This window comes from Dipteris shenzhenensis, chromosome 5 (genome assembly GCF_047967505.1).
Source record: "Dipteris shenzhenensis isolate YYH24624 ecotype China chromosome 5, Dip_SZ_1.0, whole genome shotgun sequence".
Taxonomy (NCBI): domain Eukaryota; kingdom Viridiplantae; phylum Streptophyta; class Polypodiopsida; order Gleicheniales; family Dipteridaceae; genus Dipteris; species Dipteris shenzhenensis.
In genome coordinates this window covers 17,519,454-17,591,542 of record NC_141600.1, presented here as the reverse complement: position 1 = coordinate 17,591,542, position 72,089 = coordinate 17,519,454, and the positions used below count along the sequence as shown (strand labels likewise).

At 41.8% G+C, this 72,089-nt stretch overlaps 1 protein-coding gene across 1 annotated transcript; it reads left to right on the top strand.

The window, feature by feature from the left end:
* Positions 1-18,373: 18,373 nt before the first annotated feature.
* LOC147901695 (uncharacterized) lies at positions 18,374-66,738 on the top strand. Its single transcript, XM_087374955.1, has 6 exons — positions 18,374-18,545; positions 18,641-18,695; positions 52,678-52,728; positions 53,682-53,773; positions 53,908-53,985; positions 65,870-66,738. Exons 1-6 carry the CDS (start codon positions 18,481-18,483, stop codon positions 66,012-66,014), a joined length of 486 nt encoding a protein of 161 aa, XP_087231081.1. The 5' UTR covers positions 18,374-18,480; the 3' UTR covers positions 66,015-66,738.
* The last annotated feature ends 5,351 nt before the right edge of the window (positions 66,739-72,089 follow it).

The window sequence follows — 72,089 nt, the reverse complement described above, 5'->3', positions numbered from 1 at the left end:
ATGCAGTTGCTCGAAAATGCTACGAGTTATGTGCTCTTTCTCTTTTGCATATTCCTTACCTAACAATGACGTTGTGTGGATAAAAATGAAAAAATGTTTTTCACTTGTTGCATGCTGATGGGCAGGTGCATAGCTTTGTACATAGCTAGTTGGTGGTGGCTATGAGTTATGGACACCCTCATAAAGACTCTTCACTGATGTATAGATGGTAGATACTTCTACAGGGACTTCTGGGAGATGATGAAAAGTAGTGTGGTTGCAGCAGGCACTCTAGAGCAATTGGTGTGGGATGAAATGCTTTTCATTGCCGTCCTATGTCCTGTGTTTATCTTGCCATGAGTGATTTTTGATTTGTTGCAAGTTGTGTGTGCATCCATGTCATGGTCTATGGGCTTCATGGACGTGCGGTTATATGTGGCAGTCAAGTAATAAAGGCTCCGCTGGAAGGTTATGTGCAAATGTGTTGTGCCTAAGGTTAGAATATAGGCACCTTGATCTAAGGTTGAAGGATTGAGAGTGTGGTAAAAAGGCAAAGCTGACGTGGCTCATATAAAAAAAGCATGCATAAATTGTGGCTACGTAAGGGCGATGCGAGGAGCTTTTGGATGGCGAGGTGGTGACCTACTGCAACGCGAGAGGGTTGTTTATTTTGGAGTAGGGGGGGTAGAAAGAGGAGGGTGCATGGTGGAAGGATGGCGAGGGCAACAAGACTAGGGGGCCAGTGTGCAGAGAGAAGGAGGGGGGCCAAAGCTTGAATGTGGCTGGAGGTAGCCACGATTGTGCAGAGAAAGGGAGGCCGAGAATATACAAAGCCAGAGAGGCCTTTGGCTGGGAAGTATGTGACAGAGGGGAATTTTCATGGGAGAAGGTGCTTGGAGAGCAGGTGGAGTGTGCATCGCTACTGGAGGGGAGAGGTCCGTCAAGGGGACCATTGCTTTGGAGAGCCTCTCGGGTTGAGAGGTCGCTACTAAGCGATCGTGGGCTCACAGCACAGGAGGAGGTGAGCTCCGAGGCAACGAGGAGATAGCGAGGGTGATCTCCATGAGCTCATGGGGGAGAGAATGTGGAGGGATCTTAGTTGGCTGAGGGTGTCTCTACTATGGGAGAGCGGGGAGCTTCGGGATATCGAGGACCTTGGAGAGGAGAAAGAGTTCGGAGGCTTGGGTGGACATGAGGTGACAGGCTGTGCTTCGGTAGGGAGCCTTAGGAATCGAAGGAGCTTGCATGGATAGCTATTTGTCGCTACATGTGCCATGAGTAGGAGAAGCCTTGGAAGAAGTTGAGAGAACCCGAGGTTCTGCTGGAGAGGTCGACGGTGGCCTGGGTAGGAGTTTTTTTGCTGGTTGGAGCGCATGGATTCCATGCACCCATGATGACGGGAATTTTGTTTGCTGGTCATCTTCACATAAAGGGGATAGGAGGAAATACATGGGCTTACTGAAAGTGTCAATTGTTGCTTAGAGGTCAAGAGCTACTTGGTTGCTAGTGCAATTGTTTTGATGGGAGCTGTGAGCAAGAAAGAAGTCACAATATTGGGTATTATTGCATGAAGAAGAGATGGGCTGTCGAGTGAGCATGCAATTGCTCAGAGACTGAAGGTAGAGAGGCTTTTGACTAAGTGGGTGCTTTATGAGCCAGAGAAGCGCCAGGTGTTGACAATGGTCACGTGCATGAAGGGATGTTGCTCTTGTTGGGAGGTTTAGAACTTGGCCGTGGGTGTCACTACTATATAAGCTGGGTATAGAGTGAGCAGGAGAATAGCTATGAGGTAGCTATTATAGTTTGAAGGCAGAGATAAGCAAGAATGGCGGGCTGCATCATTACTAGTGCTTGTTGATGATCTTTGGGAAAGATATAATAAGATTTCTGACCGTGGTCACTTTGTGGGTGGTTGTCTGGTGAGTTGTGGGATTGGATGCATTATGAATCTAAATGCTTTGTGAGTTATTGCAGGAAGGCCAGTAGGAGAGCTCGTGTTGAGCTGTGTAGTCCATTGGTTTTTTTTTAGGTTGTCTAGCTTATGGAGGAAATGTGGCCAGAGTATGAGTTGTATCCGGAGGTGTGTAGGGACAAGGAGTTTCAATAAAATGTGGATGAGGGTGGCTACGAAGGCAGATTAGGCTCTACTACTTTTGTCCATCCATGTTTTGGTGCCTCCATGGAGGACAGTGCCTTTAGTTACAAGTGTGAAGCTGTGCAGTTAGTTGTAGTGTTGAAGAGCTGAGAGAGATGGCACAGGACTTCCCAAAGTACTGGGGGATGCCATATGAGAATGTAGTGAGATTCCTGGAAAATATGGAATTTACACTCAATTTACAGCACTTATGAAAGATAGGGCAACCCCTGAGATTTTGTTTCAGATCATGAATTATTGCTTGTAGGGAGATGCAAAAGCATGGCAGACTCAAGTTGCTACCTTCAGGACTGCTCATCCTCAATAGCAAAATCCGGAGTATATAGTGGTGAGAGCAGCTTTTCTTGCATGGTTTGCACAATCCAGGAGCCCTAATGAAGTGTGGAAAGAGCTGTGCAAAGTGAGACAGGAGGAGGAGCAGTAGGTTGACCAACACCTGATTCAGTTTGGGAGATTATGGAGTCTCTGGTGTGAAGCTCTTGTGCCGGAGGTGCCTCCTCAAATGATTAAGAGAGACCACTTCATTTCAGACCTGAAGCCTTCACTTCGTTTGAAGGTGGAGCTGAGGAATATCAATAGTTTTGAGGATGCTGTCAGAGTGGCCAAAGAGAAGGAGTGGAAAGTTAAGAGACTAAGGCAGCTTGGCATGCAAGAGGAGCCTAAGAATCTGATTAGAAGCCCAGAAATCATCAAGGCATATGCAGAGAGAGAGCCGATGTCTCTTCCCGTGCAGGATGATTCCCTGAAAAAGGATTTGCATGAAGCTGTGGAGCTGATGAAAACACTCAGCTTAAATTGGATGGAGACTGCAAGAAGAGGCAGAGGTTAGAATAATATGAGAGAAGCTATGACTAGAGGAGAAGGAAGTTTAGTTGGTGCAGGGAGAGGAAGAGATTATATCAGCAATGTCCAATGCTGGAATTGTGGGGAGTGGGGACATATCATATGCTGGCTGGTCATGTTGCAGCAGATATGCAGCCACTTGAAGACAAGGCTTGGAAGGAGTACATGGCTAAATGCAATCAGTTCATGGTTCACACTGTGATTGTGCATACCAAAGGGGCTGAGGTTTCAGGTTCAGCAAATGAGGAAGAGAGAGGTGAAACTAGTAGTGAAGATGAGAGCTCAATCATGTCTGACAGTGATGAAGCTGATGTGGCTATTACTGATAAAGTAAAAGACCTACAGTTAAAACTCTTAGTTTGGGTGGGACTGGCAAGTGTTGATTGTGTGCATGCAGACTTTGATGTGTATGATGAGGTTAAGTTTCAGTGTTTACAAGATGATGGTGATTCAGATGATGAGTTGGATTGCATTCTTGATGATGCACTGGATGATATGTTAGCATTGATCTCTTTGGAAAAGAATGTAAACACCAGTATGCATGTTGAGCTGGATGGCAGTGAAAGCATGGTTGATGATCAGCTAGATGCTTTACTTGATGATACTCTTGTGGATTTTGCATGTGTGGTTGGTAATGACAAGAAAATATGTACTTCTTACAATTGTTCAGAGAATCAAGATGTCAGTGATGACCTGATGCATAGCAAAGAGTGTGCTGATATGTTTGAGCACTCTTTAGGTGGGAAGGATGTTTGTTTTCTCCTGGGTGATCTTGATAATTCATCTGATGGATTAAGTTTTGCAGCTTCCAAGGTTGAGGCAATAGGGTATGTTGAGAAGTCCCTAATCATAGATTATGGGTTGGTTGTTCCCGAGAGATCTATGTGTGAGGTAGTGACCTCAAAAGATGTGGCTCATGTGAAGCTGAGCAAAACTCATGATACAAATGTGATGGCCAATAGCCAGTGGAGTGATGTGATGTCTTGGTAGGATAAGCTATGGGATCCTAGAGGCTTAGGGAGGATGTGGGTATATGGAAGAGCCAGTAGCTACATCAATTTGGTGTGTTGTTGATTCCTTTTGATCCTGGGGGATGGTGGATTATGCATATCTGGCAGTGGAGGGTTCAAAGTATTCCTTTTGATCTGGGAAAAGAAAGGCACATGCATAGAGTACAAGCTTGCTTTGTTTTTTATCCAGGTGGTTTGCTGATGTTTTTCTTTAGCTGTTGGACATGAATGTCATAGTAGAAGAGTGGGGTTGCTAACGTACGCAATGTGTGGTAAGAAGGCCCGGATCATAGTTAGCAATGCAATTCCATGTAGCTCTCATATCATTGTTATCGACCATACTCAGTGGATATCCTGACCGTAAGATTGATCTACCAAGTACATACTATGCATTCTCCAAGTCTTGAACCCAGATGCTCTCAACTATCATGGGTTGCCTAAAGTTAGAAGTAGCAGTTGCCGATCTAGCTTCATGAGCCATAGGTGACGATCTATCTTGCATGCTAGTGTCCACACAAGGAGTTCTGGCATGGGAGCCTGCAACACTTGTACTTCCATCACCCTGTATGCTTATAGAATCTACTCCACTTATACCTTGAATTTCCCAAATTGATCTTCTTCGTATTTTTCTAGAAGCTTGCAACTTCTCTGTCAAGGTGCGAGCTGCTGCAGAGCAGCTTTGGGGGGCCGGGGCCACACAATCTGAATGCTCTTTCTTGAGTCACCAAGCAAGTGGCCCCTTATGCGAGGTGCTCCCCTAGATTTTTGTATTCCACAATACTTGCATTTCCACTCAACGTAGTCACGAACATTAATAACAAAGTCCCACTTTGGACCATGTGACTTACGTTTTTTCCCCTGTGCACGTGGAACAACTCTTTGAGAGGATTGTGACACTCGCATAAATCCTCTCCCTGTATCTTGGTTAACAACCTCACAGGGTGGATCAAGCATTGGGGTAGTGCCCATTTCGGCAATGAGATCCTCTTCTGCAACTCCTTCAGCCCCCAAGATTCATTTCTAAAGGGATCCTTTTATAGATACTTTTTCAACCTCCTTCATCCAATGACAACTATTGCCTGTAGATACCTTTCCTAATCAATCACATAAGGTTGTATGCCACCATCCGTTTCCTTCTTGGATGCTTTTGACATGTGTCCCATAACAAGATCCTAATGATTCTTTTAAAGTAAGAAAAGCCAAGGGTCTTGTCACATGGAGCCCATAAGGATCCTCTCTTTTCCATATGTCACACATCCTGCATATTCCATATAGGAATTCTAAAAATAATTCTCTTTATTCCACTCTCTTTAACATCTTTCAGATCCCTCCGCATGCCTTCCACAGGCTTTGCATGTTCTTTCTCTTACATTTTTTATCACACATGGACATGAGACCCATTACTTTATATGAGTCACTCTTCCCATTTTCTAAAATATCTCATGCACAAATAATTGCCACCCCATACCAAGGTATTTATAATTCATATACATGATAATTACAACGATCCATTCCACTTATCCTCTTAATCCCTTACAATATCTTAAAAAATGAAAATAAAGGTGATAGCCACTAGGCTACCTATTGATCCTCACACTCTTATCAACATACATAAAAGTGATACCAATACCAAATAAAAGATTTCAAGTTTTTGTGTCACAGTCCTAGTTTCCAATTTGAGGCACAATATAATATTAATTCTACACCTAGAGGACTTCCTTAGAACCCATGTCATACCTCTATACCCATAGTTATCCTTTTAGGAGTTTGTCCCTATGTTTTACTAGTGTCCTATTAATTCAACCAGACAATGAAATATCCACAACCTCATTGGAATTGATCATAAACTTCAAGGTGAAAGCCTAAATGAAATGTAAACATAGGGTGGTTCAGGTAAGAAGACTCTATGGAAAGAGAAGATGTCAAAAATGATATCTTGATGTACAACGAGGTGACATATCAAAAGAACAGCCCAAAGATAATTAGAATCCTTGAATGACTGGAGATGTGTTCATGTTGAAGCATCAATACATAGAGATAGATTGAAGATTCCCATGTCTCCAAGGTTATGCCCCGTCTATTAGGTGCCTACAATTGTATAATTGGGCTCCATTTAGCACCATTGGCAACACATCCCACTATAAAAGCTACCTTGAGTAATTCCCAATCAATGTTTTCTATAGGCATTAATGATCAAAACCATTTCCTTCCAAACTTAAGCCAAATTAATGCACTTATATTGAAGTTAAAAACCTCCCCAAAGGTATTGCATATTTGTTCAAAGTTCTCTCTAGGATCACCATCACTATTGAACTTGTTCAAAATATTGAAGTTGTGGTGAGTCCTTATTGTAGACAATGAGGACTCTCATCCTAATGTGCTAGCCATGGCTATTCCCCTTCTTGTGCATACCTTATTATGTCCTCCTTTGAAACAGAGGGATTGCATTGGTTCAAGTGGGTGACGTAGTGTGGAGTAGTAGAGTAGATAAGGACCATAGAAGTCCCTTGGGTCCACATAGCTTGGGCTAGGTGCACATGCCAGATTTGGCACATAGCTAGATAAGTTACATGTCTTAGATTAGTAAGGTGCATGGTTTTTTTGGTACAATTATGGTTGGGTTTGGGACTTATGGGGTGATGAAATGTAACTAGTCCATTTGGTCCTAGTGGAAATGTAGCATGTGGTCAGGGACCTTGGCTTTGATTGGCTAGAGGAGGTTGTATTGCTAGCACAAAGCCTTGGGCACTACATCCTCCTAGTCTTTGTTGGGGCGGCTTAAAATTAGAAGAGGGTGAAGCCTCTTCTTCTTATGGTCCATGTGGGTTGTTAATCAAAGTTTTTGGTCAATATATTTCCTGGCTGGTGGTTGAGAATTGTTTGCAGTTCGGGCAATTGGCTGCTTGATTGGTTATGTTGAGGGTCTACTACTACTAAACTCTCCACTAAACTCTTGGCAGGAAAAAATAAGGAAATTAAGTGCCTTGAGTGAGCATATATTGTGACATCTAGCCTTGCATGTTATTCATGATGGGTATGTATATACAAGCATGTTGAGTATGATTTTGCATTGATATTGTAATTTCCATATACTCATAGCATAGTCTCTTGCCTACCCATTATGCCACTCAACAAATTCCTAAAACCCTTGAATCGGTTGGATGAGGATGGTGTAGGTGATGTTCTAATTGTAATATTGGGTTGTTACATTGCTATCCATGTTGTTAAATTGTTCTAAACTAGCCTCTCCACTCAAGAGTTGTTTGAATCCTATATAGGAGCTAATAAAGGAGTCGCCAAATCTATGTGATGTAAGATTTGGGGTATAATTGGATATCTTCATGAAAGCATCAAAGGAATATGATGATAGAGTATAAAAACGTCATCAACTATATCACAAAAGCATCAAAGGAATATACCAATAGATTTTTTTTAATCCAAAGGAAAAGTATGGACTTATAAATCTATGCACTCCTTGTGGACTTATAAATCTATGCACTCCATGCTAAAAGGTCAACTCCATGTGATGGAAAGTCAACTCCATTTGTTCAAAAGTTAACTCCATGTTGAAAAGTTAACTCATCGCAATGAAAAAGGCTTTTTTTTTTCCTTTAAAATTCTATGTGTGGATTTATTAAGTCTAAGCATGGACTAGAATCCATCTCCACATGCAAAAATCTCCCTAGTATCTCGATTATCTTCACATGCAATTACCCCATACACAAATATTTTTCTCTCAAATCACAATCTTACCCTTGGATTGGACTATGGAGAACGTGCGAGACCAAATACACTATTTTCAAGAAAATCCAATACAAAATATTTTACATATAATATTGTGACAATGTTGCATGTGGATGATTCCTAGTGTAGATTTGAGAATTTGGTTGTTTTTTCAAAACTAAAGTGATTATGTGAGATGATATAGATGGTAGAAATATGTAAAAGTGAAAACGATAACTTCTGGATGTATATACATACATGTGTGTGTGTGAAAATATGTAAATATAAATATAGATATGTGTATGTATGTATGCATGCAATATAGATTTGTGTATGTATGTATGCATGCATGTATGTATGTATGCATGCATGCATACATACATACATACACATAACTATATTTATATTTACATATTTTCACACACACAAACACACACACACATATAGTACGCAAATGAAAGAAAGATAGACAACTATGCAAACAAAATAGCACAATTCTTATACTTATGTAGGCATAAATGTAAAACATAATGGTGTAGCAATTGAAAATATTTGGATGTGCAAAGGTCATTAGACCAATTTGGCCTCAATATGGCAAATTAAGTCCTTAAACTCCCAACACACTTGTGACAAGAAATAATTAACACTTAAAAATAGATCTATTCTCTATTTCACACCTCTTTTGCTTCCCCAACAATATGTGTAAGATATGTAAATCATCAATAGGCCCATGTTTGCATTCAATGTTCATATATATGACGTTCAACATGAGTAAGAATTCGGTTGTAACATGATTATCTATCCTAAAAGAGTGTGGTAATATTCTGGTAGACATGAAGGAATGTGTATGTAGGGAGGGTTATCAACGCATATTTCAACGTTTGAAGGGTTTAAACATAATTGCACAAATGACATCAAGGATCATATGTGGTACATTCATAGTGATTCACTTTGGAAGTTTACTCGCCTACATATCGTTGCATATAAGGCTTTCCATATGATCTCAAATGAGAGAAGGATGACGCATAGGTAGAAAATTACGTGCAAGAGATACAACAGTTTAAGATATGCTATTTAATTCTTCAACACGATATAGAACTTGATATCATCCTATTAGGAACCTCTTTTGAAATTAAAAACTTTCAGGATATGTGAAAGACTTTGGGGCTTTCTAATTGTAGAGCTTCAAAGACAGATCATGCAATTTTGCCATTCCTAGTTAGGTTGCACTAAGAAAACAAACTAATCGGGCATGAAGACCGGCCAGTCAAACCTGCTGCAGAAATCCACGCATAACCACACTCACCTGCTAACCACTGCCTACTAAGGCTTGCTGAAAACAGGGAAAGAAAAGAATAAGTCTCAGGATGAAGGTGAAGGAGAGCTAACCCCTCGCAGCGACTCCAAAGGGTGAATCTACAACGAAACAGAGCAGGGAGACACAGACGAGAAGAGCGGCTCCTTCCTGCGGAAACTAGAGATGTCAAGAAGAAAACAAGACTGACAGCTTCGCAATTCTGATTCTAGAACTTCAGAGATAGATCTTCCGGTCGACGTAGCATGCAAGGATGAAGCTTACTGCATTGCAATGCAGTAAGGATGCTGGGCATAAAAGACTGTAAAGGACAATGACGTACCAGGCGCAGATTCGGATAAGAAGAAATCATGAGGTGGCCTTCGAGCGCACCATTCGAACCAGTGAAAACAGAAATCTTCATCAAACTTCCTTAAGGAGCTAATAAAGTAGCCATGAAAGAGAATATAAGCTTGCTTGCCGGCGGATCAATCCTCCTCAATTATGCTCAGGGAAAAAAAAGCTGCACATTTTTGTAATCTGCAAGTAGATTCTATGTGCATTGCAGGGTTATTTTAGGGCTTTCACATTATATTGGATTCTTTTGAGATGGCAAAAAATGCAAATGGCATTTTTTAATTTTAGCTGAAGAGGATAAGTTGGATAGTACCAACTATTATTTGTGGCGCTTCATGTTTTAAAATAAAAAAATGGCCAAATGCTTGTGGAGTTATGTTAAAGGGGATGACAGCCGCTTATGGAGTTATGTCAAAGGGGACAACAATTTTCTAGCTAACAAAGTTTACAATTGACCTCAAGGAGGTACTAGTTAAAGTGATGGGAAATTTTCCTAGATTGTATAGGCACAACCAACATTAGGAAAGATGGGATGCCAAAGATCCTCAAGTTATGTCTATGACTACTTTGTGAAGAGATTCTTCATCAACTAAAACAAGCATGGGACATTTTAGAGAGGGAAAAAATTGAGGCTAATGTCTCATTTCAAGAGAACTTAATTCCATTGAGATGCATGAACAAGACTCCATGTTAAAACATGTAATAGAGATCTAGGATCTCTATCAGTAGTTGCTCAATATTAATAAATCGATTCCAAACAATCAATTCATTTCCACCACTTTGCACTCTTTGCCAAAGTCATACTTTCTTTTCACATGCCACTTAGCCTATGTATGAGGTATAATCCCAACCCAATTACATTCTAGGAATCAATGGAGTTGTTACTAGAAGAGAACACAAAAAATATGGTAGCTAGATCACTTGGAGTGGATTAGGCCATTGTTGCCAAAGGTAAGGAAAAGCTTTATGTGTGTCATCATCTCAGGGGATTCACAAGGAGAAACTTACGATATCACATGAGTGTACAATAAGGGTCTTTTTAAAGATGAGGCTTAAGCTCATACATTAGGGGTAGAGACCCTTTTTACTTTTTCCCAATCTTAAATTTAAGTTAGGGGGGCATGCATGCCATTTGGGGGGGTGGAAGGGGGGGTGGAAGGGAACTAGTAATTTTTACCCTAAACATAAAAAAGAACATGAAAATAACACACACATACACATTTGACTAGTTATAATCAATCATGTACCAAGTATGCATGAACAAATCCCAAACTATGGTAGTTTTTGGTCATGATGGGGAAAAAATAAATCACAAACGCATAAAGGTAGTGTAATCTATATCAATGAGACGTTATTAGATTTAAGGAAAGGAGGGACATAGTAGACTTTTGGTGGTATCCTTATAAGCTTAAATAGGGGTGTTTTATCATCCTACATTGGCCATATATAGGGGGTTTTCTTAAAGTTCATGCACATAGGTGACGTCCCCCTTTTATTAACTATGAATCCCTCGGGGTCAGTATTAGGCCTAAAAAATCACATGTCATTGATCCAAAGAGCTAAATCACTTCATTTGCAAATGCAAGAAGATAATCACAAAGGAGAGTAAGGGAGAGTTTGGCACTTTGGCTATATCCAATGCACATAAGGATGATAAGTACTTCAACTAACTTTGTGGTTGAAGAATGTGAATTTGTACCACAGTGTGTGGATAAAACTTTAGATGTTGTTTGGTACTTTGACAATGGTGCATCTAGGCACATCACCTCATAGAGGGAGTTATTCACAAGCTTGCAGTCTAATCTAGTTGGCAAAAAGGTGTCCTATGAAAGCAATTCATCTCATCCTATCATAGTAGTTGGGAAGATAATTTTGTCATCAATTAATGGTACTACTTTGTATCTTCTACGTGCATTTTATGTGCCAAGGATTAAGAAGAACCTTCTTTTACTTTCCTCCTTTTGGGGAAAAAAATTGAAATGCTTTCCCTAAGGATGCATTAGTGACAGCTAGTAGGAAATTGTAGCTCATTCATAGTGATGTGTGTGGTCTCATGACTTGGAAGCACCTTTATTTGTGATCTTCATTGATGATTACTCTAGATTAGCTTGGGTGTATCCTTAAAGATCAAAATCTAAGATCTTTATGTGCCTTTAGAATTTTATTACAAGGCTAAAATTGAAACAAGTTGCAAAGTGCAAACCCTTCATGTAGATTGAGGGGAAATATATGTCTAATGCTTTTAAATCATAATTAATAAACAAAGACATTAAGCATCATTGTATAGTGCCATATACACCCTAATAAAATGGTGTTGTTGAGATAAAGAGTAGGTCTCTTATGGAGATATCCAAATGCATGATAAGAAGCCACCCAAGTTTCAGATGGAGTAAGTCATTTGTGCTACACATGTTTTAAATAGATACCCCACAAAATCCCTAAAGACTCTATCATGCCTTTTGAGGATGGTATGACAAGAAACCCAGAGTGGACTATTTTAGGGTGTTTGTATTCTTAGCCTATCCACATGTGCCTTAGTAGATGAAAGGCAAGTTGGATAATAAAGTTATCAAGAGCATTTTTGTTGGCTATGGCAATGAGAGATCAATGCTTTGGCACAAATGAGGATTCAAAATGCCATTTCCATTGGCATGAAGCACGTTTGTATAACCCCTGCTTTTTTATTCTTTTAATATTTTAATATAATTCCTGGGCCCAAAGCCTTGCATATCATGTGCAGTCTATGTCCAAAGGCCAAATTGCACCTCCGACATTGCAAGCACAAAGTGTAAGATACACATTGCACTCTATAAACGTATAATAAGACAGAGAGTTGGCTGATGTGGCCATCCAAGCACTATCTCACATTATTAAAAACATCATTGTTCTTTTACACATATGAATCAAGTAATCATTCGATTGAAAATTACCATCAACATTTTTTTGGGGGGGGAAGAAAATATGTGTATATTATATTGATCAAAAGATTTAACATGTCATCTCCATACCTCCATGTAGGGAGTCAAAAGCAGTGGACCATCTACATAAAAATTTCTTCTTCTATATACAGAATAGCAAAAACATTGACAACATTATTGAGTAGACATCATGTGAACAGAAGTAGCAAGATTACATTGGTTCCTCTTTAACATCAATGTTAAAGACAATTTTAGCTTCCATGGCAGCAAGAGTTCTAGGAGGATGTAGATCAGTTGCATGATTTAGAGTTCCTTTGGCAAAGTCTATTGCATTCTTAGAAGTAGTGAAAGGGGGAAGCATGGTAATTTCGAGAGACTCAATGAAGCTATGAAAATCTTGAACAAGTCTCTAGACCACCTCTGGTAAAACCTTCAGTTTCATCCTAAACTTGGTCTAGAGACTTGTTCAAGATTTTCATAGCTTCACTGAGTCTCTCCTACTCCTAGACCACCAAGATACAAAAGCCATTTTGGGATTAGTATGCACTTGATTGAACTGAAAATTATTTCTACTTGTCCAAATCAATTACGAGGCATGAGCTCTAATCAATGACTAGTCCTCTTGTTTGATTTTACTTGCATCTTCAAGAAAAATTACCTTCTAGTTTAGCGGCTCCCCTAGGTTTATCTAAATAAACTTCCAAACTTCTCTTCACTAAGCACATGCAACAAAAAGATGAAAGATGCCTTCCTTGAAATTACAACACCTTTGCAGAACCCATCTCCTTTGCTTACGAGGAGACTCCTAGCATTGGTCCACACTACCATGTGCAAAATGAGCTAAAGAAGAGTGTCTTAGGGATGTTCTTGTTCCAAATTTTGTCAAACCTACTCTTTCATTTCTCCTTGCTATCTTGAAACTTCTATCTGGAATTCAAGACCCTATAGATCTCCTCTATAGAGGAAAAGGTCGTGGGTATAGAAAGAAAATGAGAACTGCCTATCCTACTAAATTCCTCGGTGTAATGAAGGGAGGATCCCCCTTTCCATTGCTTCTCTCCATTCCAAAGCTCTATCCTTCCATGATTCGAGCCTATGAGGCATTATTCAGGTAAAATTCCTTCCTTATTGTTGGCCAATTTTTCCATCTTAAATTTGTTCTATCCCATACTTGACCCTAGCTCTGTAGATCCTTTTCTTACTGCATCAAATTCCATATCTAATAGAGGCTTATCTATGTGTACAGATGACATCCATATAGAGTCAAGAGTCATGAAGGCACCTGTTCTTGAGAAAATCAACTGACATTTTATGTCCTTAAAATCTTTCTCGAGAGACCTCCATAAGGGGCTTCCCTTGGTGAAACAAGGTTTTTGAGCCACACAATGTAGAAAGGAGGGGAATTTTTTTCTACATAGGAGCTCTTACTGGCCTAATTCAGTTGACATTTCTCATAAGAAATTGTGCCGAGTCCTTATTTGGGTTTAACAGTGCTTTCATGATGCAAGATGCTACCAAATTTTTGGCTACAATTTTCACAACCCCTAGTCCACCATTAGATTTTGAAGTCGTGCAAAAGGACCACTTGACTTTTGAGATCCTGCTTTCTCCACCCCATAGGAAAGATCTACAAAGCCTAATAAAATTTTCTAACCCATCTTGGGAAGGAGACCAACAAGACAAGTAAAATATACCTATAGGGAATATACAGTGGTTGAGAACCATTTTCCTACTTGCAAGATTGAAATGAAACCCTCTCCACCTATTCAACTTCTTTTTGAATCTTTCAAGAACCATTCCCATCTCTATTTCATAGTTAAGTCAAAACCCAAAGGTGTACCCAACAATCTGAAGACTATGCCTTTGCTAAATTTGTGGCATCTCTTATTGTCAAGGAGAGTTTGATTTGACCCTATCAATGTTGACTATCATGTCTTAACATGGTTAATAATAGACCCAAAGGCGTTACAAAAAATGTCTAAGCTATCCATGATGAGTCCATGACTCCTTGGATATCTTGATTGGTATTCATGATATACATGCCGTCATGTTTTGAACATTGATGGTGGTATGATATGAACATTGATGGTCATATGATCATATTAGTGATAAAAAAGAATGACACTAAACTGGGCTCAAAGAGTGCTATAAATGGGACATTAATATCTATAGCTTGATATATACAAAGTTTGGTTGAACATCAACATAACATAAAACATTGGGAAAAGATAACTAGTGCTTTTTACAACCCAGGATTACCAAAATTCCAGCAATTGCATTCAAGCAAGTTGGTGGTTTGAGCAAGGACTTCTAGAAAATTTCACATTCTAGTGTAATGATTTATGTTCAAAAAGTAGCATGCACTCCTTACTTTTATGGTTGATATCTTACCCATGATATTGTGAATAATGATTTTTATTATATAAAAGTAATAATAGTTTCTTTGTGTGTGTGTGTGTGTGTGAGAGAGAGAGAGAGAGAGAGAGAGAGAGAGCGAGAGAGAGAGAGAGGGAGAGAGAGATTATACAAATAGTCTGTCATTGACAAGAGCAAGAAGGAGCAACAAACCACAAGACAATAGAGAGGTAATAAAAGAGAGGGAGAAGGAGAGAAAAACATCCATAAGACTTAGATAAGACATGTAATTATTATGTACACGTTATGGACAAGTGACAAGTGTTTTACAAAGAGCAAAAGTTCCTCCCAAAATAGAAACTGAGGCACAACCAATGCGGCTATTGACCAACCATCCCATGGCCACCTCGTCCTCATCGTCCTATAGGACCTAGAGGTACTACCTTCTTGCCCACCCTTGCCTTTAGCACATCAACATTTAGCCCTCACCCTCACTTTGTGAATATCAACATGTGAAAATTAGTTCATTTTAATCCCCACTTCTTGACTTAGTAAGAGAAAGTTCTCTCTCTCTCTCTCTCTCTCTCTCTAGCTTCCAGCTCCTTTCTAGCCTCTCCCTCCTTGTCTAGCTCCATTCCCTCCCCCCCCTATCAGATAGCAGCTCTACAAAAACCAACACCGACCAGCAAGTAGCAACAGCACAAAAACGGGATCGCCATCAACAAAAAAATGCAAGGTTCCTCCCAAGCAATAGTTCTAGGCACAAGTGTCAAGTGGAGGTCACAAGATGCAGCAGGCACCTCCTCAATTTGCCATTGCAAAGGACCATGCCACTACTCCTTCTCAAGTCATTACAAAGATCATAGCCCTCTCAACTCCAAAGTTTCAAGTTTCAATTCAAAGTTCAATTCAAAGGTTAGTTCAATTCCGTTTAGCTTATTGTAGACAATAGATCGTAAACAAATCAACCACCCAGGCTCTCTTGACCCAACCTGGGGGTTAGCAGGCCACCATGGAGCTCCCCAAGACGATATCCTTTGCCACCTCAACTCCAACAAACAAGCCCTCATATTCTGCCATTGCAGCCTTATCAATGCCCACCGCTTCATGTCAAAGGTATCCCATGACTCACTAGAGGTACTACCTTCCCACCCATGCCAACATTTAGCCCTTAGCCTCACTTTGTGAATCTCAACACGTGAAGACTAGTCCATTTTAATCCCCACTTCTTAATTTAGTAAAAGAAAATTCTCTCTCTCTCTCTCTCTCTCTCTCTCTCTCTCTCTCTCTCTTGTTTCCATGGCATTGTGTGATTGTTTCATGAAGTCAACAGGTCTTTGTAGTAGCTCATAGTCTTGTTGATTCTGTCTAGGAAATTTCCATATAGCATATGCTTACCATTATTTCCATTTTGGGATATCTCTTAAGGGAATTTCCATATAGATGGAGGTAATGAATGCTTTTCATCATAAACTTATATATGCTTTTGTTTGTAGAACAATTCATTTTTGAACAAATTTTGCGATTACCTCCAAATTTTATCCACCTCGTTACCTTTCACATAAATCCAATCATTACCTCCTTGGTGCATAACATTCTCAAATGCTTACAAGTTTGTGTCACCAATACTTATGGTCTTTTTGAATTTACAAGTTGCAAAAGACACTAAATTTACCTCACCCACATGGCTTGCTTGCATCCCCCCCCCCCCCCCCCCCTTTTTCCCCTCCTTTTATTATCCTCTCCCTACTTCTCTTCACATTTTATATATACTTACATCTCTCTTCTATTCCTCCCTCCCTTTCTATATATTTAGCTCTAGCTTCCCCCTTCTCAATATTTATATCTAAATTCCCCCTTTTATATAATTATATCTTATCTCCCCCTTCTAATTTCCCCCTTCTCAAATATTTATATCTTATCCCCCCATGTTCACATATTCATATTTATATCTAAACCCCTTCTAAGCCAAGTTCATATACGCTTCTAAGGTTCATTCCCCCCCGGCCCCCCCTTTTTTAAATCTCCTATATTTATTTTTTCCTTTTTACCCCCTCTCTGTCCCTTCCACGTATACCTTATTATTTATTACTTATTACTTTTCATTTATAATTTATCATTCATCTTTTCCATTAAATTGCTCAAACTTTTGTTTAATGCTCTCACTAGTCTATGTACATTTTTTTCTTTCCTTCTTTCCATTCTTTTTTTCTAGTAGTGTATTTTTTGCTCTCACTTAAGATTATTTTCAACACAACCCTTTTCTTTTTTCATTACTAAAGTACTTAAATCATTTTTCTCTCACTTAGGATGAGTTCTCACACTCTTCTCGTTCCTTTTTCCATTTCTATTGCCTTCATTTAAACTCTCACCTAGGCTGTTTTTCTTGCATCCTTTCCCTTTTTTCATTATTTCTTCAAATGTTCTTTATTAACTTTCTTCCTTACTCTTTTTTAAGCTTTTTAAATCATATTTTTCTCCTTCCTTCTTCAAACCCTTTACCCTACCATAGTCTGTATCACTGCTATTTTTTAATTTTCATCTCATTAATTAAAAATCTCACGACTATTGTTCTTCTCTTAATAACCCCCCCCTTTTCTCTTTCTCATGACTTAAAATCTCGACCCTCTTACCAATTCTTCGTTTAAAGATTCCCAAAACTGCCCTCTATGTTTCTAAAGCCCAATTCTGACCTATGGCTTCTCCATTCTACATCAACACTTATAAAGTTTAAATCAAGCTTGAAAAGTTTTTCATTAAGTGTTAAGTTTTATTCTGACCGCGATAACAAGGGAGAGGTGTTTATGACACCTATCTTCCCAACTAAGGTTTAAGCAGCTTCTCACAACGTTTTTCTTGTTGGATGGTGGTACGTATGTTGACTCTCCTCTTCGATAAAAGTGATGCTTGCCAGGACTTCTTCAAGCTCAATCATTTTTTTTGCAAAAATATTTTGTCCTTTCTTACCAAAAATCTTGTGTACTTTTTATGAAAATCAGTAGGTTTTTTACCTACTTGCTCAAACTCTTCCTTAATTCTATAAGTTTCTCTCTCTTCCATTGTCCTTGCTCTTTCGTCATTTTACCATGCAAAGGGAATTTTTCTTCTCTCTCTCTCTCTCTCTCTCACACACACACACACACACACACACACACAGAGGGCCAACTATGAGGCACATCGGCTGTGGCTTGCTTGCATCTCCCTCCCCCCCCCAACACACACACACACATGGCCAACTACGAGGGGCACACCGGCATGCTTAGGTGGGGGAGCACCCAGCCGGTGTGAGTTGACACTGCTCCACTTCTTGCTTACATCTTACCATATTTTGTGTGTTTAGGTCACCCAAGAGAGGACATCTCATGTGAGAGGGACATGGGGAGGTTGGTGCCTCTAAGACACCCATGAAATGACTGACCAAAGAGAGATCACACAAACATAAACATGGCCCTTGCTTTGAATAAGGGCGGACACACCTTGCATTGTGCCCTCCCATGCGAGAACAGGTTTGGGCAGTGATCGCTTACACACCAAGTGGATGCAAAAAAGCTATACGGACAAGAACTGAGAAGGTTGGGGGGGGCGGAGTCTTCCTAGTGGCCGGTGCAATCATCCGAACCCATGAATCAGGGAATGGCTGGCAAAAATGGGCGTTCTCAGAAATACACCACAAATCATCATGCGCCAAGTGGCTTCCGCTGGTGTCCAAACTTTGTGTGTAAACGGCCTAAACACTAACGACACTTTAAACCACTATTAATACTACATGAAGTCCTGGTTGTGAACTTCAAAGCCTGAAGAAAGTCCGGCACCCTCTTGATTTATCCATTGCTGTCATTTGCCAACATGAAGCATGGCGTTCGGATGCGTAAGCTTAATCGAACCGGGGAGCATCGCTGGGCTATGCTCAGGTGATTTGCCTTTGCTTGCTCGCTTTTTGCTCGCTTAATCAATGAATTCTCGTTTCGATGATGCAACGATTTTGTTCCCCCATGCAATGCTGCAGAACCATGGTCACCCAACTCATTAACCACGAGCGCATTGAGACCACGGTGCCCAAGGTAGGTGTCTAACAGGAAAAAGGCATCTTCTCTCTAAATTTTCTGCTTTCAATAGGTCATCACAATGAAATCCTATCAAAACGCATTGTACAATGTAGTAGTAAATTTTCTGCATGATCTCCCTCGCGAAACTTATTTGAGGTTAACAATGTAGCTATGTGAGTTTATTTGGTTCACGGCAACCACAGAAGTTGTGTGTGTATAGGAATGCATGTGCAAATAGCTGTCTCCACCTGAAAGAACGTGATACTACCCGCTTGTTAGTCGTGACGTCAGGCAGAATCGGCTCGATCTGTAGACTGCCATCCTTTCTCTGAATGAAGGAAATACGTGAATCCAAAGGACTTCACAACTCTTATGAAGACAACTCATGCTTTCGTTCATTTTAAAAAAATGGCGTAGGGGGTTTCAAAACATCGATAAAGCCTTATGGATGTTCATTCTTAATGAGAGAGGCGAGGCAAGAGAAAATCCATTGGCAAAATATATTGCATGAATGAAGATCTCATATAGCTTTTACAGAATTATGCAGATTCAGTTCAAGGACGTTCCAAGAACGGGTATCTTCCTCTATATACCGGATTGTCTTCATCCCTAAAGCACAACTGGCCTTAGATGTTTAGTGCAAGAGCCACCTGAGTTTAAGAAACCTCTTGTACACTTTGCCTATGTAACACATCAAGGGATTCACTTTCTGAATTGCTTAAGGAAAGGTCACTTTCTTGACCTGAACTGGCATGACAATGGGTGTTACAATTTAGGAATGATTCACATCAAGGGATTCACTTTCTTGACCTGAACTGGCATGACAATGGGTGTTACAATTTAGGAATGATTTATAGAGCATGGCAATTGATATGTTGGATTCCTTAGTGCATTGTGCTTGAATAGCAGAATCGTTCTTCACCTCAGGAAGAATAAGTTTTTGGGCATTTGCTCCTCAGGAACGGGTCCTTCATGTATCATCTCAAATTCTGTGGAAGCTTGGAGACATAATGGCAATGGTGCCAACGAATTTCTGTGCAGGAAATGAGTGAGCCTGCTTTTATTTGACTTTCATAATGGGGTGAGAGCTTCTGTGAGTTGGCCTGTGCTTGCAATGTCTATGTTTTTGGTCTTTCAATGTCTGTAGACGCTAGAATGGAAGACACATCTCCTGCAAATTGTGCTTGTGGGAGTTATAATGTGATCAGGTTTGCGATTTGCCCACCATGTGATTGTCAATAGTGAGATGTTCACGACCATGTGAAAGTCGGCCTTCAATCAACTCATGAAAGTTTTCCCAGTGCAGTGGCTCACTTAGATGCTGAAGAACATACCTTTTGTGGAATATTTATTGCAAGGCTTGCTAATTGGACTTCCTGTCTCATTTTTCTCCAACAGCATCTTGATCCTTTCAAGCTCTTTACTTTAAATTCCCAGATTTTATGTGAGCTCTGTGAGGGGCCTGCCTCTGCAAAACCATGTCCCTCGTCCACTGTGTGGGATCTTTAGGAGCTTCCTTGTTCATTCTTGCATGTTTTGTGTGAGAACTCACGCATGCTCTTGCAAAAGCACCCAGCTATCTCCATCTTCGACCACAGCTAGTGGCCTCCTAGTGCATCCTGCTGCTCCACCTGGAATTGCAATTTGCTACAAGGCATGATCCTGCCATCCTGTCACTTGCAAAGACAATTCTACCTTCACTTGCGTGCTCTAAGGCGCCATTTGCCTGCTACCCACATACTGTGTTCCTAATTGCAATTTGACTTCTAGGCCTGTCTGCTCAACGGTGATACTTCTGCGCTTTCCAGGGCATCCTTTGCATTGTTTTAGCTTGCACACATGCGCAAACATAAGTCTCTACCTGTTCTTACACTTATGCATACCAGTGCTGACAGTTTGAAGGATTTTTCTCACTGTTTGATGCACGCGGGCATCCTTGGAGCTGACAATTGCTACCACAAGGCATAGGTGAAGATTCTCATTTGAGAACAAGGCTCCTCCTGCAATTTGTGATTTGGCGAGGAGTTGATGCTGGCAACGTTTTGGAGATTTCACACTTTTCTGGTTCTTTTTGGAGCTATTTGGGTGTAGGATTGAGCATTATGCCTATGTTTTCAGTTAGATCTTGGTTTTGTCTTTGAGATACTGACAAAACTGATGTTGGAAGTCACTGTGATTGACCTTAGACTCTGGGTTTATGAGTATCTGTGGATCTTCATCATCCTTGACCTCTCAAGGAATAATCTGGCATGTTTTGTTGTCGACACATTTTGTGTTGTTTCTGCTAATTTGTAAAGGAGATAATAGTAACTCTCTTAGGGTTTATTGGTCCGTCCAGAGTTTTGGAATATTATTGTATTCAAAACCAAGCATCATTGTTATGCAAAAATAAAAATAATTGGAAACACACTTCTGATGTAGCAGAACTCTCACATCTTTCCAAACCTACTTTGCTGAAGTTAAAAACCCCTTTATGCAAAGAAACAAAAAGGATGGCTATATCCAACCACAAATATAATGCTCTAATAAAACTGTAGCCATTAACCTAGCTTGATTCCCCACATGCTTGCAAATATGTCTTCTAGGCTATCTTCTTGGGGAAAAAAATATATCTTCTAGGCTACACAACGAATTGTACTCGCAAAAGTAGGGACAAGAAAGAACAAGACACATTGAGTCCAATGCCCCTCCCCCCGCCTTATCTTTGCGAATAGAGTACTGTCTGTATTGCTAAAGTGCAATGCTCAAATGAAGACACCAACAGTTTGATTGAGTGTCAAGAACGTGCAGTGGAACGTATTTCCCAATTGAATTCAATTTAAACTCTCCAAATTTGTATCACAAATGAACTAGCTAACTTAATGAACACAATGCCTGAGGCCACCTCCGATGAGGGTTGGATATAAACCCTATGAGTAGGTATGGAAACCCTGTGGATGTGTGGAATATCCCAGTGTCATGCTAGTCTAGGAACAAACTACCATGAACAATAGTATGAAGTCTTGAGTTTAAGAGTCTTTAACAAATTCATACTTGAACGGCATGCATCATTGGAATAGGATTGGTCACCTCCAGGAGTGCATTGGGGTGGTGGACCATAGGTTGATAGATTTAGGCATGGGGCTGCTGCATGGGCAGCACATGGGCTGTCATGTGGGCAGCAGAGAGAGAAAGGACAGGTACCTTGCAGGAGATACCCTCCATGGAGGGCAGACCTGGCAAAGGAACTTCCAGATGCTGTCCACACATTGAGAGGACAGAAATGCACGAGTCAGCAAGCTTTGGACCATTCAACATCACTTGGAGCAGCAACCCAAGAGCAGGAAGGAGTAGTAGGAGGACCATCCTGGGGCCTATACACAGGAGCTGAAGATGACCTACAGAGGGCTCTAGGCTTAGCTCAAGGAGCTGCCCACCTAGGCTGAGTTTCCGGACAGCAAGGTTGAAGATATCCTTTGGACGGAGAGTCTACATAAGCTGCACGCACGCTCAGAGATCTAAAGGTGCCGGGAAAAAGTAGGAGAACCTTTTGGTGTTGTATCTTATCCAATTTATGGACAGACGGAAATATATAAGAATTGCTTCTATATTGTCTTTGAGCATAGTCTATTTGCTAGTCTGCACATTTATTTTAATTATGGTCAAAGAGTTCTTTTAATTGGTCAAAGCATTGACTTCGGTCAAAGAAACTTGTCTTCGGTCAGGGATACTTGGTTTAGGCCAAGAGGGTTGAATTTAGTCAACCAAGATTTTTCAACCTCGGTTGGAGAGATACGAATATAATTAAGGCACCTTGACCATTGCCCAAAGCCCCTTAATTATAGTAAGAGAGGGTTGACCCTAGTCAACCGGAGAAATTAATGTATGTGCGTGCGCATTGGTTTGTGTGGTGGGGATGCCCACAGAGATTGGTGTGCTTCATTAAAAGGGAAACCATGCTAGACTAGGGTGGAGCTAGGAAGATTTGAGCAAAAGGGTGGAGCTGCATCCTATTAGATGGTACCACAGAGATTTGAGCAAAAGGGTGGAGCTACTAAGCAAGCATCCTAACCCATGCTAGAAAAGTGTATACATAGTTAGTGATATTATTGTACATGTCCACCATAATCATATACAGCCATCCTGGCGTCATCACCCTCACGTGGAGACACAATTTGATCCAATACAATACAATAGGCATATAGAACGCCAAGATACACCCAATGACGGACTGGGCAGTGTAGGCAAGAAGCCCGTGATGGATCGTTGTTTGCTATCTGGATGAGAGAGAGAGAGAGAGAGAGAGAGAGAGAGAGAGAGAGAGATTATTGTGGGGTTGACATGGAGAAACATGGTCAACTCAAAAAGATACTTCATTCCATAACACTAGTATGCATAGGGAGAGTTCCATATTGAAATACTAACTCTTTCGTGGATCCTCACGCTCATAATTTACTGTAGAACTACTCGCAAAGGACCGCCAAAACACTTCTCATTTGCTCTCCCTCTCTCCCTCTCTTAACAGAGACACTAGGGCCCAGGACAATCGTCAGGCTGGACCCCCTCGAAGGTTTTTATTTCTTGAAGAGAGAATTTGTTACAAGAGTTCAGTGTAGAGCTGTTTGATACAAAATCCAACGTGAATCCATATTACAAGAGCTTCAAGCTCATTTCAAATTGGCAACATGCCACTTGTCTAAAATCTAGACTAAGTCCTATTACATGCCACTAAGGGCCACTTTGCAAAAAGTTTTACTTAGAATGTCTTTTGAGAGAAGTGAACTCATCTGCCTCAAAACATCAGAGTTTTTGCAAGTCTTCTGGGTTTGTTTGCAATCCAAGCATACCTTTTCTTTGTGCTGCTTGGAAGTTTCACAAAACTCCAAAAAAGCCAAGATTTATTGCAACTGCTTGTGAGACTAATGTCTCTAAATGGCTAAGCTACTGCTTCAAAGCCATGTTGCCTAGTGTCCATGAACTTTGGAGGGACATATTAAAAGAGGCAGATGTCCCCTCGAACTCAAGTTGGATTTTAAATGACTCTGTAGGAGTGATTCTTGTTGTAAAATTTTTTAATTCCTCTCGAAGCATTCGGGAAAAAGAGTCTCCTATTCTCCTTCAAACCTATGATTTTACGACGCTTACACAAAGATTGAGCTAGAAGACCTGAAGTTTAGAATTAAAAAGCTAGTGGCTGAAGTTTTCAAGCTGAGATTTGACAAAGATAGATGCAAAGTGCTAAAAGTTGAGAAAACAGCCTTATGCTTTGACTTTTTGTGGCTAAAAAATAAAGATCATGAGATAGGTTCTAAAAAGAAAAGATACACAAAGGTAGTAAGTGTAGAAGATGTTTGCTCTTGGATAGATTTTCTTTTAGATAATCTTTACATCACAATAGGTGATTCTTTGTTTCAACAAGTTATAGGAATCCCCATGGGCACTAATTGTGCCGTCTTTTTAGCAAACTTTTATCTTTTCACTTATGAATTTGAGTTTATGCAACGTCTTATTTTTATCAATACCTACCCTATCATTTTACATAAGCTTAGTCAAGTTAGGCGTTTTATAGATGATTTATTTGTACCAGATGTTCCTAACTTTCAAGACTTTATGTACAAAGACGCTAGAGGTTTTGGAGAAGGAATCTATCCTCGTGACTCTTGTGAACTGAACTGCACTTCAAGAGGGGATTCTTGTATTTTCTTAGATCTTAGACTTTCTCAATCTACCATAGGATTAGAGGTTGATATATACGATAAACATGAACAACTTGAATATAATGGTTTACACATTATAAAAATGCCTCACATTGACTCAAACATTTGTGATTTGGCAAAATATGGAGTCATTTCTTCCCAATTCCATAGATTTTCCTGCCTTTGTACAACTAAGGAGTCTTTTATCACTCAATGTAGTAATTTGATCGCTTTACTATTATACAAGAGGTATAATCCAAGGAAAATAATGAAAAAAGTTCGCACATTCTTAGATATGAAGTCTTTTATCTATGGTGTTTCGGCCTTAGGTTTGTTTAGAATGATTGAACATAAGTTGAAAACAAAAAGCGGGGAGCTGAATAGCCCGTTTTTCTTTTAGTTTCAAAAGAGAGTTTGTTTGAGTATACTTGTGCTTTCTAAGTTAGAAATGTATTTTTGCCTCTTTGCAGAAACGAGACATAAGTGTAAAGTGCCATTTAACTTTTTATGTTTTAAATAAGAGAGAGAGAGAGAGAGAGAGAGTTTCTAGTTTTTTGGAAGTTTTTTGTTTCTTGACTTGCTTGTTTATTTTTGCTTAAGTCACCTGCTTCGTTTCTTCTTTATTTCTTGTTTTCATTCTCTTTTGTTTATTTGACGTATTTTAGTAAGCACTGGGTTTGCCCAAGAGACTCCGCGGGTCTTTAGAAACCCAATATAGCTGCTTATGCTTGGGCACTGATGACGACATAAGTGTTGCTTTGCTTGCTAAGTATGTCTTCCTTTTGCTTTTCATAAAAGTTTTTGTTTACCTCTTTTTTCTTCTCTTTCATTTTCTCTTTTATTTTCTTTGTAGATTTTTGATCCTTAGAATAACAAAAATTCTAAATTTGTATGATTGGACTTATTCTAGTCTTACAAAGGTATATCTTCAAAGCACTTGGTCACGCGAACTGCCTCCTAGATGCTTGTTAGGCTCCCGTAGCGCTTAGGAAAATAACTCTTCCTAGTACCTGCAACAATTAATTAAAGCGCACCACCATGGCACCCACTAATTGTTAGCGCTTTGCATGCAAACGACACATTGTGGACTAGTTCTAGTCACGGTGGGCGTTCCCACTGAACACTTGCACACATAACAAATATAAAAATATATATTTATTCTCTGGTTGATCGGAGTCAACACTCTTGATTATAATTTAAGAGGCTTTGACCAAGGGTCGAGGCGCCTTAATTATAGTCAAGTCTCTCCAACCAAAGTTGGCACAACTCTCCAACCGAAGTTGGCACATCTTGGTTAACCGTGGTTAACCCTCTTGGCGTATGCTAAGTCTCGTTGATCAAAGTCAACACTCTCTGACCGTAGTCAGCTCTGTGGTTCTCTAGTTAACCGCAGTTAACCCTCTTGGTAATAAACCAAGTCTCCCCGATTGAAGCCAGGTTTACTTGATTAGAGTCAAGTATCTTTAACCGTAGTCAATCCTTTGACCATTAAATGAACTCTTTGACCCTAATTAACACATATAAAAGTCTTTAATTATGATCAAATAAATGGTCAACTATATTTACATTTGTGGTGACATCCCCTCGGCTTCTATTCAGTTGACCTCAACTGAAAAGCTTCCTTGTAAACATCCAAAAGCTGTGGATGATCGGATAACATGTCTTCGTCCATCCACTTGGCATCTAATGCTGTATAATTCTTGAATTTTACAAGATACCTGTAAAACTCCTTGCCCTGAGGGCCTTTGCGTACAGTATGGTACACAATCTGCTCTGGCTGAAGGACCTTCTCCAGCTCATCCACTTTTGGTGGATTTTTTGATACTGGTTCTGTAGGCTCTGGCCCCTAGAAGACTCACATGGAATGCATTGTGAATCCTTCAATGCTCTGGCAATGCTAACCTGTATGCAACCTCATTTATTCTTTCTGTAACCCTGAAAGGGCCATAGTATCTCGGAGATAACTTTGCATACACTTTCTGTTTGCCTTTAAACTTGCGGAGCCTAGCTTTTTCAAACTTCAAAATTACCCAATCCCCTTCCTTGAGATCTAACTGTCTCCTATGCTTATCTGCAGCTCTTTTATGTTTCTCTTGAGACCTTTCGATTGCTGTCCGGACTTGGCTGTAAGCTGTCTGGAGGTCTCTCATAAACTGATCAGCTGCAAATATTTCATCCTTGGTCCTCAGGATAGGTGGCAAAATCACCTTCCCATAAATGACCTCAAAGGGGGCTTTCCTTGTAGAGCTGTGTACTGTATTATTGTAAGCAAACTCTACTAATGGTAGGTACTTTTCCCAGTCTGAACCTTGGTCACCCACGTAGCATTTCAGCATATCCAATGCTGTAGAATTTGCTACTTCACTTTGACCATCTGTCCGGGGATGGAAAGAAGAATAAAAATTCAGATTCATCCCCATGTTATCCAATAAAGCTCTCCGGAATAGACTGGTCATTCTAGGATCTCGATCACTAACAATGGACTTAGGCATACCATGATGCTTAAAGATCTGTGCCATGAAAAGCTTAGCCATATGACCTGCCTTTATGGTTTTGCGAACTGGAATGAAATGAGCTTGCTTGCTGAATCTATCAATGATAGTCCAAATCCCATCATTCCCTGACTTTGATCTCGGCAAATCAAAAATAAAGTCCATTGTAATACTTTCCCATGGTGCCTGAGGCACGGGAAGAGGCATAAGTAGGCTAGGTGCCTTCCGTCTATCATACTTCACTTTCTGACACGTAAGGCATTCAGTAACAAACTGATGTATATCTTTCCGCATCCCTGGCCAAAAGAAATACCTCTCTAGTGCTAGAGTGGTTGCTGTAATTCCTCTGTGTCCAGCATAGGGAGGTGCATGGCATTCCTCCAAAATCTTTTTCCTCATCTCCTGGGTGATGCATAGGCAATCATCTTTCATTAGATACCCATCTTTCAGGGAATAGTGACTGGTGGATTGCCCCTCTTGCATTTGCTGTAAAATCTCACCAAAATCTGCATCACTACCATATTGCTCCCTCATGCCTTCTAGGTCCTGATGATAAGCAATGGTCACATTATTGACCTGGGCTCTTCGGGACAAGGCATTTGCCACTCTGTTCCGAATTCCTGGGGTATGGACAATCTGAAAATGATACATTGACAGCATGTTTGCCCATTTCATATGCTTGTCGGAAAGCTTGGTCTGAGTCAAAAAGTATCTCAGACTTTGGGGATCTGTTTTAACAGTAAAATCTGCACCCAAAAGATAGTGCTTCCATGTATGGATGGCATGAATTACAGCCAATAACTCTTTCTCATAGATTTCCAGATATCTTTCTGCATCACGCAATCTTCGGCTCTCGTAGGCTACTACGTGTCCATTCTGATGTAATGCAGCCCCAACACACTCTCCACAAGCATCGCAATCAACAGCAAAAGGTTGATAAAGATCCGGGACTACAAGAATAGGCTCTGTAGTCAACTTCTCCTTGAGTGTATTGAATGCTTTCTTTTGTGATATTCCCCATGTGAAGGCTGCATTTTTCTTAGTAAGGTCATGTAATGGAGCTGCGATATCAGCAAAATGCTTGATAAACCTTCTGTAGTAAGAAAACAGGCCTAGGAACTTCAAACTTCATGCACAGTTTTCAGCTCTGGCCATTCTTGAATGGCACGGATCTTTGCTGGATCCGTTTGTATCCCATTCTTGGATATTCTATGCCCAAGATAATGGATTTCTTCCAGGAAGAATTCACTTTTCTTGCTGTTTGCATAGAGCTGATGATTTCTCAGCTCTTGAAAAACTATAGCAAGATATTCCTTGTGCTCTTCTTCGGTCTTTGAAAAGACTAGGATATCATCAAAGAAAGTACTCGTGAAATGCCTGTACTTTCGGAAGATGCGATCCATCATTCTATTGAATGTGGCTGGAGCATTTGTCAACCCAAAAGGCATCACTAAATATTCATACAACCCGAATGTAGTGCGAAAAGTTGTCTTATGCACATCTTGTGGTTGTATCCTGACTTGATGATAGCCACTCTTTAAGTCTATCCTGCTGAAAATTGAAGCTCCATTTAACTGATCCAGCACATCATCAATGCGCGGAATAGGGAATCTATTCTTGATGGTCATTTGTTCAGTGCGCGGTAATTGAGGCACATACGGAATGAGCCATCTTTCTTCTGTACTAGCAGTACAAGGGAACAAAAAGGAGAAGAACTGGGCTGAATCAACCCTTTGGACAGCAAGTCCTATACCTGAGCCATAATCTCCTCTCTCTGAGTCGCACTGACTCTATAAGGTGGTTTGTTTGGTGGCTCGCATTAACTCTATTTGATGATCTTCTGGTCTCTCTGGGGGTAACTTCCCTGGGAAAGCATCGAAAAAGCAATCTTTAAAGTTTACAAGAAATTGAAACTTATCTTTGTCTGCATCATTCATTTCAGCATGCATATCATTCTCTTTTTCTTTTACAAAAACCATGTACGCGGAAATTGCAGACTTTATTGCTTTAGGCAACTAAACGCTGGTTTTTTCCTCCTATGCACAAACTCCAGCACTCTTTCAGGAAGAGTCAACTTCACTGCCTTGCGATGAAACCAAGGCATTCCCAAGACTACATCATGATGTTTCAGTGGAGAAATGAAGAAGTCTTCCTGATCCACATATTTCTGAACATGAAGACGGAGCTTCCCTATCAAGGGAGTGACTGGCACAGGATTCCCACAGAACATCTGATCGGCATCCAAAGCCCTACCCAACTCCTCCGTCTTTATTCCTAGCCTTAGGGCTAGGTCCTCTGATATGAAATTATCAGTAGCCCCTGGATCAAATAAAATTAGCGCTTGCTGGTCTCTGACTTTGCCCCATGATAGTAACAATTCTCGTTCTTCTAAGTTTAAAACATGACCCAGTATGTCAGGAATTCCTCCTGCCATTGGCTTTTGCGGTCCTCGTGGCTTCTCTGCCTCTTTTCCCTTCGAAGTTGAAGGCTTTTTTGGGCACTGGGCAGCCACATGCCCCTCTTTGCCGCACTTGAAGCATTTCCCATCTCTACGGAATTCAGCTATTTGTTCAGGGGTGAATGGAGATTTGCCTTTATATGACTTTGAAAACTGAGTACCCCTCGGCTTCTGAGGCTGAAACCCTTTCTATTCAACCTTGGGATACTCTTTCTTTTCTGATTTTGAAAAATCAGTTTTCTTTTGTTCAGCACATCCTGCATGCAAGGATAGTATTGTAGATGGATCTTGTAATGGCACAAGACTAGCTACTAAAGCTGAATGCATAAGGTCTTGAATGTTCTTTGCCCCCAAAGCATTCACTACTGCTTGGATTCTTGGACTGAGACCTGTTTTGTACTTTCTCATTTGGGTTCCTTTGGAGATCTTTTTGAAAGGTGCAACCTGCAAATAAGCATCCCAAAACTTTTGGTTGTACACATCCATTGTATCTCCTGCATCCATATGCAAACTGTCCCAATCTTGAAGAACATGGTCTCTAAACTGTTTAGGCATAAACTGCTGGTAGAAGGCTTTCTTGAAGTCCTTCCACTTCTTTGGGGCTGACCCATCTGTGGTCTGTGCACTCCACCATGCACTAGCTGTTGCTGTCAAGTGCAAACTGACCATTCTTAACTTGGAGGATTCTGAAAACTTTTCTGTACCAAATGCAGCATCAAACTGCTTGATGAACTGCAATGCTTTGTCTGTATGACCATACTGTCCATTGTAGGTCATAAACTTGACAGATTTACCTCCCTCTTTGAATTCCTTGGTCTCTCTGGAAGACTTACTCTTCCTGGACTTCTTGTGTTTCCTTCTTTTCTTGGATGGTTTATCTGATAAAGAAGAAGATACAGAAGTCGAACTCGAGGTAGACGGTGATGGACTAGGAGATCGGTGATGATGCCTCGATCTCTTCCTGCTATGAGACTGTCCCCTATGAGATCTCTCTTTCTCTGGCTGTACACGAGAGTGTGCCTTTGGCATTGGCATGTCATATGCTACATTAGGCAAAGCTTCTGCTTGAAACAAATGCTGAGCCTTTGGATCCTTTCTGAGATTTTCGATCTCTTGTATACGAGTGCGTAGCATCTGCTCAAATTCTTGCTGAGTTTGTTGCACACTTCTCTGTCTTGGATGTACATCCCTATCTTGTGAATCCCACTGGATAGGCGATTGAGCCAACTTGTCTTAGATCTGCAAGTTTCTCACACACACACTATGTATGCAACTGATGCACGCTGCCTTTGCTTTTCAAAGAGAAAATTTACCTCAACAAGAGGTGTCTTGCATTCACAATCTATGCCAATACTGGGCTGTCAGCTTAAGGCATATACCCACAAAGTTGCCAAGGCATCAACAACTATATTGCCCCTTTTCTGGCTGCTGCAGAAAGCACTCAGAATGCATCTGATTCCCTTTTTCTGAACACAAAGGCATGCATTTTCTCTTTTTCTGCAAATCTCTGATTTTTCCTCTGATCTCCGCTGTTTCTGACAGTAAATACTCTCTCAGATAGGTGAGAACTGCTAGTAGAAACAGTCTCTGTAACTGTCCCTTTTTTTTTTTTGTGGGGAACAGTAACCAGATGAAGTAACTGGCTGGTTACTCTTACCAGACTAACTGGCTCTAGTCTGGTTAGTCTGCAACTAGACTAACTGGACTGGTCACACAGTCTAGTTACACCAACCAGACTGGTCTGGTTAGGCCAGATTAACTGGACCAAGGTTGAACTAACTGGATACTGGTTCAACTAACCAGAGTTAACTAGCTGTAGTTAACTTAACCACGGGTCAACCAACCAGGATTAACTGTACCAGGGTTAACTTAACCACTGGCCTGCCAGGCTGGCTGCCACGTGTCTGCTCTCTGCACATGCTTGTGCCATGTCAGCATCCACTCAGGCCTGCAATTGTTTGCCACATCAGCATGACACGTCACTGCCGCATGTCAGGTGGTCAGGTCAGGGCCACGTCAGCGACCTGCATGCACTGCCACGTCACCACCACACATGTGGACGCCACATCAGCTGGACCTGCTGGCTGCCACATCAGCTGTATGTCAGGCCTGCCACGTCAGCTGTGCAAACTTGCCCAAACTCCGTCGATATCTCTGTCCAACGATGGACCTTGTGAGTCTTCTGTCAGGATCTCTGTCGGATGACGAACACGGGCTTGCATTGCCTCACCATGAGCGTTCAAGTTTAGGCTTTGCTCAACGAGATGATTTCATCGCTAGCTCGTTACCTAGCGCAGGATTTATGCATGAAAATCGCCCAAACGCTAGAGCTCCCCGTCGCCTGTCATCGCCTCATTTCGTCACAGCCTCTATCTTCTTCCTTCAGCTGGCATTTCACCCAAGGACTAGCATAAGGAGAACGGACTATGAAGCTTCCCGTACGCCAATCTTATGCGCAGGCTAAAAATATCGTATAGCCCTAGCTCTTGGAACCCCATCGGATCCGACTGCCTCTGCTGCGGAAGAAGGTGAACCAGGGAGGGCGGGATTTGTGTGGCCTGCCCAAAAAATGTCGTATAGCCCTAGCTCTTGGAACCCCATCGGATCCGACTGCCTCTGCTGCGGAAGAAGGTGAACCAGGGAGGGCGGGATTTGTGTGGCCTGCCCAAAAAATGTTCCAATGGAAGCTAGAAGCTGATGGTACACTTGTGGAAGATTGGGGATTCTGATGAAAAGTGAAGTGACCCGCTTGTCCTCAGCCACCGGATCGTACTTCACGGTGAAAAGAGGAAGAAAGATCCTATCGAGAACGAGACATGCTAAAGGATTATCTTTTAGGCCTTTGGAGAATCAAAAACCACTTGGAAAAAACCTCGTCCCAAAAGGCGAATATTTGAAAGGCGTGGAATAAGGTCTTGATGAAGAGCAAAAAGCATCCAGTTCCTAGCCTGAGATTTGGAGGGGTGGGACCCATGGACACGTGCGAAGAGAGTGGTAGCGCTCTCAAATTCCATGTCTTTCTTGAGCTGGAGCAGCTCGTCTTTCGAAAAAGTTATGGCCCTCACGGCCGGTGGATGCAGTGGAAGATTGTGTGAACAGGGTTCCATTCGAAATCAATTGTGGAAGGCCGACTTGAACACCAAGAATGTTCCGGGCGTCACTATGTAGAGGCTTGGAAGGAGGGAGGAGAGGGAAGGCAGGAAGGGGGAGGGAGGGAAAGAGAGAGAGAGCCAAGGGTTGCCTAAGGGCAGCTGAGGAGAAGAAAGGAGCACAAGCTGCCTAGCAGTTTGTGGGAGCTGTGAAATGCAGCAAAGGAGAAGGGAGGAGCTGCAAGGCAGGGAGGAGTGCTGCGAAATGCACCAAGGGGGAGGAAGAAGTTGCGTGGCAGCCTAGGAGGGCTGCGAATTGCAGCAGGGGGGAGGAGGGAGCTGTGTGGCAGCCTAGGAGAGCTGCGGGCTGCAGCAAGGAGGGAGAGGGAAGCTGCAGGGCATCCTAAAGCTGCAAAATGCAGCTAGAAGGGAGGGTGGGAGAGGCGGAGGGGGAGGGAGGGAGGATGGGGAGAGGGAGGGAGAGGCTGAGGGAGAGGGCATGGAAGGCTGTCACATGAGAGGTGTTAGAAATAACCCAACAGAGGGTACAGAGAGCGGAAGACTGATAGTAATGCCCAGGAGCTCACACAGTGTGGTGTGGGATGTGGAATCACAAACTTCTTAACTTATTTGCATAAAATAGATGTGCAGACTCATTAATAGACAATGAACCAGCCAGATAGAGAAACCACCAAAATAATATATTTCCGTCCAAAACTATGGACACAATACAAAAGAGATAGATCGAGAGTCCCACCAATGGTGTGGTCCTTTGATCTTACCACAAGGTACTTCTCCTATCTGCTGGCTATCTCTAGACTCGAGCCCGCGTGCTCCTTGTCGAGCGTCTGTAGACTCTGTCCAGACTTGATCTCTACACCTTGCTGCCCTGGATGTCAGCCCAGGTGTGCAGCCCTAACTCAGCTTGTCTGCAGCTCTTCAGCCTATACACCTGCTGGATGTAGGCCCTATAGGTACTGATCTGCTGCTCCAGTCTGCTGAGGCTCTGCTGCTCCAGATGATGATCAAATGAGGGCTGGAGGCCCTCCTCTTATAGGCCCCAAGGGGGCTGACAAAAAACTGACCAGCCTGCAGCAAACTGGCCGACCAGTGTGTGGCTGGTCCAGCCCTATAAGGGCTCACAACCCGGGTCCCTGCCTCATGGCAGCCTCTTTTGCTGCTCCACTAGGCCTCATCCAGCCCTATACTTCTCCGTACAGCTGCGTGCCACCTGTCCCGGGTCTACACACCCTCTGTACTGCTCCATACAGTTGCGCCACCTGTCCCGGGTCTCCTCTAGGTGTGCTGCCCTCATGACAGCCATGATGCTGTCCATGTGCCCTTCCTCTCTTTTTCTGTGGGGCACTGCCCTAGGTCTCCCTCTGTCACCACAATGTAAATATCCTAAGTCAAGGTACAGTTGACCATTCATTTGATCATAATTAAAGAGTTTTATATGTGTTAATTATGGTCAAAAGATTGACTACGGCCAAAGATACTTGACTCTAGTCAAGTAAACCTGACTTCGGTCGGGGAGACTTGGTTTATTACCAAGAGGGTTATTTGCGGTTAACAAGAGAACTACAGAGCTGACTACGGTCAGAGAGTGTCGACTTCGGTCAACAAGACTTGGCATATGCCAAGAGGGTTAACTCCGGTTAACCAAGATGTGCCGACTTCGGTTGGAGAGACTTGGCTATAATTAAGGCGCCTCGAACCTTGGTCAAAGCTCCTTAATTCTAATCAAGAGTGTTGACTCCGGTCAACCAGAGAATAAATATATATATTTTTATATTTGTTTAGGTGTGCACATGTATTCAGTGGGGACGCCCACCGTGACTAGAATTAGTTCACAGTGTGTTATTTGCATGCAAAGCGCTAACAATTAATGGGTGCCATGGTGGTGCGCTTTAATTAATTGTTGCAGGTACTAGGAAGAGTTATTTTTCCTAAGCGCTACGAGAGCCTAACAAGCATCTAGGAGGCGGTTCGTGTGACGAAGTGCTTCGAAGACTCCAAAGTGGCCCTTAGTGGCATGTAATAGGACTTAGTCTAGATTTTAGACAAGTGGCATGTTGCCAATTTGAAATGAGCTTGAAGCTCTTGTAATGAAGGGATTTTCACATTTTGGATTAGAGTGTGTATCAGACAGCTCTACGCTGAACTTTTGTAACAGATTCTCTTCAAGTAATAAAATACCTTCGGGGGGGTCCAGCCCGACATGTTGTCTAGGGCCCTAGTGTCTCTGTTGAGAGAGAGAGAGAAAGAGAGGGAGAGCAAAAAAGAGAAGTGTGCCTGTTGTCTTTTACGAAGGAGGTTCATAGTGAATCAAATAGTAATTGCTGTCTTCAAAGAGCGAGATGGATTTTCATTGGTATCAGAGCCTGTTTTCGAGGCTTCTTCAAGCTTTGACGATCGGGTAGATAAAGCGTGAAGAGCGCAAGGGAATTGAGATAACACAGAGCTAGGCACTAATGAAAGGAACGAACGAGTAGCTCCGTTGACGGAAAGATTGACGCAGAGATTCCGTTCACGCAGCAAGCATAAGTGACGGGACTTTATTCGGAGCTCTCATTGTGAGAAGAAGACCTTGTCCCTTGTTTGGAGCCTCTGATGTTGTGCGTCAAGCTGCGGGCGTTGATTCGCAAATACTAGCAAAGTGTAGTGAAGGTGCAAAGCAGCGGGTCTACACGCAGCGATAGGATTTATTTGGGAAGTCCGTTCTGAGGTTCCGACGTGAGCAGGGGGATTCCACGGTTGCCTAGACGTTTTGGCGTATTCTCTGATGTGATGGCCAGCGAGACCTCCACACGGGCGCACACAACACTAGACCTTCAAATCTCGTGATGAAAAGTTGGACGGACCGTGATGCTTCACGCAGGACACGTGGCAGCCAGCAGGTCGAAACGTGCGACGATGATGTGGCACCCAGCAGGTCCAAACGTGCGACGATGACGTGGCAGCCAGCAGGTCCAAATGTGCGACGATGACGTGGCAGCCAGCAGGTCCAAACGTGCGACGATGACGTGGCAGCCAGCAGGTCCACACGTGCGATGATGACGTGGCAGTGCATGCAGCTGATGTGGCACTGACATGTGGCAGATAGTCAGCTGCTGATGTGGCAGACCAATGGTTAAGTTAACTCTGGTTAGTTAACCCTGGTCAGAGGTTCAGTTAGTTGGTCTAACCAAGTTAGACTGGTTAGATAAACCAGGTTTGGCCAACTAACCTTGGCTGTAGTTAACCAAACCATAACTGGTTATCTAGACTACAGTGGGTTGAGTTCAGTTGGGAACCAACCAAACCAGACCAGAATTAGTCTGGTTAGAGTAACTAGCCAGTTACTCCATCTGGTTACTGTTCTTTCAAAAAAAAAAAAGGACAGTTGCAGACACTGTTTCTGCTAGCAGATTTCACCTGCCTGTCAGACTTTTACTGTCAGAAAAGCAGCAAAAAAAAAAAAAAAAAGAGCAGAGAAAGGCAGAGAAATCAGAGATTTGCAGAAAAGAATATGCATGCCTTTGAGCAGAGAAAAGAGGGAAAAACAGATGCATTTTGAAGTCATTTGCAGTAGCCAGAAAAAGGGCACATAGCTTTGAGTTTATGCCTTGAGTCGATAGACAGCCAGGCACTGGCATAAGTTGTGAATGCAAGACACCTCTTGTTGAGGTATTTTTCTGTTGGAAAAGCAAAGGTAGTTGTGCATCAGTTACCTACACGGTGTGTGAAAATTTTGCAGATCTTAGAATATGGAGCAATCACCGGGATTCATAAGATAGGGATGTACATCCAAGACAGAGAAGTGTGCAGCAAACTCAACAAGAATTTGAACAGATGGTACGTGCTCGTATACAAGAGATGGAAAATCTCAAAAAGGATCCAAGGGCTCAGCATTTGTTTCAAGCAGAAGCTATGCCTAATGCAGTATATGACGTGCCAATGCCAGAGGCACACTCTCGTGTACAGCCTAAGAAAGAGAGATCTCATAGGGGACGGTCTCATAGCAGGAAGAGATCGAGGCATCATCACCAATCTCCTAGTCCGTCACCGTCTACCTCGAGTTCGACTTCTGTATCTTCTTCTTCTTTATCAGATAAACCATCCAGGAAAAGAAGGAAACACAAGAAGTCTAGCAAGAGAAAGTCTTCCAGAAGACCAAGGAATTCAAAGAGGGAGGTAAATCTGTCAAGTTTATGACCTACAATGGACAGTATGGTCATACAGACAAAGCATTGCAGTTCATCAAGTAGTTTGATGCTGCATTCGGCACAGAAAAGTTTTCAGAATCCTCCAAGTTAAGAATGGTCAGTTTGCAGTTGACAGCGATAGCTAGTGCATGGTGGAGTGCACAGATTGGTCAGCCCCAAGGAAGTGGAAGGACTTCAAGAAAGCCTTCTACCAGCATTTTATGCCTAAACAGTTTAGAGACCATGTTCTTCAAGATTGGGACAGTTTGCATATGGATGCAGGAGATACAGTGGATGTGTACAACCAAAAGTTTTGGGATGCTTATTTGCAGGTTGCACCTTTCAAAAAGATCTCCAAAGGGACCCAAATGAGAAAGTACAGAGCAGGTCTCACTCCTAGAATTCAGGCAGTAGTGAATGCTTTGGGGGCAAAGAACATTCAAGACCTTATGCATTCAGCTTCAGTAGCTAGTCTTGTGGCGTTACAAGATCCATCTACAATGCTATCCTTGCATGCAGGACGTGCTGATAGAAAGAAAACTGATTTTTCAAAATCAGAAAAGAAAGAGTATCCCAAGGTTGAAAAGAAAGGGTTTCAGCCTCAGAAGCTAAGGGGTACTCAGTTTTCAAAGGTTTATAAAGGCAAATCTCTATTCACCCCTGAACAGATAGCTGAATTCCGTAGAGATGGGAAATGCTTCAAGTGCGGCAAAGAGGGGCATGTGGCTGCCCACTGCCCAGAAAAGCCTTCAACTTTGAAGGGAAAAGAGGCAGAGAAGCCACGAGGACCGCAAAAGCCAATGGCAGGAGGAATTCCTGACATACTGGGTCATGTTTCAAACCCAAAAGAACGAGCATTGCTGCTATCATGGGGCAAAGTCAGAGACCAGCAAGCGCTGATTTTATTTGATCCAGGGGCTACTGATAATTTCATATCAGAGGATCTAGCCCTGAGGCTGGGAATAAAGATGGAGGAGTTGGGCAGGGCTTTGGATGCCGATCAGATGTTCTGTGGGAATCCTGTGCCAGTCACTCCCTTGATAGGGAAGCTCCGTCTTCATGTTCAGAGTTATGTGGATCAGGAAGACTTCTTCATTTCTCCACTGAAACATCATGATGTAGTCTTGGGAATGCCTTGGTTTCATCGCAAGGCAGTGAAGTTGACTCTTCCTGAAAGAGTGCTGGAGTTTGTGCATAGGGGGAAAAATCAGCGTTTAGTTGCCAGGAATAAAGGGGACACTATCCCCATTGTATCTAATGTTACATTTGGTAAAGCAATAAAGTCTGCAATTTCTGCGTACATGGTTTTTGTAAAAGAAAAAGAGAATGATATGCATGCTGAAATGAATGATGCAGACAAATATAAGTTTCAGTTTCTTGTAAACTTTAAAAATTGCTTTTCCGATGCTTTGCCAGGGGAGTTACCCCCAGAGAGACCAGAAGATCATCAGATAGAGTTAATGCCTGGTAGTGAGCCACCAAACAGACCACCTCATAGAGTCAGTGCGACTCAGAGAGAGGAGATTATGGCTCAGGTACAGGACTTGCTGTCCAAAGGGTTGATTCAGCCCAGCTCGTCTCCTTTTTGTTCCCCTGTACTGTTAGTACAGAAGAAAGATGGGCTCATTCCGTATGTGCCTCGATTACCGCGCACTAAACAAATGACCATCAAGAATAGATTCCCTATTCCGCGCATTGATGATGTGCTGGATCAGTTAAATGGAGCTTCAGTTTTCAGCAGGATAGACTTAAAGAGTGGCTATCATCAAGTCAGGATACAACCACAAGATGTGCATAAGACAACTTTTCGCACTACATTCGGGTTGTATGAATATTTAGTGATGCCTTTTGGGTTGACAAATGCTCCAGCCACATTCAATAGAATGATGGATCGCATCTTCCGAAAGTATAGGCATTTCACGAGTACTTTCTTTGATGATATCCTAGTCTTTTCAAAGACCGAAGAAGAGCACAAGGAATATCTTGCTATAGTTTTTCAAGAGCTGAGAAATCATCAGCTCTACGCAAATAGCAAGAAAAGTGAATTCTTCTTGGAAGAAATCCAATATCTGGGGCATATAATATCCAAGAATGGGATACAAATGGATCCAGCAAAGATCTGTGCCATTCAGGAATGGCCAGAGCTGAAAACTGTGCATGAAGTTCGAAGTTTCCTAGGCCTGTGTTCTTACTACAGAAGGTTTATCAGACATTTTGCTGATATCGCAGCTCTACTACATGACCTTACTAAGAAAAATGCAGCCTTCACATGGGGAATATCACAGAAGAAAGCATTCAATACAATCAAGGAGAAGTTGACTACAGAGCCTATTCTTGTAGTCCCGGATCTTTATCAATCTTTTGATGTTGATTGCGATGCTTGTGGAGAATGTGTTGGGGCTGCATTGCATCAGAATGGCCATGTAGTAGCCTATGAAAGCAGGAGACTTTGGGATGCAGAAAGATATCTAGGAATCTATGAGAAAGAGTTATTGGCTGTAATTCATGTCATCCATACATGGAAGCACTATCTTTTGGGTGCAGATTTTACTGTTAAGACAGATCACGAAAGTCTGAGGTAGTTTTTGACTCAGACCAAGCTTTCCGAGAAGCATATGAAATGGGCAAACATGCTGTCAATGTATCATTTTCAGATTGTCCATACCCCAGGAATTCGGAACAGAGTGGCAGATGCTTTGTCCCGAAGACCCCAGGTCAATAATGTGACTATTGCTTATCATCAGGACCTGGAAGAAATGAGGGAGCAATATGCTCGTGATGCAGATTTTGGTAAAATTTTACAGCAAACGCAAGAGGGGCAATCCACCAGTCACTATTCCATGAAAGATGGGTATCCAATGAAAGATGATTGCCTATGCATCACCCAGGAGATGAGGAAAAAGATTTTGGAGGAATGCCATGCACCTCCCTATGCTGGACATAGAGGAATTACAGCAACAACTCTAACACTAGAGAGGTATTTCTTTTGGCCAGGGATGCGGAAAGATATACATCAGTTTGTTACTGAATGCCTTACGTGTCAGAAAGTGAAGTATGATAGACGGAAGGCACCTAGCCTACTTATGCCTCTTCCCGTGCCTCAGGCACCATGGGAAAGTATTGCAATGGACTTTATTTTTGATTTGCCAAGATCAAAGTCAGGGAATGATGGGATTTGGACTATCATTGATAGATTCAGCAAGCAAGCTCATTTCATTTCGGTTCGCAAAACCATAAAGGCAAATCATATGGCTAAGCTTTTCATGGTACAGATTTTTAAGCATCATGGTATGCCTAAGTCCATTGTTAGTGATCGAGATCCTAGAATGACCAGTCTATTCTGGAGAGCTTTATTTGATAACATGGGGATGAATCTGATTTTTTATTCTTCTTTCCATCCCCAGACAGATGGTCAAAGTGAAGTAGCAAATTCTACAGTTTTGGATATGCTGAAATGCTACGTGGGTGACCAAAGTTCAAACTGGGAAAAGTACCTACCATTGGTAGAGTTTGCTTACAATAATACAGTACATAGCTCTACAGGAAAAGCCCCTTTTGAGGTCATATATGGGAAGGTGATTTTGCCACCTATATTGAGGACCAAAGATGAAATATTTGCAGCTGATCAGTTTGTGAGAGACCTCCAGACAGCTTACAGCCAAGTCCGGACAGCAATTGAAAGGTCTCAAGAGAAACATAAAAGAGCTGCAGATAAGCATAGGAGACAGCTAGATCTCAAGGAAGGGGTTTGGGTACTTTTGAAGTTTGAAAAAGCTAGGCTCCGCAAGTTTAAAGGCAAACAGAAAGTGTATGCAAAGTTATCTCCGAGATACTATGGCCCTTTCAGGGTTACAGAAAGAATAAATGAGGTTGCATACAGATTAGCATTGCCAGAGCATTGGAGGATTCACAATGCATTCCATGTGAGTCTTCTAAAGAAATTCCAGGGACCAGAGCCTACAGAACCAGTATCAGAGGATCCACCAGAAGTGGATGAGCTGGAGGAGGTCCTTCAGCTAGAGCAAATTGTGTACCATACTGTACGTAAAGGCCCTCAGGGTAAGGAGTTTTACAGGTATCTTGTAAAATTCAAGAATTATACGGCATTAGATGCCAAGTGGATGGATGAAGACATGTTATCCGATCATCCACAGCTTTTGGATGTTTACAAGGAAGCTTTTCAGTTGAGGTCAACTGAATAGAAGCCGAGGGGATGTCACCACAATGTCAATATCCTAAGTCAAAGTACAGTTGACCATTCATTTGATCATAATTAAAGAGTTTTATATGTGTTAATTATGGTCAAAGAATTCTTTTAATGGTCAAAAGATTGACTACGGCCAAAGATACTTGACTCTAGTCAAGTAGACCTGACTTCGGTCGGGGAGACTTGGTTTATTACCAAGAGGGTTAACTGCGGTTAACCAGGGAACTATAGAGCTGACTACGGTCAGAGAGTGTTGACTTCGGTCAACAAGACTTGGCATACGCCAAGAGGGTTAACTCCGGTTAACCAAGATGTGCCGACTTCGGTTGGAGAGACTTGGCTATAATTAAGGCGCCTCGAACCTTGGTCAAAGCTCCTTAATTATAATCAAGAGTGTTGACTCCGGTCAACCAGAGAATAAATATATATATTTTTATATTTGTTTAGGTGTGCACATGTATTCAGTGGGGACGCCCACCGTGACTAGAATTAGTCCACAGTGTGTTATTTGCATGCAAAGCGCTAACAATTAATGGGTGCCATGGTGGTGCGCTTTAATTAATTGTTGCAGGTACTAGGAAGAGTTATTTTTCCTAAGCGCTACGGGAGCCTAACAAGCATCTAGGAGGCGGTTCGTGTGACCAAGTGCTTCGAAGACTCCAAAGTGGCCCTTAGTGGCATGTAATAGGACTTAGTCTAGATTTTAGACAAGTGGCATGTTGCCAATTTGAAATGAGCTCTTGTAATGAAGGGATTTTCACGTTTTGGATTAGAGTGTGTATCAGACAGCTCTACGCTGAACTTTTGTAACAGATTCTCTTCAAGTAATAAAATACCTTGGGGGGGGTCCAGCCCGACATGTTGTCCTGGGCCCTAGTGTCTCTGTTGAGAGAGAGAGAGAGAGAGAGAGAGGGAGAGCAAAAAAGAGAAGTGTGCCTGTTGTCTTTTACGAAGGAGGTTCATAGTGAATCAAAGAGTAATTGCTGTCTTCAAAGAGCGAGATGGATTTTCATCCCCCATGCTCTCCTCATATGGGGGCTTACAGATGGGGAGGTGACCATTCCAACAAGAACAGCCTTCTGGAGCAGAAAGGCCCTGCAAGGGTAGCACACATGGGCTGCCAGGGCCATGATATAGGCCCTGCAAGGGCAGCACACATGGGCAGCCAGGGCCATCATATAGCCCTTGCAGTAGCAACAGCAACAAGCAGCATCAGGCTAGCAGAAATGTACAGCAGCAGGTGGGAATTGTACCAGTACAGGTCAGCCCACAGGGCCACAGATGGCAGACTGGTCAGCCACTCAGCAGATCTGGTTGGCTTATTCTGGGGGCATTCCAGACCAATATAAAGGGGCCCAGCCTTGGCCCTCTTACTCATTCACAGTGCCTCATCATTGGCTGCCTCACAACAATCTGCATTGCAGAGCTAGCAGGGAGGCCCAAGGGTTCAGCATCTGGTATGCAGATCACCTACCAAGGTGAAGAGCAGTGCATTGCAGAGATTCATAAGGTTGTCTTGTGCCTCATCCATTGGCTGTAGAAAGAAATAGCAAGGAGGTTAAGAAACGGAACACAATACTACCTCACCTTTGGTTGTCCACTGGAGCAGCAAGAAGGTTTTTTTGAATGGCTTCTACTCAGCCCACTGTAATGAAGGCCAAAAGTTGGTCAAGTTAGAGGGGGTTAGGACTATTGGTGTTTGCAAGATAAAGGGTCAAAAGGGGATAAGGAGATACTATATAAGTACCGTCTCCACATGTGCAATGTATCATTTGATGTGACTCCTTCCTAGTCTACACTCAGGTCTCTCTCTCTCTCTCTCTTTGTGAATGTCCTCGAAAGGCCTCACGGGCCTATGGGACAAGGTACAAATATATCTTTCTTTCTTTTTTCTCTCTCTCCCCAGCTCCTCCCCCTCCCCTCTGTCCCTCCCTCCCAGCCCCACCATCCTGCCTAACCTCCCAGCTGTCCCCTTGTCCCCCCGGGCCCCCTCCCCCCCCCAACCCTCCCTACCCCTTCCCCCCCCCACCTACTACCTATCGTGTTACAGCCCCTAGTGAAACCGTAACTAGACCAAAGAACAGCCCTCAAACCAATCACAAATTCCTCCTGGGCTCCTCGCAGGCGCTTACGGGCTTCAATCCACGCGTAGAAACCAAAATCGCAGCAAAGGAAACACTCTCGGGCTCAAGAACCTGGCACACAATCCAAGACAGGCTCTGTAGAAGAAATCACAATTTGCTCGTGCACTGTTGTGACAAAGGACCGAAGCACTCCCCTCTAGGTAGAGACAGTGGTAGCGTCCCCGAATCTCGTAGTAGGCTGGGCAAACACAAAGAAAATGCTCCTCTGTCTCAACTGCCCCCAGCGTATATAGCATGCAGACCCGCTGCTTTCTAGGTATACACGCTGCTCTTCCTACCTCAATCCTCAGCTGATGGGATGAAACCCGCATTTGACCAATGGCAATCCTCAGTGCATGAGATACTCATCTATCCTCGAGATACTGGGGTCTGATAATGAACCCCTCCTCTGATACTCTCAGGAAGTGGTCGCGATAGAACTGGGTCTTGGTGGGTAGCTCTTGGTCCCCCCCCCCCCCCCAAACTCCGGGATGTGTGAAGCTGGAGGAGGCCTAACCGTATGATATGGTTGATCTCATCTCACGGGATCAGGTGCATCCATGCTGTACTGAAAGGGGGGAAGCCTATCCATTTGAATACCGTGCTTGGCAAGCCATGTAGATATGCGTGCATACCATGTGTCTGCCCCGCTCTCTGCGAGTCGTTTGGATGACTCTAGGGCCAACCTCGGAAGTCTCCAATGGGGTAAGTCCTAGACTCTGTGGATGAAAGTCAGAGAGAGAGAGAGAGAGAGAGAGAGAGAGAGAGAGAGAGCACATGATAGTGTCGAGGCCATGGGGCATGGGGACATAACAAATTGAGGATGGCGGTGTGGAACTCCAATGGCACCTTGTGGTTTGACCTAGGGAGTTTCATAAAAACCTATACCAACAAAGAGATTATCTTCTACATTGAGACACATGAGAGTCAAGATTAAGGACTACCCATATAGTCACAGGGTACACCTGGGAGTCCACCCACAGGTAGGAGACGAGGAGAGACAACAGGATACGAGGCTCGGGAGGCGTGGTAGTTCTTTTCAGATCACACCTGAGGCTGCTTATCTTTGTAATGTGGAAGGAGAAGCACACAAGACGTATGTGGGGGTGAGTTCAGCTGCCCGATACAAGACTGATTTTCATTGCAATATGCTATTTTCCTCCTGGATACATCATCATATGCGCATGAGGTCTCCATAGAGAGTCACAGTCCATACGAGACTAGGCGAGGAGTGGTCCTCTTAGGTGACTTCAAGGCACGTATAGGAAGCAAACAAGTGGGATTACTAGATTTTAATCGGCTCCCCTCAGAGTACAAGAGGTGGATCCAGTAGAGCTTGGGATAGTGAGACACTCAAAGGATGCACCATTGGGAGACACTGGCTGGAGATGAAAGCAGTACAATCATATATAGCTGTCTTCAAATATGGCCATTATCCAGAGGGCTTACCTTCTTTCCACATGGAGGGGGCACTAGCACAGTGGACTACTTATTGGGTTCCCTAGCTTTTGTGACACGGGTACATGATTTTATAGTTCCCCCTCCCCTCCCCCCACTTGGTGCTGACCATTGGTACTTGTCATTCAGCATCTCGATTGCAGTACCAGACAAAGGGCATAATCTCCTTGCCCCCACCCAGGTCGATGTACATTTTGATCATGCTATTGATACAATATATGTGTCCCATGGGCTAGCAACCTCCTTCACTGAATTCATTCATCCGACATCTCCCTCAACGCATCGTTCTATCGCCCATGTCTGCTAATTCCTATCCATCTATCCGTTTGGCCATTGCCCAAGATGAGATTGGGCATCTCCACTCTAGTGTTAATCGCTTGGGTTGTGTTAGGTTAGATTAGTGTGGGCTAATCATAGTTAACCTAGCTTGGGTCAAATTTGGTTAGTTTGGATTAGGTACAATTAGCTTGGGTTAAGCTAGTTTGGGTAGGGTTGACTTAGGTTGGGTTAGGTAGAGGAGTCTTATTTGTCTTAAGTGTTCTAGTGGTCAGAGGTCAGGTGTCCTAACAATTTTAGGTGACTTAGGGCTTTCAAAAAAAAGAAAGAAATGGAATTTTTAAAGCCTCTCACAGCCCTTTTTGAGCCTTTTTTGACCCTGATTGAGCCCCCCATTTCCCAGCGTCATCATCAACCATTATCTTGAGCCTCTCCATTGACATTTTGGAGTACCTGTTGTATCAAATTATGACCTTTTTTGAGGGAGCTAACCTAGTGCCTTGAAAGCAAGAAACAAGTTACAAGGTTGGGATATCTTTGATGATTGTTTTATCTTAGACATTCAGCTTTTGAACATGAGGGAGTTGCAGGCCATGGGAATGTCATTCTCTGTAGATTGGAAACATGCATATGGAATACAAGAGATGGGTGGTAGAACAAAAGGCCTATGCAGCCCGTGCATGAGAGTCAATGTAGAGCTTTAATTCAAACATATATGCAGTTAATGCCTAGCAAGGAGATGAGACACATTCATAAAGGGATATTGACAGAGATGCAAGCAAATGAGATGACATTCTATGCTAATAGTGGAGATACATATGCCATAGAGCAGCCAACTACCATTAAAGCTATGATGCCTAGAGGAGTTATAACAAACACTAAGCAAGACTATGAAAATAGATACCAAATAGCTAAGAAGAATGCATTTCTGCCAATGCTTGTAATGCAGTCTGGCCATGTTATGTCACTTCCTAGCATGCAGCCACACCATGCTTCAAAGCCATTGATGATGCCTTTGTATGCAGGACAAAAATCTGGGATTGCAACTGCAAATACTAAAGCATTTTGTAGGGATAGATGTTCAAATGAAAATAGCAGCTTAAATTATGGAAATGAATACGGACAATGCTGGCACTTCGGGAGCACCCAATGGTACTGTGAAATACCTTCTAATTTTGCAATGCAACGCTTGATGGTACAAGGGCTAAATTCATGGATGCTTTGTCAGTGATGCATCACAGCATGACCCAGGATCAAGTCGAGGCATTGGAGCAGATGGGCTAACAAATGGCCAACAAACTTGTGAGAAGTTGTGTGCACATTGCAATGCAGGAGATGGGCAAGCAGCCCCATGCCTTCTCTTATGACTTAAACCATGATACCTATTTGGAGTATGTTAAGAGGGACAATGCCCCATTTTTAGGGGATCCAAAAACGAGGCTAGGATGTATTTTATTAGCAAGGATGATGCTCCTATGTTGACCAGCCACCAGACCCCCTCCATGTGGGTAATTCCTACGCAAGGCCAACTCCATTTCCCTACACCGATGGTAGAGACAACCTATCCCTTGGTAAAATATTTTGCACACCCTTTATGGTGCAAGGGCCGTTTGGTAAATCCAATGATGGTGTGTCATACGAGACAGTGGGTGATTCCCATGGACAACATGAGATTTTGGCCTCTAAAACACGGAACACGGGTGTGTCACCTGTGGCGCCAATAAGCACCATCTATTGACCAAACTTGGTGGGTTCGGGAAGCATGCCTATCTCCTAGACTCCCACAAGGTTGTCAAAGACAGCTTACAACAAAGGGCAATCAAAATTTAAGATGCGTAGCTAATATGTTATGCTCATGAAGCACACAACAAAGAGCATTCATCTTGGACTGAACTTAATGGTAGGAATGGAAACCAGGCCAAGCATGCAGATTTCAGGATGGCAGAGGCCTACAGCTGATTCTCATATGTTCATTACCACCACTACAAATGCCAAAAGCTGCAACAAAGCCAAGCATGCAGATTTCAAGGATAATACTAGATGGCAGAGCCCTACAGCTGATTCTCATATGTTCATTACCAATGCGAATGCCAAAATCTGCAAGTACACAGTAGAACCTGAAAATGACAGCCAAAATGAAGACAATGGACAACAAAAGGAAGGGGGCTTTTATAACAATTCTGAAAATGGGTATAGTAATACTAATGGTGAGCAGCCCTTGCACAACCATATTGGTCTAAATAGTTACTATTGCCATGATTATATTGGTGCACAGCAATAAGATAATGCATATAAGAAAGAATGGGACCCCGGGAAAAACAAGCTGTTCAACAAGCTTCTATAGATAGTGAAAAACAAACTTTTGTTGTAGAAGACAAGCTGTCCTGCGCTTCACAACGCTCTTCAAGAAAACTGCTATGCAACGTGTAGCATGAATTGTCTCCACCAACAATAGCTGAAAACAACTCCAAGGGCTTCCAAAACCTTCCTAGAGTCAATTCGCAGCCTATCAAGGGGCTGTTTGGCAAATCACAGCAAATATTTGACCACCTGGATCAATTGGCAGCAGAATCCGGGACTCCTAGAGCAATTCGCAGCGAGGTCTTGGCTTTCTGGATCACTTCGCAGCATACCTGGAGCACTTGCGAGGGCTGAAAACCCTAATTGCAGCAGGTAGGCTTGCCCTCTGATGGCTGGAACACAAATCACAGCAAGCTCTTTCGCTCTCTCTGGACTCTTGCACGTGCAAAGAGGAAAGGATTCAGGTGCTGAAATAAATCACACAACAGTGTTGGAGAAATCATAGCCAGAGTGTGTTTCACTAGGAGTTCTATTAGTAGGCAAATCCAGACCTAAGGTTCCTCAAGAAGATGGATAGGGTGCTCCACATAGGTTTTTTTGCTTATCTATGTTCCTTTAAATCAAATTTCCAAATAAATCAATAAGAAAGACATCGTACTTATCTTTCATGTTGTGTTGTCCACGTACTCTTTAGCTTTGGACATTCCTACAAAGATTAATTCAACTTTATCCATTAGAGTTAGTAGGAATCTAGATCTGTTCTACTTTTCCTTTCCAATAAGATACCATTTCTAATGTCTCTCTCTCTCATATGCATGCATTGGTCCAAGTTCCAAGTGACCAGCTTGGAACCATTAGTTTTAGGTTGATAAGACCCAAAACTTACAAAATAGGCCTAACTTACAAGATCAAGATCACCAGGTCTTACTTGAGTACTCATTCTAGACCACCAGGTCTAATTGTAAATCCACCCATAGTCATGCATCCATGACTCATCAATTACTTGAGATCTCTCTAAGGTCACTAGACCTTACCAAGTGCTTACATATCCACCACCTAGTCCAACACCTAGGTAGGACTATGGACCCTTTGAGTGATGATTCCAAATGAATCACTCTTTTAAATGTCCTAACTTCTTAAGATTTCAACTCAACTAATCTAGTCTAACTTCAAGTTACCAAACCTATGGCCATGTATAGCACCCTCTTGCTTGGGAAGAGCCCAAGTACTACCTTGGCTCATCAACCCAACCTAAGAGAATGACTTAACCATCTCAAGTACTCCAACTTCAAGACTCTTGGCACCATGGATGCCTTCCAAAGCCCAACTTGCCCAACGTCTCTGTATGATACCATTGTGTACATTTCCAAGGTAATAATTGTGCACGTGCTTAATTCTTGAGTTTTTTCCTATTTCTACTGTATGATCCTACATGCAGATGCATCTACTACTTCATTATCCTACATGCATATGCATTATTAATTCTTTCTTGTCCTAAATGCTCATCTTAAGTTTAAGTAGGTCAATCATTTGACCCTTGTCATCACCATACAATTGTGTATTCCATTCTTTTCTAGATGACGAGTCACTTTTGTAGCCTTCGTTCGAGTTTCCTCCAACTACTCCAAATTCGTTTACCATCTAACCTATTTATGGTTAGTCCTCCAAGTTGATACATCACTTGTTATGTCCATTGTTCCTAGAATTTCACCATCGTATTTCCATGGAACATGGCATATATACCTAGCCATATCCTCATCACTTCCTAAATGCTTCCTCTGATGTAATCTCTTTCATGTACCACCACTTTGGTTTTAGTCCAAGATTTTGATTTGTAGCCTTTCTTAGTGTTTGCCAAATTTTATTTATTTATTTAATAGTAGTGTTATATTGTCTTTTCTCTCTCCCTTTCTTTCTTTCTTTCTTTCTTTCTCCCTTTTCTTTTACAAAGTGACCACGCTTCATCAATGTACTTCATCCCACCGCGCAAATATGCCTAACCCCTTTTTGGTTAAAATTTTTTTTCCAACCTTTTTTCTAACCTTTTCTTATGTTTCTTTCCTTTGAAAAAAAAAAAAAAACTTCTTTTGATTTATATAACTTTTGCTTTCTATTCTGAGATTATTTTCTTTTAATCCTCGTTTTTTATTTTAAGCACTATGTTTTAACTTCCTTTTTTTAAAATTCCTTCTTTTCCTCTTATTTTCTCCTTTTTAAAGTCTTTATCTTTATCCCTTTATTCTTTTTCTAAATTAAGTTTTTTTTTTGCAGTGTTTCCTCTTTTTTTTAATTAAAATATTTCTTTGCATTTTGCAATGTGAGGAAAGGGGAAGGGCATGAGGAACTAGGAGTAAATAAGGGGGGGGGGGGGGGACGAAACTAAGGAGAGGGAACTAAGGAACTTAGAGGGACTAATAAAGAGAGGGGGGCTGATTAGTGACGGCGGCAGTTGGCAGCTGCAAGCTGACATCGTCGACGGTTGGGGGGCAGAGGCGGCTTCGACATGTGGCGACGGCGCGGTGGGGCAGAAGGGGGGTCTATTCAGAGGGCAGGGGAGGTGGCTACCGAGCCAGTCATTGCTGAAGACCAAGCCGAACCTGAAGAGCCCCCAGAGGAGATACATGCTGCCATTGCCGATGTTCACGGCCTCTCTCTTGCGGAACAATATGACTATGATTCTTGGGCTTTCTAGGCCCTATATGATGTGTTTTTTTGAGTTGTGTCAATAAAGGTTCTTTGCCTTGAATAGTCTATCTAAAATGATTGTATTTGGAGTCAATAAGGATACCTTGCCTTGGATTTGTCCCCCAAAAATGATTGTATTGTCTTTTACTACTTTGGTATGATTGTATTGACCACCCAGTTCAGAGTAAGGGGGGTGAGGAGTGATGGTCTACCCTTGCCGGTCGCAAGTTGATTGAGAAGTCACTATCACACGGGAGGTGTTGGATAGTTGGACTTGTTTGTTGCAGTATTGCGAAGAGGAGGGGTCGGTCTACTTCTTGCGTGTTGGGTCCCACACTCTTTGCTCTGAAGGGGGGTGTTGGAAAAATCATAGCCAAAGAGTGTGTTTTAGTGTGTTTTACTAGGAGTTCTAGTAGTAGTTCTATGTGTGAGTGCCACTTGTCACTTTGGGAGTGATCCCATATACAATTGGTACTATAAGTGTGTGCCTATTCTATAAATGCTTGTACTTCTCACGTCACATCAATGAAACCAAGACTCAAGTTCTTGTAGTCATGTGAGTACTTTGTCATTTCATTATTATGTTTTCATGCGAGTATCATTACCTCTCTTCCTAGCCTACCCCCTCTCTCTCTCTCTCTCTCTCTCTCTCTCTCTCTCTCTCTCTCAACACCATGTTTCTAACAAACAATATGGAAGGTGTGGGAGAGCAAAAGAAGGAATTCACATTGGGAGAGAGAAAAAGAAAATACACAGAAACTAGGGGCCATAAAGAAGGGCTGCCCCCCCCCCCCGCGAAGCTCTTTATTGCAATAGAAAATAGCTTTGTACAACTGGCTCTGAAAAGAGCATGAAGCTTAGTACAACTCTTGAATGAATATGGGAGCCCTGCAAGTTGTTACGACACGAGAGTATCTCAGGGTGGCAATTGTTTCATGCTTGGCTCTTCATGCTTCTTTGGTTCAGCAAGAAGGACTCTATAGTTGCTACTTCAAGATGTGAAGCTGAGTATAGGGCAGCCTTCACAGCTGTGTAGAGTGCGTTTGGCTTCGTACGTTACTTGCAGACCTTGATGTTTTGTAGACCTCCTCTACCATGATCTACATTGACAGCCATAGTGCTTTGGCAGTTGCGTGTAACCCTGTCTTTCATGCGCATACCAAGCACATTGAGGTGCACTATCATTATGTTCAAGAGCGCCTGTTAGCTAGACATATACAGTTGTCCTATTTTCCCACAAAGGATAACCTAGCAGATCTATTAACGAAGGCTCTACCACGACCCAAGTTTGAGGCTTTTGACATCCTTTACAATTGGCACCATTTATTGCATGATGTTGATCTCCCTATACTATCATAGGTTTCTATCTCCATCTTGGACGAAAATATGCAACCATGATATAGATTCCAAGTATACCTAAGATGTATCTAGGATATTTCAGCCATACCGGTTTGTTAGCACTTAGCCCTAGTATGGCCTAGGCCAGTTAGGACCTTAGTCAACTCTTGGGTTGACTTCATTGGTCAACTCTTGGCTGACTTTGGGACCTATATAGGCACCACATGTGATTTCTTCATTATCCATTTGCAAATACTCTTAGTTCCGTCAGTTGTTGTTGCTCCTTGGCATTCCATTTTGCATTCCATTGCTCCTCGCATCCAACAGATGCCGTTGCGGAGTTTAGTGGCGTAAGATATAGCTTCAGCTCCCCGTCGCTCCCTGCCCCTCCCTCAGCCTCCTGCAGCCACTTACTGATCTTTCTTTCTCTCAGATCTGCCGTTATGGCAGCCTCTCTCAGGTCCCTATTTTGCTGCTAGTACATCTCCCTCATGTCCTCTTCATATGGGGGCTCCCAGGTGGGGAGGTGACCACGATAATCTCAACATGATCCTCCTCATTTGGGAGCTCATAGATAAGGCATTGACCAATGTTTTTTGGCACCCCCTCTTAATGAATAGAATAGGACAACACCCGCATACGCTAAATGAGATGCTCTGCAGGAAAAGCACTCGAAAGAAGCGAGTCGTTGGACATCCTCCAACATAGGTTACTACACTTGGATGACTTGCTCGTACGCCCTAAGGAAGTGGCACCAAACCTCCATATGCTCCATCCGGGTATAAAACAACATGTCAACCGGAAATCCGCTCCTGATGCAGTGACATATTAAAACTAATGAGGTCATGCCAGGATTAGATGGGGAGGCTACAATTGATGATGAAAGGCAGATGGATTGTGAGGAAAAGGCACGTGCAAAAACACTCTAAATTTTTTTAAATCCAATTGAGGCTAGATAGATATATGTTTGTACCGTAATGATGGATATGAAATCTTCATCTTGTAAGTTTTCAGCAAAACTGTGGCCTACTGATATTGAGGTGATCTTTCTATTTGTAGCAGTGCATCATCCTACAGCTAGCTTTTCAAAGTTTTTCTTGCTTGGAAATGCTCATTTGAGAGCACTAAAAAAATTACAATCGCCTTCAGCGGTAGGTGAAATAAGGAACATGCCCAAATTGATCCTCTAAAAGAAAAACATTTTAACCTCTTGATGCTCTCACACATACACATATCCACAATCTCACACACTCTGGATAGCATCTTGATCATTGCTCTGGATCTGTAATATTTTAAAAATAATAAGTAAAAGTGAGACATGTTTGCGCACTGAAGTAGTTTGCAGCTGTGCTTTGAGCGTGCAAGTGACGATAATAATCATATTAGTCAGGCTAGTGTACCAGTCTAATTTGGTTGTTATAAGTTTGTCAACATTTTTGATGGTATACAATAGATTGTTCCTATTGATTTCATTTAATTCAATTAGTATTGGACGGTTTTATGTTTGCAACCTCAATGTATTCTAGCCCTTTCAGGGTTCAGTTCAAGAAAGTCCCTTAATATTTCTTGTTCCACCTTAACTTTCCCTTGAAATTAAAGAGAATAAAGATTAAAGTGAAGAACACATAAATGTTTGCACAAACACATATTTTGTTGTCTGTCCTTCAACTCATGAAATTAATGCTGCTACCTCTGATATTTATGCCAGGCCAAGGAATTGAGATCAGTGGCAGACAAGATGATTACTTTGGGAAAAGAGGTCTGCATTGTTGTTGTTTTTTTGTTCTTTGGGTGGTTTCACATGTGGTTTATCTATGGTGTTCATAAATGCCAAATCTATGAGTATTTTCTGTCAAAATTGATGAAGTATCACTTGGAATGGGGCTTAGATGTATTTTTTACACACGCCTTAACATCTTGGTCTATTTTGAATGTTATGGCATCCTTTTGGTATCTGTCGTGAATTTTTAAAATTTCTCTCTTCTTTCATGTAGTGCCTTATCCTTACAAATGTAGATACCTTATCTGGTTATGTATCAGAGAATGTCACTATTCGTGTACAACTCGAAACCGTCATAAGCAAGCAAAAGGCTAACATAAACCAATCCAACACAAGGAAAAAGAAAAATCAAAGCAAAACAAAGCAGAACAAAAAGGATGGGAGAACAAGCATTACAGTTTCTAATGAAAGTACAAGCAATTGCCACGACAACAGTTGGGGAAAAAAGTTCTAAAAATGATTGGAAGCGATGCCGGCTTGAATCATGGAGCTCAATATTAGTATTAGTTATTCCAATCCAAAAGTAGTGTCTTGAGAGCAATACATTTAATTAGTTCTTGCTGTGTTCTGTCTTAAACTTTACAAACGTTTGTCTGGCTTATGGGAACGATGTTTACCAAGGACGAGAGAAAAATGGACTTTAAATGAGCATTGGCACCAAAAGGATAGATGGCACTATGTTAATAGATGATTGAAGTCTGCATTCTCCTTTGCTCTTTTCTGTATTGCCTGCGAGTTTTATGTGAGGTCTGGCTATGAGCTCTGTTGTATACCCAATGTAAATATTTCCATTTTCCAGTAATAACAGTTATACATTCAAAAGTTGATTCCTTTGTCAAGAAGGGAACTGAAGGATAGATTTGTCGTTTTCTCTTCTGCTGGATTGGAGAAATTAGCTAGTGTAAATAGGGCTGATTAAGGCCAGTTATCAGGGATCACTATTAGCAAGAAGACGAGCAGCAGCCGTTCTGCGCGGTGATTTTGAACTTCACAAGCTTTTCACAGAACTTGCGGAACGGTACAAGTAAGTGACATGTAGTCAAATATAACCGCATCAGAATTTTGTAACTATATGCTTCAATTTGCTGATTTTAGCTTAAAAAAAAAAGCAACCAGATGATTTGAATTGCTGATTTTAATACTAGTGCAATTGTTTAGAGATCGAGCTGGTGGTTACACAAGAGTATTGCGCACTCGCATAAGACAAGGAGATGCAGCTTCGATGGCTTATATAGAGTATGTGTTTTGCCTCTTATTTATAGACAAATTTGTTTTTTATTCTTGTGCTGTACATTCCTACATTAATACGCAAACACTTTAGCCTTCTTTTTTCTAGAGTTAACCTTGTGTGCCCCTTCAAATGTTCTACAATGAGAATATTTTGCCATTTGTTAAGGATAGTTAATGGATTGTTATTCCTGAACTCTTGGAACCTTGGATGTTGTGACTTCTTGCATCAGTTGTCTTCAAGGTTATGGAGTGAATAATGATGGTGCATTGGGTCTTGAAGAGTTCTGGAGGGTGTGGAAAATTTGAGGTTCAAGGAAACAAAATTTTATAGAATCATTTTGTGCTGTCCACTAGATCAGCTAGGTTGCTTTCTAAAGAGAGTTTGATTGAGCATGCTTGTGCTTTCTAAATTAGGAATGTAAAATTTGCCTCTTTGTAGGAAGCGATTCATACCTTTTAGTTTTTTTAATGTTTTAAATATAAGAGAGAGAGAGAGAGAGAGAGAGAGAGAGAGAGAGCGTTAATTCCAGTTTTTTGTTTTTTGTTTCTTGACTTGCTTGTTTATTTTTGCTTAGTCACCTTCTTCCTTTCTTCTTTATTTCTTGAGCAATGAACCAAAATGAAAGTACTCACATGTAGACCAAAGAGCTTGTAGCTTGATACTTGATTGATTTGACACTAGACAAGTACAGCTCTTATATAAGAGCACACACACACATATGAACACCTATGCACACCATGGCTCAATTGCTCACTTGTAAGACCCCCATTGAGGAGAAGCTAGGAGCATGGTAGCATAGAGCAAGAAGGGATGCAGATGCATCCAGGATCAGCCTTCCATCTTCCTGATGGAGGGGGCTGCATGTTGGGATATCTCTTTGCTGTTTGAGACAGCTTTGATGAGGAAGATGATGAGACACAATGCCTCATATGATTCGCCTGAGATGATGATATGGCATATGGGCCATATGCCAATCAGTTTGACCTTTTTGGGTGGAAAAACAGCCACGAAATGGAGCGACAGATGATATGGTAGCAGCTTCGTGTGACAGCGCATCCACATGAAAGATCAGTTTATGTGGCATTATCGGCAGATGACACGGCGTTATCCACATGGCAGGTCGGCAGCTGGTTGGCTGCAGGTTGGCTAGGTCGGCCTGATCTAGGACTGGTTAGTCCAGCCTCATCCCTTTACTTGGGCTAAATAGGTGGAGGTTGCACCTCCTCTTTCCATCACGCTCACAAGTGACTTTGCACCTCTTCGTCACTAGAAGTGAGCAAGAGTGTTCAGGCAGTATGCGGTGTGGCACATTTTTCCTTCACCTCCTACCTTGCGAGTTGTGCAAGGAAGGCTACGGAAATCCAATAGAGGAGAGTGTGGCTTCTAGATATTGTACTTGTGGCAGAGCTTCAGTTCTTAGCCTGATCGGGTTTTGTATTTTAAGATCTTATCCTCTCTCTCTCTCTCTCTCTCTCTCTCAGAGTCTAGCCGACGACGCGGACGTGAGCGAGAGCCAGAGCCACGACAGTTGCGCTAGCGACAGACTCACACATCTAGGTCCATGACATCTCGTCTTTGCTCTCTGCCGCCCCACCGGGGTTACCGTTGCCCTCATCCATAGGGCCACCCGTCGCCCCCGACGACCGAGCTCGACTAGGCCGCGTGACGTCAGAGGCCAATCATCTATCGCAGGGTTTTTTCCGACCTCCCATTTGACGGCCCCTCTATGATTGGTCTCTGACGATCACCACCTGCACATGTATACTGTATCTCCTCCCTCTGTCCCATTTTTGATGCCCCTCCCTTCTTTTTTGTATCAGCTGGAGGTAGACACATATTTTTTGTATCAGGACTAGACACACAGTCCTTCATAACCTCTTTTTTGTTGAAACGGTTGGCTGGCCCGTTTTGAGACCGCCACCGTTATGCTCATTGTATCAGTTCTCTTTAGTCTCATAGACCTTCACGGTCTCCCGAAGACTTTAATAAAATTTCTTTCTTTCTTTCTCTCGCCCTAAGGTAAAGATTACCTCTGCTGATATACATTGCATGCATGGTGAAATCCCTTACATGGTATCAGAAATAAGTGGGTTCTTTTGAGAAGACGAATTGAAGAAGACAACAGATCAGTTTGCCTGCAGCTCATGCCTCTCCACGCATTGGATGGAGTTGATTTCCATCAGCAAGGAGAACCTTGAGTTCAAGGAGGCCTACCTCACCAGGTAGATCTGCATCAAATGGGGCAGCAGATCCTCGGGATCTAGTCAGCAAATCAGGAGAAGGATTGCAGCAAAGCAAGGCAGCAAGTCTCAATTCCAGTTGGCCATATAAAGAAGAAAGGCATCTCAATTTGGTGTAATTTTTAGACAAGTTTCCAGCTTTTCATTTCTTCGTGTTTAGCAAAAAATAGAGCAGGAAGGGCTTCAACCAAGTACCTTCCATTCCCATCCCAAAATTTGAGGAGGTCAAAGCTGATGTATCTAACTATTGTGACACAATCTTTATATCTTATCTTTTTGTAATGATATCTACTTTATTTGTGTGAAATAAGATTATGGTAGAAGTGATCGAGTGGTGGCTTGGCGACCATCACTTTATTTTCCATTGTATAAGATGTTACAAGGGATTGAGAGAATGAGTGGAGTGAATCATTATAAATACCATATATAATTATTATAAATATCTTGGTATGGGATGAGAATTGATTGGGAATATGATTGTCGGGACACTTTCTGCAGAGCTTCAGGCTCAGTGGCAAAAGCAGGGCATGCCACTCTCAGTGGTGGTGATCGGGGTTGTCTTAGAGCAGCTTGGCTGCCACAAGATACCTAGAGGGACTCTTTTCAGACTTTTGGCTGCCACAAGATACCCAGAGGGACTGTTTTCAGACTTTTGGGCATCCCTATGGGCTTTGAGGTGTCAATGAAGGATACATGGGATTGGTTTCTTCAAACATTAGCAAGACATTGGAAAAATGGAGAGGGTTTCAAGTGAATCTACCAGGAACGAGAATGGTGTTGGGTCATTGTATCTTTCTGATAGCCATCTTTTATCTCTCCTGTTGGTTCCCTTTCAAAGTAGGGTTTGACAAATTCATTAGCAGGTGCAGGTCTTTTGGGTGGGGGGGTGATAGAAAGTCGGATGGGCTTTTTGTACAAGGCCTAAATAGGAAGGTGGTCTAGGGGTTATTGATATCCAGCAAGCTGCCTCTAAACTCTCAGCAAGCACATCAGTGGAAAAATTACCCTATATTGTCTGCCATATGCAATTCTGAGCCATTATTTTCACAGGGGAGGGCTTTTGAAGCAACTAAGAGTCATTATTTTCACAAGAAAGGATTGTTTATAAGCCTTGAATCTATCTGGGTTTCATTCATCCACAAAGATACCCCCCTTAGTGATAGAGATTTTATCAAAGCCAGCCTGTTCACAAAAGATTACAAAGTTGAGGACAGTCTATGGCGCAGACAACAATTAAGGTGAAATCATGGCTTGAAAAAAAGGAGAGAATTCAGACTCACCAATCAAGACACTGAAATAATTATGGGCAGACTCTGGGAACATATAATGGACAGGGGGTTCCTCCTCAGTATACATGAAAAGAGCTCACTTGGGTGGGATCTACTCATTTCTTTCCCATCCCTCCTCCTTCAGCTGATATTGAGGAGGTCTTCAAAGTTCTGCACACCAGATGGGAGTTAACAGACATCAGAGCTTGCTGCTTGGCTAGGTTTGATAAAGTATGGATCAAGACCATTCCGAAAAAAATGTCTCGTCTCATGTTGCCATTCCTACACAAGGTTGTCTAGACTAATGCTAGGGGTGAAAGTATTGGAAGGGTGATGGAAATGCAAACACGGTCCAGGTCACAGGGAAGACATTTTTCACCTCTTTATAGCTTGTCATAATGCTAGAAAAGTTTGAAATCTAGTGCAAATGCATTTAGATGGACCCATCAATTTGAAGGCAGTTTTGCTAGGAGAGCCAGCATGGGTCAAACAGGATGTTTGGATTCAAGTTAGATCACATGCCCTTTGGGTTATATGGATTTTCAGAAACAGCTTACAGTTCAATCAAATGATTGCTAGGAACATAATAGATTGGATCATGAGGTCTTAAACTACATTGAAGCACATGCTCAACTTTAGAAAGAAGTTGAGCCCCATGAACTTGAGTTCCAGAATTTCCTTGTCAAGGTGGACCAGTCTAATGAGCCAAGCCCCAGCAAAGTCAAAGAAGAACCAGTCTGAAGTAGCAAATTCCAGTGTTACTTGTTTTCGAAGTTTGAAGGGACTTTTTTTTGTTGTGATGTTTACCTGTTCTGAGATCACAAGTCACAGGCCATGGCTGCTTTGTACAGCTCAGCAGAGGTTGATTTTGATTGGATCATCATTGTAAATCTTTTGCAATAATATATATACAAACTCACGTTCAGCTTTTCAAAAAATCGGGAATCTGATATTATGATAATTATAGAAACTAGGGAGAATGATACATATAAAGAAGTGGTCCCTATGTCCATGCATGCTCAAAAACACAAATATGGCCACATGCCCGTCATATGGAAGGCACATGAAGGAGCGTGGAGCCGTTGGTTCTGTCGAGGGAGAGCTAGTTGATCTCAGCATTGGCAATTCGCTATGAAGCTTTGTGGAACAAGTATAAAAGGATAGTTTTGCGACTCATGGCCTCTTCATCAAAATCCTCTCTAAGTCTTTCCGAAAGGGGGCACATCAAGATGAGTAAGTTTGTCATGGTTTTGGAGCCCCGTCGCTTAAAGGTGATGAGTGAAGACCCAACATCATACATGGAGGCACTTTGCATTGTAACAAAAAGGAAGCAACTCTATAAATTGAGCCTTCATTCATGACTACTTTAGCACGGACGACTTCAACTTTACAAGCAGAATTGGTGGCAACTCCTCAAATAATGATGTTCTACACACACACACACCTTTTTTTTTTTTTTTTGGTGAAAGCAGATTACTATATTAACATAAAATCAATGTACATGACATTAGACTCCAAAGGAGAGCCCAATGAAAGAACTCAAAAACAGTGAGAGAACACTTCAAGGCTAGTAGCATCCAAGTCCCTTGCAGCAAAACTATCATATAAGGATTGCTTGAGGGACATTCTGAAGAAAATATATGCCTGAGGAAACTGTTGACCCATCCTGGAATGCAGTCTCTGTGTCCAAATGGTCCATAGTACCCATAATGATGTTCTACACACACACACACACACACACACACACACACACACACACATTCTCAATTGATGGTAGAGTTTGCAATTTGAAATTGCAATTGATAAATGCACATTGGTAGCCTAGATCACTTTGAAGTGAAGAGAGACCTTGAGATAGGAATGGGGTTACTTGTTAGGAGTATAATGAAAAGGTCATTATCACACCTAATGTCCTAGGCTAAAGAAGAAAAGGTAAAGCAATTAGCATTGATGGAAGAAGTTCCATTACTGGGGAAAGAGGACGATGTGTTAGGAAAATGGGATGTGGGAAAGCAAAGGAAGAAGAGGATTTAGAAAAGGAGAAAGAGCTTGAATCTTGAAGCAAGAAATAGTAAGATGATGTTGAGATTTAAAGTAACTTGTCCACATTCACTATTGACACATTGTGTCGCATGGGCTGGAAGGATTAAGTCTGTAATGATGCTCCCAGTGGTTTGTTGGGGATGTCGTGAAAGACGCCTGCATGCAGAAAATAGTCCATATTCAATTGTTGCAAGTAGATGCATGTGATAATGGGTGTAAGCATCATCTTGATGATAATGCTTTTGACTTTGGAATTAATATGGATGCTCATGCTCGTTACAGTTTGATGCGTGTAAAGGATACAGACTTGGAATCTAGTGCCATGATAGAAGTCTCTAAACAATGCTATGCAAATATATAATGCCTTGTGAGAAGAAGAGACCACATAGCTATGTGATGCTAATAAGGGGTCCTTGAGGACTTGGAGCTTGAAGGTGCTTGCATTAAATATTATCCTTGTGGTGTTGACCAGCTAAGTACAGAATTTGGTGGCCTCACTATAGTTAATTATGAAGATGTACAGAATGAGGTGCATGTCAAACATTGAGTAGGTGGAGCTTGCATGGTGTCAAAGACACTAAAATGTTGGCATGTATACATGGCCAACACTTGCTTGATTACACTCACGTGGATGTGGAGATAGATGTTGGACATGGGGCTTTGTATTGGAAAATATATGAGCATGTGGTGTTAGAAATATTGCAATATTAAAAGGTGGTGGCCAATGTGTTAATTAGTCAAGAGGGCTAGGGGCCTTTGTTCCTTCTAAGGTTTCCCCTTGTCATAGTTAGTGATTGAGTTAGTTTTTGAGTGAGGCTTAACTCACACTAGGTTTACCTAACTCCATGTTTTTGCTCTCCCCTCCAAAAATTCCTTGAGCAATGGTGCCCATCACCCCTCACAGACACCCAGATTTGACACACCTACGCACGCATACTATACGACATTCCGCACTAGCTCGTGCTTGACCTTTCACACTAACCTCGTCCTACCTCTTGACTCTTTTCACCAAGGGTGGTATCAAGGACGCAGTATTGAAGATTCATAATGGCCGAGCGAAGATCATGAGGGGTTACACACTGAGTTCATTGCATAGGGGATTGAGATCTTAGCCCCAATCTTAGCAAAGCTCTTCAATGAGGCAGTGTGCATTGGCCTTCAAGTTTCCACATACATGGACTCTTAACACCATCACACCCATTCACGAGGTAAGGGATGCCATGAGCTTGGAAAACTGCAGGACCATCATGATCGGGCATGTCATGTCTAAGATATATTTATCAGTACTTGGTGTCGAGGTCAGTCGACTCGCAAAGATGCATGGACTCAGAGTAGAGGGGCAAGTCGGCTTTCGATGTGACCGCAGGATCATGGATCACATACTGACACTTAGGAGTGTTATCGAGGAGGCCAGGACATGGAGACAGAGAGTCTATTGTTGCTTCGTGGATTTTTGCAAAGCCTTACACTGATCTGTTCTGGTTTAATATTCTGAAAGTTCTCAAAGGTAATCTCCCTTTTGTAACGTAAAATTCCAGCACATGATACAATACCGAGGGCCCACCTTCTTAGACGATTACAAGAGCTGGGTTACGTCTAAGAAGTGTTATGACACTCTATGAGAGGGTTTCAGGCAGAGTCCGATAGGAGCTAGATGGACAGAGTAGATCATGAGCACTATTGAGGCTAGTTTAAACTAGGTGCCCTCTCTTACCAACCCTGTTTGGCCTCTACATAGATGAGCTCAAGACATTTATGGAGACACTAGGGGGGGCTGAATGTTCTCTCGTTGGTTCCTTGATTCAGATCTTGTTGTATGCAGATGACGTTGTGTTCTTATTCTCCTATGTAGGGTGCCTCTAGAGACACTTAGTTGCAATATAGTCATTTCGTAAGCCGCATGATTTGAAGGTCAACCTTTGTAAGACCAAGGTCATGATCTTCAACATATCCTGAGCAGCTATGCATAGAGAGCAATTCACTTTTGATGTGTCACCAATTGAGATGTTTCATCATACACCTATCTAGGGGTTCTCTTTTCCAGCCCTATTTCTACGATGAGACCAGTGATGCAGGCCTGTTTGAGAGCAGATACCTCGTTAGCCAGGCTGGAGAGACATTGCTTCCACTCACACTTTTAGGACCCTCAGACCAAGGCTCTCCTTTTCGACTTCTTGGTCCGGCGAGCAGGCATCTACGTTAGCCCTTGTTGGGGACCGGATATAAAAAATGCAGAGTGGTCTTGGGTATATTGTCTCCAAGTTCTCATGCTACCACAGATGATACGCATTAAGCCGTCAGTTTCCCACCAAATCATTCAAGCTGAGTTTGGGTCGTCTCCAATGCAGCTAGATGCAACATTCCATGTCATCAAATATCTGTACCATGTCAGATGATATGGCAAATGCCAAGGCAATGTAGACTACCATGGCTAGCACTATCCTCTTCTATGACCCTAGTAGTAGAGGGTGATCAGAGATGCCGGTATGCACACACATGCAAGTGGTTTGAGAGATTGGGGCTCCACATGGACAGATTAATCCCCTTCCAGTATAGCATTGATGCACCATTTCTCCCACTCGGGTATCATGAGGTCAATCAGGTCATACGCGAGGAGCTTCTATAGCTACACACATTCAAGACCTGGCTGGCTCCGAGTGAGCGTCTAGTGAAGCTCAACGTCTATAGAGATCAGTGTTTGCGCAATTTTGCTGAGGCTCTAGGGTATACTTAGATTCACCTTCCCCATTCATTGAGGATCTCTATTGGCCAGTTTTGGGTTTCATCGTATTGACTCTGCATTGAGCGTGGGCGAGCCGAGGGAGTGCCCAAGGAGAGGCGCATATGTGCCCTATGTGATCTACATGAGATCGAGTCAGAGGAGCATTTCATCTTTAGGTGCCCTGTGTACTACGAGATCTGAGGCCGCTACTATCAGAGATGCCTGGCTGTCTTTATCCATGAGCCAGTTAGGCACCAAGAGCACTCACTCAGATCACAGAGATAGGGATGGGACACATAGGCATACTCCTCTCAGAGTATGATTACAGAGTTATTTTGGCCAGACCACACAAATTACCACTCCACGGGCAGTCTGCGAGGTAGAGATCCAGAGCCATTGATATGACACACCGAACAAAGAGTGGATGCATAGATTTTGCTTGGAGACATCCCTTCCATGTCCAAGACCGGGGCACGACCAACAAGGGTTATAGTGGCCCTTGTCAGATACAAAGCCACCGCAGGGACCTCCAATATCTGCTGTACCGGACCAGACTTGGCATTGGAGTTGATGTGATATGATGATGATGTTATTGATGTTATGACTATGTAGTACAAATGATTTTATGACTATGTAGCATTCAACATTCAGCATGGGTGATGATGCTCGTTTTAGTAGCTTCAGCCTTTCAGCTTGTTGTAATAGGTTTCTCAATCTCATAGACCCATTGGTCTTCTGAAAATTTTAATAAACTCTCTCTTTCTCTCTCTCTCTCTCTCTCTCTCTCTCTCTATCTCTCTCTCTCTTTGTCACAAGCATGCATGTGCAGTCCTTCAAAGCCTTTTCCACAGGCCTTTCCCAACTTACTATTTCCATCTGTTTTATTGTTCTTGTTTGGAATTTTGTTTCTCTACAGTTCAATCAATGCAGAGATGTTAAGGAAAAGTTCCTACATGAATCAGTTTAGATTCCTCAAGGTCAATTATTGTGTCTACCAGCTGCAAATTGTAGAGCAATAATAGAGCCATTAGGAGCAGTCTACCCACGGTCTTTGTTAAAACTCACTTGTGAGGCTCATGTTGTAGAACCATTCCTTACTACAGGTATGCAAAATTAGGGGTGTAACACTTAAAAGACATGCATGTCTGCATAGCTAGGGCTCACTCCAGTCATATATTCTTACACACGACATTTTGCTATGCAGGGCTCACTTTGGTCATACATTCTTACACGCGACATGTTTCTATATGTAACGAACTAACAATCATGAACCCTTATATATAGTTGCTACTGAGTTTGAACCCTACAAACTTGACTTTCTTGAAGATACTGTTGCATGGAGCAGATATATCAAGTATATAAGAACTGCTATGTGGCCATATAATCTGAACTCAATTACAGAGCCATGCAAGTTGAAACGATCATCTATACTCAGATATGCAAGCTACTGAATGCTAAAAATAACAATCATGCAAATTGGATATGAGGGAATCTGCCATGATGAAACAGCCATACGACTATTACATAATAAGCAGTAACTGTAAAACATGCTTGTAAAGCTCGGGCACAGATGCAACAGCATGCCACATTTCTGGGAATAATTCTGATGCTTTCATGGCCATCCAAATTTGTTTTCTTAAGAATTCATTAAGACCACACTTCCGCGATGACAACGAAGGAAAGTATCTCAGCTCCACGAGAAACACAATATCAGATTTCATTTCATCTCACTCACCCCAAGCCATGGAGCTCTATGCAAGCCATAGCTACTAGGAAACAGCATACCCCCATCTCGAACAGGGAAAAGGATATTCCAGGAAGGCCAGTGTCTCGGAAGTCTGGAAAGTTCCCAGAACATGCACCTGGTCTGGGACTCCTAAGGAATGCTGTCCCGATGTTCCATGAATGTGGTCCGGAGCATCGTTCCTGGCATTCCGTCTTCAGCAGCCTGGTGTTGCCTTGTGGTTGGGCAAAAAAGCCTGAAACAGTGCCATTTTTGCACTATTTGTTGTCGCCTCCTCTGAGCTCTACCTCTCAGCCCTCTATCAGCCCCTCCCGAATCCTCTCAGCCCCTCCTCTAACATCCTCTAAGCTCTTGGGCAGCAGGTTTCAGCCCCTCCTCTTAGGCCCTCTTCCCTTCTCTCACTGCTCAACCTCCTTTCAGCTTTCCAGCCCCTCTTCCTTTTTACTGCAATCCTCAACCCCCCAGGCTCCCCCCCCTGCGCCTCTCTCTCTCTCTCTCTCTCTCTCTCTCTCTCTCTCTCTCCCCCTTTCATTTCGCATTTTACTTCCTCCATGGCTCTTCCATGTGGCATTGAGACCGACCATAAGTCTCCTTGGTGGGAGGAGGTTGATTCCCTCACCAATTGCTACAAGGCTCAAGGATGAGCACTCAAGTGGAACGGCCGCTTTTGTAAAGCCAAAAAGAGTGGAGACAGAGACTGAGTGTGGGCTCGTTTATTGGGAGTGAGGGGCAAGGCATCGTCACTTGCCCTTTAGTGCCAGCAGCAGACCTTGCATGTTTGAAGGCACTTGCAAAGAGGTTGGTCAGTATTCGAACATGACTCGTGATTCTTGATTCTCCATGTTGAGGACTTCATTGATATGGTGAAGGAGATTGTAGCATTCAGATCGGCTTTGAGTCCATCAAAGACATATGGCTGAGATGTGTGATGGGAGATGTATGGAGTGACACTAGGAGCTGCTCTATTCAAGGTATTGTTGCATACTGTGAAGGGGCTATCTTTTTCATTAAAGCTATTGACAATTCAGAGGAAGGAAAGTAAGATGAGAGGTTGGCTAACATATGGATGAAGGCCATTGATTATGTGGGGGCAAACAATGCTATTCAATTTGTGTTTAATGGTGAGAACTCCAGTAAGGCAATAGGAAAGATTCTTGAGGATAAGTACTCTCACATTACTTTCACTCCAAGTGGTTAGTTGGATTGGGAGGAACACTCCATTAAGAGGGGCGATCATTTTGTTACTTTCATCACTCGCCACCACTATATGTTGGTAAGTATGCTCTCTGATCGATAGTTACTAAGATGATGTATCATCATCCTTGGATTTCATGGGATAATGCAAAAATGTGGATTTCAATTCCCTATGGATTTTTGTGTGTTTTCGGAAGCTTGTAGCTGAAATGGAATGTTTAGAGCTGTTGAAAAGTGATTTTGTTTCTCATACTCTGGTATATATTCCATGTGATTTGATGACATGTCATATGAATGTGGCGTTTGTGTTCCCCCGACCTGATACGTTCCCGTTCTGGCATCTGACATTCCCGGAACTCTCCCTGGGCAAGGTGATCATGTTGAAATAGCCTTCACGAGAATCTTCACTTGGGCACTTAATAATGTTCAAATATCAACTAAATTGAACTCCCAAAATGCTATGGTGGATGGGTGCACTCCTTGTTCTAGCTGTTTCACAAAAACCTGTTCCGGCCAGTAGTTAAAGCCTAATTTTACAAGGCTTTTGCCCTAAAATCCACCAACTAACTATAGCTAGGTAGGATGTAATAGTTGCCATGCTTGGAGGTTCTTAAAAAGGGAGATTGGGAATGGGGAGAATGTTGGGGTAGGACTGATGCGTTTTCCTTCAAATTGCAGATTTGTGGACAGGGCCAATGAGCTTCGTCAGGCCAAGCCACCTCGGATACCACCGCCCCCAAAGGCTCCAATAGCACCATGGATACAGTCGCGAATGAAACAGCATTGGGCTGCGGAGATATTTAGTCCTTCTACTGGCCTCTGATTCTGTTTGGATGACTCAGCATCAGGGGACTCTCAGGGTTTGGGTGCACAAACTGGTTTATTACTTTCTCGATGTTACTAATGGCATAGTACAAGATGGGTTGGGGGGGGAGGGAGATGCAATGCTCAGTGCAAAGGTGAAGGTGTGCTACATACTTCATGTCAGATATATTGAAGGTTTTATCATAGTACTAGAGTCTGCTGTCAGTTTCGATCTCAAATTTTATTCTCATAATCAAAAGAAGGATCTTTCAAAGAATGTTTTTGATTTTTGATCTATTCCACAAAGGTGACATCTGGAGAAATCACTCGTAAGTCTGAGTATATTTTGACGGAATTAGAGCTCTCTAGCCATTGGAGTGGCCCAACTTGGGTCAACCATCCAAGTTCAGAGGTTTTATCCAAGTACTTGAGAGCCTTGTTTCAATTTGGATCAGTTCATATTCTTAGAATCAAAATAAGGACCTTTCAAAGAATTTTTTTGATATGTCATCCAATCCACAAAGATGTTATCTAGAGAAATCACTCTGTGAGTCTGTAGTATATGGAGTCGGAACTGAAGCTCACTAGACATTGGAGTGGCCCAACTGAGGGGTCAACCAAACAAGTTCAGATTTGCTTTTAAAGTTCTTAATATGAGCGTTGTAAATTGTAATAATAGTTTGCTTTGTAGAAGCTGATTTTTAAATCTCTGTTCCATACCTAAGCCTTCACAAGAACGGGTTGAGATGACAATGTGATGGCCTTGTCATTTATGTCATCAATTCTAGGTAAGCATTGAAAACATATATTATTCGATCTCTACTCAAGGTTGTGGAAGCCATACCTTTATAGATTTGATTGCCATAGGCTTTGTTAATTAAAAAGGACCTACTGGCTGGAAGTGATTGATCCCTTTAGGCTCCGTTCTACGTAAGTGATCCTTATAGTCTTTACAGGCTGTATCCTTTGTCCCCATCCTCTCTTTCCCTGCTCTAGTTTGTGTACACATGCATGGCAAACAAATGCAACTACATCCCATCTCATATATGCATGCATAGATGCATGGGCATATATGTGCATGCATATGTTTACCACGCTGTGCATTTTAGATTTTTGTGCTACTCTTTCTTATAGTTCTTCCTACTAGCCTTGAGTCCCACATAACTACAATCCTTATTGAAAGATATTAATAATTAATAAATGATGTCATTTTGCTAGTAGATTGCCTTGGCTCAGTTTTAATATTTAAAAGCAAATAAAACTACAATCTCAGTTAGCTTCCTTTCGTGGTGATATCGTTATGAATTGTATTTGATAATTTCAAGGGGAACTGAGAAGATGCCAATATGAAGCCTAGATAATATAGCCACCTCAACCACATGGCCTTGAAAGAAAACATGGCAAGAGAAATGGATCAAGGTGTTGTATTGTGAATTTTGTTTTGGGTCACATTTGCAATCTACATTATTAAACCCAAGTTGTGAGTTTGTGGGCCCAAGTTGTGAGTTTGTGGGCCAGCTTTTTTTAAGGTGCGATAGCTTTTAGATTTCTTTGATTTCATTCCCACAAATCTGGCTTCATAGCATATGTTGCCGAGTGTTGAGGTCATTAAATATATTAGCTTTTGCCTTGTTTACTTATATAAAGATGGATTTACTCTCAAGCTTAGGCATATTATGATTAATCTCAATGGGTGTGGTTATGGAAAGGCATCCAACATTTTCAAGCACTCATGCATAGGGTGAACTGGAACTCAAGAATATGTTGTCCTGGATTTGTTTAACCTTGACACCTAATGTGTAATGCAATGCATATGAGACTTTTTGTATTGATTGACCTTGATCTCCTTGGTCAGCTTCTTGTTGTTCTTTGTGATTCACATTGAGTGCTATGCTAGTTAGAGCATTGATTTTTTGTCACGTTGTCTATCCAATCATGAATCCTTATTGCTTAAAATAGCTATCAACTTGTTGTACCAAGTTGTTGGGGTTTGTTTAAGACAAATAAAGCTATATGGAGTTTGTGTTTAGACCTTTCATTAAATTTCCAGCACTTGCCTCATATATGTCGGTTCTTACAAGTCTCCATTTAGGAATGTAAAATGTGGCATCTATATAAAGCAAATGTTGTGCATACCCTTTTGTCACCTATCTTGCTTCGTATCTTTTGAGGGTCCTAGCCTTTTTTGCTTGGATCTTTTGTGTAACTTGATTGTTACTTGGCTTTTTCTCAGACATTGACACTACTCCCGACAAACCCTTTTCCATAAAGAACAATCGAACTTACAATTGAAAGTTTTCCCCATCAAGCTTTGGTAGAGAGGATGCGACTACTATGGCCTTCACAAGTTTTTACTAGCTTTGGAGGGTGAACATGGACTAAAAACATGCTCTTGTGGAGCATAAATACTTAGATACCTACTATTTTGTAATGTATGGATTGATATATATATAGTTTGGAGAAGGTATATTATAGTTCTAACTTTCCCTCCAAAATTCAAATTTGAATCTTATATGGAATGTATATGGCTTAAAAAATCCAAGTAGGATGTGAACTTTTCTTTTACCTTCCCCAAAGGGGGCCCTTTATCTCCCCTAATGGTGGCTTGGTATGGGTTGATGATAGACTTTCTATTTTGTAAATATGGTAGCTTCCACGTTGGTACTCAAAAATGAAACACATTATTTACATTTCTTCTAAGATAATGCAAAACTATTTTATACTTCTCCATTAAGGAGTAGATACTCATCATCTCAAAGGCATTGTTCTAGGTACATGCTTCAGATTTGTCTTTACCCTGTTAACCAAATCAATAAATACATAGATTAAAACATATCCAAATCTATAGCAACAAAATATAGCACACATCAAAGATAACAGATGAAGGTACAAGAACTTACCAGATCATACTCTCATGAGAATGTGTATGATCCATCAATGCTTTAGTCATAGAAGTTTACAATGCCATAGATTGAAAAATAATAATGAATATGGAATGATGCACCTTGAAGCTTTATCACTTACACTTCCCTTTAACCTAAATCTAGAAGGGATATCTACTATAGATAGCTTATAGCCTTTCTTAGGGATATTTGGTGCAAAATCCCTCATGTCACAATAATATAGATTGTAGTAGTTAATCCTTAAAGGATTCAAGAGAGGACTAATTTTTTTCATATGCTCATCAATCTATACAAGATGCAGACTCTCTCACCTCTCTCCTTCTTTAGTCACACACCTTCACTATGCGCTAGAAATCATTTGGACATGGGAATTCCAATTTACTAGAATCTTCTCTAGTTTTTTAAAATAAAATACATTTTTGTTTTGACAATGCTTAATGTTAATTATACAATATTTCCAAATAAGAAATTTGAGGTTATAATTTTTTTAAATGCAATAAAGAATGGCTTCAATTACCCATAGGCACTCGAGATAGGATAATTAGAAACCATTTGATCCCATGATTTCACATTGAGCCTAACCATCATTTGCTCTTGCATCTTCATATATATCTTATGTCTGCACAAATTTGGGACACAGAGAATTATTCCCATACACCTTACCTTAGACAATGACCAAAAAATACACACAATGACAAAAATATCTATCAAAGAGAGAATAGGGTTTTTAAAAATGTTCTGATATTTCATCAAGGCTAAACTCCCATGGCTTCACCCAAGTGAATGCAAAAAGACTAACATCACAAGAACTGCAATCTATTCTATCGAGAATCCAGTGTTCTCGACAAAGTGAACATCACAAAGGAACTCTCATCTACACCAAATGTGATCAACCCAATTGTGCCACAATCTTTTATAGTCCTTGTTCACATGTAGGATGGAACCCTTAAACAAATAGAAGAGGAAGACATTGGAATCCTTAAATTCAAGGTACCATCTGTGATGGCAATGAAACTGGTCGGTGGCTTGTGGTTAGGAGTCTTCATCTAGAAAATGTTCTAATATCAAGAGGCAATTTACGACTAATAACCTTCTTTCATGGATTGGTAACTAAAAAGGTTTGCTTGGTGCTACTTTTCGTCACATGCTTCATAGATGTCACATAGGAAAGATAATAGGGGGCTACTCTTTGCACTCCCTTCCTTGCTTACAATCCTCAGCATCAATGGTCTACATCAAGAAAAGGAAATAATTTTGCAATTGAATTAAAATCCATTGTAAACACTTATCTCATTAATTTTGGATTTGTCAATGTACAAATTCATTTTTATAGATACTTTTAGACTAGTTTTTGGCTAGAATTTAAGAAAAACCTCACTCTTCTAAGCACATATGAAAACATAAAAACAAGCAAAATTTTAGAAAATTTTAAAGGAGATGAAATAAAAATTATAAAATTTAACGTGACATAGATAAGTTACACCAAAAGATAAGATTCAGCAGTTGTTAACTTTCGTAAAAGGATTGTATTATGTTAACAAATACCTTCAAAAGTGCCACTTTGCAAACTATCATAATATTTATAATGGTGTTAACAAACACCTTCAAAAGTTACAATATTAAGCAAACTATTGTAATATTAAATGTATGATGAGAAGAACATAATAATTGTTTGTAATCTTTCACTTCCAAGTATCGATTCCCAATGCTCCACTCACTTTAAGTGGAGGATTCCGGAGCAAGGAGAGATGCAAGAATTTGACAAGGCTCTCCATTGACACGGATGGAGAGAGAGGAATTTGATGCACAGAGGCCGGCAGAGAGGGAGGAGACTCAGAAGATAGTAGAGAGCGAAAGACTTTTACGAAATATTATAAAAGCACAACAAGATCTCTTAGACTTCTTAAGCAATCTTTGTTATCACAACACTCGGTATGGCCGATTTGATGCGGATGCTGAAAGAACAATAAGGGCCTCATGAAGAAATTATCAAGAAACAATTTGTGACTACTTGAATTTCTTCCTTCATTGTAATTATGTTGAGGATATAGACGTGGAGTCAGTGAAAGACTAGGTTATTGAGAAGATAAAAGAGACTAATGATGAGATCTTCTAGTGTGGTCTCGGCCTGTGTGTGGCATGTAATAGTCGTTAATCTTATTTTGTATTCTTTACAACAAGCCTGGTAGGGCTGAGAATATCATAATAGAATTGCTAATACAGTTCGTTTTTGAGTCGTAAATTCTCATCAAGTGTGGCTCTTATGACTCTATAATGTTATAAACTTTGACCCTATAGCATAATTTGAGTAATCTTATTGTTTTGAGTCGTAAATTCTTATCAAGTGTATTCATGATAAATGTCCCTTATGTATCCATGAGAGAATGCCCCTTATGTATTCACATATAATCAAATAATAATACAAATGGAATAAATATCATAAGTAAATACCCTAATGTATTGTAACATTTAACATAAGTTTAAAAAACACCATCATTAGTCAACACAAACAAGTTAAAAATATTCAAGGACTCATGTTTCTTAGGTCATTTACATGCTTTAAAATGGAATAGAGTCTGATGAATCCTCTTGAGGCTGTGATGCTCTAAGAGTACATTGAGTCTCTACTTCTTTTGTAGATGGTGTACATTGAGATTCTACTTCTGGTGTAATCTGTTGTGTACATTGAGTTTGTACTTCTCATGCAACCTGTAACAATTTTGGGATAGACTCAATCTCTTCTTCCTTCGCAAGATGTGATGTTGTAGATGCATATTGAGTCTCTACTTCTTATGTAGGAAGAATGCATTGAGTCTCTAATTCAGGTGGAGACTGTAATGCTTTTGCTTTAGACTCATTCTCTTCTTCCTTTGCAAGTTGCAACTTTGCTTGAGGCTGTGATTCACAAGGAGACTGAATTGTCTCTTGTTTTTCTTTAGGTGATTGAGTGGACTCTCCCTTAGGTTCTTCATTGACATCATGTTGTTTTCCAATGGTAGCAACTAGGTCGTGAACAGCAGTCTTAGCCATACAATCTTGTAGCTCGAGCTTTGTATATGCTTCTATTGACATGTTCTAAAATTTCATTGAGGAACAACATGAAGTTTATAGGCAACTTTCCACCCACTGCTAAACCCGTCTTTCTACTCCACTACGATACATGTCTGGAAATTTTGTTGGTCTTGATGCTG

What these genes read in the sequence shown, in the direction of transcription:
- LOC147901695 (XM_087374955.1), top strand. Translation starts at nt 18,481, where the DNA reads ATGAAGCATGGCGTTCGGATGCGTAAGCTTAATCGAACCGGGGAGCAT. An exon ending in CATCGCTGGGCTATGCTCAG is followed by an intron (nt 18,546 to 18,640) that starts GTGATTTGCCTT and finishes GCAATGCTGCAG; the next exon opens with AACCATGGTCACCCAACTCA. An exon ending in GCTTCGATGGCTTATATAGA is followed by an intron (nt 53,986 to 65,869) that starts GTATGTGTTTTG and finishes TTCAAATTGCAG; the next exon opens with ATTTGTGGACAGGGCCAATG.